The following is a 72,089-nucleotide window of genomic DNA, read 5'->3' on the forward strand; positions in this document are numbered from 1 at the left end:
TGCTTAAAGAGAATGGGATTTGTTGTTAATATGTAAAACCTCAAAAAGGTTGGAGATGGTTTAACATAAGAGTAATGCTGAAAAATTATGAAATGAAATGGTGTATGTATGAAGTGCTCAAAGAGATGTAGCTACTACATTCTATATTTATCACACCCTTCCTCAGCCTGCATTACAACCAATTAAAGTCCTATTTGATCTTTGATTGAATAAGCTCAATTAGTAGAGTATTACACTAGGAGAAAGCATATGGTATGTCATCTATTGCACATGAATTTCAATTCTGAGAGTGAGTCAATTCTTCTTATTTTGAGTTCCTAAATATTCGTGAATACTATATTGAGAGGAACTAGTCTATATTAGTTGTGGGAGGGCACATGATTTATAAAAGCAAGGAAACGTTTTGACCTTTGTGTTAGAGTAGGTGAGCAAGTTATGAAAATGCGTGGTACTTGTGAGTCATGTTTTGAGGTTGAACTATTATGAATTGGTATTTAAGTGTCGGCATGTGTTGTTAGAGAAACTGTTTGATAAAAAGGTCGTCCTTATGCGAAATGTATGTCAATTGCTCGAGGACGAGCAATGGTTTAAGTGTGGGGTGTTGATCATAGGCTAAAAACTCGTGTTTTAGTCGTTGTAACAACACTTTAATTATTGTATTTTACAAAGGTTTGAGCTTAAATGATAATGAATTATACTAAATTCATGCTTTATGCCTTGCAGGAAGCTAATCCGACTTAAGAAATAAATTTGGGATGAATTTGATTGATTTGGGGCTTTGAAGTTGTCACGACCCAAAATCCCAACCCGGTCGTGATGGCGCCTCTCGTGAGGACAAGGCCAGCCAACAACAAAACAATACATCTCTTTATAATTACTTAGCAGGAATAAGTCTAATTCGCAGATAATATAATCACAAGTGCGAAGTAAACATGATAGAATAATGGAAACCATCCCGACTCAGCCCGAAATCGGGGTGTCACAAGCCACGAGCATCTAAAGATCTAAATACTAATACAAGACCAGCAATATACAGAATGGAATTTAGAATCAATGAAGAAATACGGTGCCGTGAACGCTGACGGTCACCTTGCTCAGCTACAATAGTATACCTTCAGTCCGCTAATAACCCGCTACCGGGTGAACAGTACCTGCAACTGCACGCGAGGTGCAGGGAGTAAAGTGAGTACTTCCAACTCAGTGGTAATAAGAGTAAATAATAACTGAGCGATAAGAAATCACGTAAGAACACTTCATCATGCTATCTAAGACGGTACAACCCTTTTTGAAAACAGTAATTCCATGAAAATCCTTTATAAAATATCTGACTCAGTTTTAAACCTCTTTTGAAAATAATCTTTTTAACAGTTGCAAAATAATTCCAGCCATCGGTGTCACTATGCACAGAAACCCGCCCCTCGGGCAATATCTTCGTTCCTGGTCAGCCACTCGGGCCCCAACACTCAAGGATCAGATAGCACCAGCAAAAGCAGATAAATATCTCCAGAAATATCACAACGACAATTAATACAAATACATGAATGCAATGCAATGCATATGATGGTACATTCCAGTACCCACTGCGGCGTGCAGCCCGAGCCATCCATATTTATTTATCGTCGACGGCGCTCACTGGGGGTGTGTACAGACTCCGGAGGGGCTCCTACAGCCCAAGCACAATATCTTGGTCAGTCATTGTTACCTGACCGGTCAGCCATTGTTACCTGACCAATTTATATCATACAGTGCCATTGTTACCACTGTTCAAGTATATCATCCAGTGTCATTGTTACCACTATTTCAAGTATATCACACAGTGTCATTGTTACCACTGTTTCAAGTATATCACACAGTGTCATTGTTACCACTGTTTCAAGTATATCACACAGTGTCATTGTTACCACTGTTTCAAGTATATCACACAGTGTCATTGTTACCACTGTTTCAAGTCACTTTATAATCAGTCCAGAAAATAATATAATAAGCCCCTTGGGCATTTACAAAACAGAAGTTCCCAGCCCGGAATACATTTAAAAATATCATTTAAGTTTTCAACACTTAGAATTATGGCTGAGTTTGCAAAACAACATTTAAAACCTTGGACTGAAATTAAATGATATGCAAATCATGCTAAGCAGTAATATCAATCCTCGAAGGATTTTACAAATCGGCACAAGGCCCCAAACATGGCATCAAGCCCAGTAATATCAATGAAGTATGTGTATCAATCACCAGTATAGTATAAACATCACACGGGATGGACCAAGTCACAATCCCCAATAGTATCCGACCCCGCACTCGCCATGGAGTGTGTGTCACGCCTCAATATAGCGTTACGATGTGAAAGTTCGGGGTTTCAAACCCTCAGAACAGCATTTACATCTATTACTCACCTCTAACCGGCCGTAGACTAGTCCGCAATGTCCTTTCCTCTTGAATCGACCTCTTCGCGCGTCAAATCTAGTCAAAACCACAACAAATATGTTACAATAGGCTAAGGGAATATAACCCAATCGAAAAGACTCGAAAAATGTCGAAAATCCCGAAATTAGCAAAACCCGAGCCCCGGGCCCACGTCTCAAAATTCAGAAATTTTTACATCAATACGACCCTTATCTCGCCACGAGTCTATACATACCAAATTCACAAAAATCGGAGTTCATTTGACCCCTCAAATTACCATTTAATTCTCTTAAGTTTCAAGCCCTAAACCACCATTTTTGTCCATAATTTACTTGAGTTTTCAGCTCTAATCCATGTATTTAACTTGGAAATAAGTATAAACAACTCACCTTTGATGCTTGATGAAATCCCCCTTGAAATTCTCTCCAAAATAACCCAACCCAAATGAAAGAAATGAAAGAAATAAGCCAAATCCGTGTTTAAAAGAATCTGTCCATGCTTCGTCGAGTTGTACCTTACACTTGTGCTACACAAGTTGTACATCCTATTAAAAATTTTCCTTGTCGGACACCTTCTGTTTAAACATCTATAACGTCTTGTATAAGTATCCAAATGACAAACGGATAGAAGATATAGAAACTAGACTCGAAGATCTTTAATTTGATAGGTTGTACACCATATAACTCTTTATATATCCCGAGATATGAGCTTCTAAAGTAGGCTCCCCGAATCAAAAAATTGCAGCAGAAATTTCTGCAGTTTTTTCTTTTCTTTTTGGTCCGAATTTCATTCCGTTAACCTTCCGAAATCCACCCGAGGCCCTCGGGACCTTAACCAATTATATCAACATTTCCCACAATATCATTCAAACTTGTCCCAACCTTCGAAACACCCAAAATAACATCAAAACATCAAATCATCATCGAATTCAAGCCTAAGTTTCCAAAAACTTCCGAAAATACACTTTCGATCAAAAACCCGACCAAACGATGTCCGAATGACCTAAAATTTTGCACACACATCACAAATGACATAACAAAGCTACAGAAATTCTCATAATTCCATTCCGACTCCCGGATCAAAATCTCACCTATCAACCGGAAGTCACCAAAATACTAACTTCGCCAATTCAAGCTTAATTCTACACCGGTCATCACAAAAATATTCCGGACACACTCCTAAGTCCCAAATCACCTAACGAAGCTATCCGAACCATAAAATTCACATTTTGAGCCCTCTAACACATAAGTCAATATCCGGTTGACTTTTCCAACTTAAGCTTCCTTAAAAGAGACTAAGTGTCTCAAACCTTACCAAAACTAGTCCGAATGACTTCAAATTTTGCACACAAGTCATATTCGACATTACGGACTTGCACCAACTTTCGGAATCGCATTCCGACCCCGATATCAAAATTTCCACTTCCGGTCGAATTTTCTCAAAAACCTTCAAATTTCTATATTTAGCCAAATGACACCGAATTCACTTCCGATCGCGCTCCCAACTCCAGAATCACCATACGGAGCTATTCCCAGACTCGGAATCCCAAACACACATCTATAACTTTGAAATGCCTTCCAACCCAAATTTATGAAATTCTTCTAAAATACTAACTTCCACAATATACGCCGAAATGCTCACAGGTTATCCAAAACCAAATCCGGACACACGCCCAAGTCCGAAATCATCATACGAACATGCTGGAACTTTCAGATCTCAATTCTGAGGTCGTTTACTCAAAATTCTAATCCTAGTTCATTTCTTCAATTTTAAGCTTTCAAAATGAGAATTTCCATTTAGATTTGACTCCAAACTTCCTGAATTTTAATTCTGACCGTACACACAAGTCAATATACCTGAGATGAAGCCGCTCATGGCCTCAAACTACTGAATGACGCGTCGGAGCTCAAAACGACCGGTCGGGTCGTTACAATCTCCCCCACTTAAACATACGTTCGTCCTCGAACGTGCTGAGAACTACACTGAAGTAGTCCAAAATCACTTGTTTAACACATCATGCACCTTCCCATGCTACCACTACTCCGTTGAGCACATTAGCTCGATAATTCTGTAGATATACTTATTTATTCAAGCAAATAAGCCATTAGGCCCAATTCCAACATCCTGAATTTCCCTGCCAAGCCTGTTTCCATCATACGACCACCATATCAATCTCCACACGTTGTACCCAAACATGACTGCATAACTTTGCTGAATTCACACTTTGCATCACTTACTCATAGAACCACAATAACATTCTTTAAACATAATGGTCGAAATTCACGAATCTGATGCTCCCATTGCATCTCATGATCTACACAGGTCTTGCTCTAGTTTTTTTTTATATTTTTATATTTTTTTTTAACACCGATACGACTAAAGAGATGTGCCGAAATTCACAACCAACTGCTGAATCAACAATTTATTGGATCTACACTCCTGACAAGTTCAATTACCTTGTCGCAAACCAAAGAATGATCTTTGCTCTATAATATACTTCATATAATCAGTTTGCACTGACCCCAAATCTAGTAACCTCATCTCACCCAGTACGAACTGCTCAGGCAATAAGCCACCTCAGACATAATCAAAAATCCCACAAGACGCCACAATGTGCCAGTATGCTATCAATTCGAACGCGATACAAAAGGAAGGCGAACTCTAGAAGGAACTACTCAACTCGCACACTAACATAGACTTCCTCAGAAAACAGGGAAACAGAACACACAAAAGCAAATATGGGCACTGAACTTAACATCACACTGTTGCGGCGTGCAACCCGATCCAAACAACATACCCATGGCGGTGTGTCACCCGATCCACATATAGAACTCACATAAGGAGATATACGTCGAGCTGAATAGCTCATCACATCAAAATACCGAATATCGGTCATAAACACACTAAGGTGCATAATATCATTCCCAAGGAAACATATAGCGCTATAGGCTACAAACTCAAGCACAACTGAGGTGCGATACATGATCTAAGTCTCATCCTGCTCATATAACATCACCGTTGAGCGGAACCTCAACACATAAGGAATTTACCAAGCCGTCTCACAACTCATATGGTGCAATATATCTTTACATGAATTAACTAACCACGAAATAAGACCGCGACTATCCTTCCATAAAGAGCGCATTGCTGAAATAAACACAACTGGCCTGACGTAAGGCTCACTTCCACATTTAAACCTATCAACCGACCTCAAGTCGATCCTGATCGTGCCAAGCTAGGCCAATAATCTTTCACAGGTCCATAACCCAATAAACAGAGTGCCCTCCAGGCATAAATTCTCAAATGGATGATATTACCAAAATCCTCATACTTGGTTTAAATTTCTAATTAATCAAGTGACTACATGTCACACTTATACAATATTCCTGTGGGACAAGCTCCCACCATCTTCCGAAATAATTAACGGGTCTGCACATCCAAACCACCAACTGCACTAATGCTGAAAAGCGATCAAGAATCCCTAACCAGGATGCAAAGCCTTTCTCACAGAACACCGACCTCAGGTGATACTGATGTCAATACCCATCTTACTCAAAACACTGAAACTCATATACTGCTCATCTGAGATCGTGACATCACAGTTATTGACCAAACTGCAACCTTGGTCCTTACTTCAAATTCCATACCACTCATTGCACCTCACGTGCCAATATACAATAGACACGATTTCCATCACAACTATGGAACCGCCGATAGGCTAATACTTCATCACATAAGACTTTCCATTTAACTCACTTCAGGAGAACTATAGCAGCATACAGGCGAATCCTCATAATCGTCGAATATGCCAATCTCTAAGTAGTTGTCCAAGCCACCATAACACTTTCTGGGATCCGCCTACTCATAATAGGCCCTAACAAAAGAATGCTTCAGAATAACATCAATCACTGCGGCCGACAAGCCTCACATGCATAACTCGATCACGCTGAACGAACCGATCACTGACACCAGTATACCAACTCAACTATGGCTAATCAATCTACTTCCTTCCAATTTATCCTTGATTGCCTTAGAAATAATAATATCTCCCTTTAACACCTAACTTATTTCAACCAAACTCACCCCGAGTGACCTTAAATCACGAGACCATGCTGTCTCAAATACCATGACCATTTCATGTCTCTCAAATGCTACACCGCAAGTCAAAACATCATAGAACATTCTGTGCCTTTCTTCATAAGCTGCTTCAAAAGCTTGACTCTTAACCGTACTTATAGACTCAAAATCATTAGGCACCACACTTTACCTCTTGAATTAACTAGGACCGCTATTGAGAGCCACCCAGCTCTGACTTGGCCCCGAATGCAACCAACTCTACTGAATTTTATAACATATGAATACCCTCTCGATAAAGCACCTAGAGGGATCACTTCCCTCGAAGCCTGCACCTATACGAGGCATAAATCATGAATCTTCCCTCAAGTCTGAACATGAGCCAATAAGGCTAACCATAGCATGCATCCAACAATTCATTTACTCAAATTACCACTCATGGTCCTTTTCCGTAGCTGCAATAACCCACCAATACGCCAATAACCAGAATTCACGCAGGTAATAAACCGTGCAATCAGCTAATCAACAGCAAGCTCCCCAACTTGGCTCGAAGCCATAGATCACAACACATATACTCTATTGCTGTCGTAATATCATGGTGAGATTAAACTCACTCCATCATAAGCTCGTGGAAACACGAATCATCTAGAATTTTAACTCTTCTCAATTCTTGCATTTACTCATACAACAGTTAAGCCCACTCTCTAGGCGACCAATTTTTTTTTTTAAGTCCTAAATTTTTCAAAAATTTCGACAGAGCCTCCTTTGTAATTGGTCCTATCCACCTGCCAGAGAATCACCAAAATCATCCTAACAACACATCCATAACTTGACAAAGCATCACAATGCATATCAATTACATAAATCTAAATTGATACATGGACATGCGTTGCACCTATTTGAATCATAATACATAGAAAAATACCCTTCAACCCTCCATTATTGGGCTATTCAACCAAGTAGGAACATATTCTTCCTTTAATATTTTCGACCTTCAAGGTGGTCTCCTTGACTCAACGATTTCGTCATAATACATTTACGAAAGCGATCTCAGCTCCCAGACTTATCTAACTAGGAGACACGAAAAATATTCTTCACGCGCCCATAACTCGGGCTACTCAACAAATCACAATAAGAAACGAATCACTTAACAGTTCATCTACTATCCAGTAGGCTTCTTTGCCACTACCAAGTCGTACAAATACACCTCGCAACACTAACATACTCATCACGTGGATATCCAAGCTCCATTTCGGCTAACAAGGACAAAATAATGAACATATGAGTTCAAAACACTTGCTCACAAAATCAGCACCTCGGTGCTCAAGCCATTGGCAAAGATTTGGCCTCAAGTCTTCCTGACTGGTCTAACTTCAAACTCACAGAGATTACACCTCGCCCCTCGATCGGGGAATCAAAAGCCATCGAGACACATCTGATACTGAGCGCCCGTTGGTGCATACGATCACGCGGAAGGAATTTCAAAAGTTTCTTTTCAAGCTGAATCGAGGACGCACGATAAGAATTCAAGAATGTGAAGTTTTCCTAAAGGTCCTGCAGCCTCCCGAGGATAAGTACAGACGTCTCCATACCGATCCGCGAGACTCTACTAAACTGGATCATGACTCGTGAGACCAAGTAACCTAGGCTCTGATACCAACTTGTCACGACCCAAAATCCCAACCCGGTCATGATGGCACCTCTCGTGGGGACAATGCCAGCCAACAACAAAATAATACATCTCTTTATAATTACTTAGCAGGAATAAGTCTAATTCGCAGATAATATAATCACAAGTGCGAAGTAAACATGATAGAATAATGGAAACCATCCCGACTCAGCCCGAAATTGGGGTGTCACAAGCTACGAGCATCTAAAGATCTAAATACTAATACAAGACCAGCAATATACAGAATGGAATTTAGAATCAATGAAGAAATACGATGTCGTGAACGCTGACGGTCACCTTGCTCGGCTACAATAGTATACCTTCAGTCCGCTAATAACCCGCTACCGGGTGAACAGTACCTGCAACTGCACGCGAGGTGCAGGGAGTAAAGTGAGTACTTCCAACTCAGTGGTAATAAGAGTAAATAATAACTGAGCGATAAGAAATCACGTAAGAACACTTCATCATGCTATCTAAGACGGTACAACCCTTTTTGAAAACAGTAATTCCATGAAAATCCTTTATAAAATATCTGACTCAGTTTTAAACCTCTTTTGAAAATAATCTTTTTAACAATTGCAAAATAATTCCAGCCATCGGTGTCACTATGCACAGAAACCCACCCCTCGGGCAATATCTTCGTTCATGGTCAGCCACTCGGGCCCCAACACTCAAGGATCAGATAGCACCAGCAAAAGCAGATAAATATCTCTAGAAATATCACAACGACAATTAATGAACAAATGCATGAATGCAATGCAATGCATATGATGGTACATTCCAGTACCCACTGCGGCGTGCAGCCCGAGCCATCCATATTTATTTATCGTCGACGACGCTCACTGGGGGTGTGTACAGACTCCGGAGGGGCTCCTACAGCCCAAGCGCAATATCTTGGTCAGTCATTGTTACCTGACCGGTCAGCCATTGTTACCTGACCAATTTATATCATACAGTGCCATTGTTACCACTGTTCAAGTATATCATCCAGTGTCATTGTTACCACTATTTCAAGTATATCACACAGTGTCATTGTTACCACTGTTTCAAGTATATCACACAGTGTCATTGTTACCACTGTTTCAAGTATATCACACAGTGTCATTGTTACCACTGTTTCAAGTCACTTTATAATCAGTCCAGAAAATAATATAATAAGCCCCTTGGGCATTTACAAAACAGAAGTTCCCAGCCCGGAATACATTTAAAAATATCATTTAAGTTTTCAACACTTAGAATTATGGCTGAGTTTGCAAGACAACATTTAAAACCTTGGACTGAAATTAAATGATATGCAAATCATGCTAAGCAGTAATATCAATCCTCTAAGGATTTTACAAATCGGCACAAGGCCCTAAACATGGCATCAAGCCTAGTAATATCAATGAAGTATGTGTATCAATCACCAGTATAGTATAAACATCACACGGGATGGACCAAGTCACAATCCCCAATAGTATCCGACCCCGCACTCGCCATGGAGTGCATGTCACGCCTCAATATAGCGTTATGATATGAAAGTTCGGGGTTTCAAACCCTCAGAACAGCATTTACATCTATTACTCACCTCTAACCGGCCGTAGACTAGTCCGCAATGTCCTTTCCTCTTGAATCGACCTCTTCGCACGTCGAATCTAGTCAAAACCACAACAAATATGTTACAATAGGCTAAGGGAATATAACCCAATCTAAAAGACTCGAAAAATGTCGAAAATCCCGAAATTAGCAAAACCTTAGCCCCGGGCCCACGTCTCAAAATTCAAAATTTTTTACATCAATACGACCCTTATCTCGCCACGAGTCTATACATACCAAATTCACAAAAATCGGAGTTCATTTGACCCCTCAAATCACCATTTAATTCTCTTAAGTTTCAAGCTCTAAACCACCATTTTTGTCCATAATTTACTTGAGTTTTCAGCTCTAATCCATGTATTTAACTTGGAAAAAAGTATAAACAACTCACCTTTGATGCTTGATGAAATCCCCCTTGAAATTTTCTCCAAAATAATCCAAGCCAAATGAAAGAAATGAAAGAAATAAGCCTAATCCGTGTTTAAAAGAATCTGCCCGTGCTTCGTCGAGTTGTACCTTGCACTTGTGCTATACAAGTTGTACATCCTTGTCGGACACCTTCTGTTTAAACACCCATAACGTCTTGTATAAGTATCCAAATGATAAACGGATTGAAGATATAGAAACTAGACTCGAAAATCTTTAATTTGATAGATTTTACACCATATAACTCTTTATATATCCCGAGATATGAGCTTCTAAAGTAGGCTCCCCGAATCAAAAAATTGCAGCAGAAATTTCTGCAGTTTTTTCTTTTCTTTTTGGTCCGAATTTCATTCCGTTAACCTTCCGAAATCTACCCGAGGCCCTCGGGACCTTAACCAATTATATCAACATGTCCCACAATATCATTCAAACTTGTCCCAACCTTCGAAACACCCAAAATAACATCAAAACATCAAATCATCATCGAATTCAAGCCTAAGTTTCCAAAAACTTCCGAAAATACACTTTCGATCAAAAACCCGACCAAACGATGTCCGAATGACCTAAAATTTTGCACACACATCAAAAATGACATAACAAAGCTACAGAAATTCTCGGAATTCCATTCCGACTCCCCGATCAAAATCTCACCTATCAACCGGAAGTCACCAAAATACTAACTTCGCCAATTCAAGCTTAATTCTACACCGGTCATCACAAAATTATTCCGGACACACTCCTAAGTCCCAAATCACCTAACGAAGCTATCCGAACCATAAAATTCACATTTTGAGCCCTCTAACACATAAGTCAATATCCGGTTGACTTTTCCAACTTAAGCTTCCTTAAAAGAGACTAAGTGTCTCAAACCTTACCAAAACTAGTCCGAATGACTTCAAATTTTGTACACAAGTCATATTCGACATTACGGACTTGTACCAACTTTCGGAATCGCATTCCGACCCCGATATCAAAATTTCCACTTCCGGTCGAATTTTCTCAAAAACCTTCAAATTTCTATATTTAGCCAAATGACTTCAAAATGACCTCCGGACATCCGAATTCACTTCCGATCGCGCTCCCAACTCCAGAATCACCATACGGAACTATTCCCAGACTCGGAATCCCAAACACACATCTATAACTCTGAAATGCCTTCCAACCCAAATTTATGAAATTCTTCTAAAATACTAACTTCCACAATATACGCCGAAATGCTCATGGGTTATCCAAAACCAAATCCGGACACACGCCCAAGTCTGAAATCATCATACGAACATGCTGGAACTTTCAGATCTCAATTCCGAGGTCGTTTACTCAAAATTCTAATCCTAGTTCATTTCTTCAATTTTAAGCTTTCAAAATGAGAATTTCCATTTAGATTTGACTCCAAACTTCCTGAATTTTAATTCTGACCGTACACACAAGTCAATATACCTGAGATGAAGCCGCTCATGGCCTCAAACTACTGAATGACGCGTCGGAGCTCAAAACGACCGGTCGGGTCGTTACAGAAGTCTGAGTAAAAGCTAAATAAATCAAGTCGGGATCGTGTTCGGGGGTCGCAAAGCAAGCCCGGATCGCAAAACAAATGAAAAAACGAAGCAGAACAGAAATTTGCACTGTTGTGCCACGGGGGGCGCCGCGGCAGTGCAATTCCAGTGAAAAATTGTTTTGTTCCGTTAAAATGTATTCTGCTTCTGTCCAATCCATGTACGCGGCACATGGGGCATCGCGCGGGGCGCCGTGGATGTGTAAAAATCGTAGAACTACCCTATTTCGGTCTAAAAAGGGCATAATTATCAAAACCCCTTCCTATACGATTAAAAAGGGTAAAGCATCCATTATTGACGGGCAGACTGGTTTTGAGAGAGAAAAAGAAGAGGACATCCATCTTGGACGATCAAAATCAAGAGAAGACAACACTTTGGAGCAAGGATTAAAAGAGTTTATCTAAACCTTCTTCTAGTATCTATTTATTTTATGTTTAAGACTTATATTGTTGATGTTTGTATGATTATGAGTGGCTAAAAACCCAAATATTCTAGGGTTATGGGTGTTAGATGATTATGTTGTTTGAAGTTTAAATTGATGATCTTGAATTTATCGTTAAGGGTTGTTTATTTGATTCTGATGTTAATTATTTTACTGCATAGCTAATAGTGAAATACTATTTACGAATCTTGAGTTAAACTTGAAAAAGGAAATTCTTGATTTCATATAGAATCAAATAGAGCAAGATCTGGATCCTGGGCATCGGGTGAAAGATTCGCGATTAAGATAGAACTATACTTAATAGCCTTGTTTGGTTGAGAAATAGGATTTGTAAATGCATTTGAGTTAATATTAATACCATAGAAATATAGGTATTAATTTAACTTGAATAGGTGCATAAGAAATCGACAGATTCTTATGGGTATTATTAACCCTGTAATCAATAACTCAGATAATTCAATAAATCATTTTTAAGCTAAAAACGTAGCATGATCTCTAGCAAGCCCATGACCCCGGAATATGTCTTTTATTAATTGTTAAAAGAAAAATTCATAACTGGCGTAGTAACTTTGCGTTGTATTATTGTTTGTCTACTAGTTAAATTGTAAATTGGTTATTTATGTATTTTGTGATGAATTAGCTTGAATCGATAATTGTTTGAGTTTGCATCAGTCTATAAGTTGATCACAAGTCCTCGCGGAAATGATACTTTACTTATTACTATATTACTTGAAGATCACGTACACTTGCGTGAGTATTTTGGTCGCAACAGGGAGTCAGAAGCCGGCTGAGTGATGGTGGGGTCACCCTCTGATGCTGAAGTTGGGACCGATGAGATCTCGGCATGAGGAGTGACCTCCACTGATGGAGGAGGGATCTCTGGTTGGCCCAATACTGGAGCTGGGGCCTGTGAGCTGCTAGCCTCGCCCACTGATGGTTGAGTGGTCGATGGATCTGCAGGGGCAGCCATATCTGCTAGAGAATGTTCGATCGCCATCTTAATTTCTGTTTGCTCCTCGTCCTCAACTGTAGGAGCAACAATCTACTTGCCCTTCTCCTGAGGGCCATGATCCTCCATGGACCATGAGTCCTCCTCACCCTCTCCCTCATCTGCCTCCGCACCCTCGGACTCTAAAGAATGTCCGGAATCCTCCTCAAAATGAATCTCAATATGTGTAGGGGGAGTTGGGGGCTGGGAAGCCCCGACAGTCGGAGGTGCAATGTCCGTCATCAGAGTAGAGAAGTCAAGGTCCAAGCCTGGTGTTGTTGTGTCTATACCCTGCTCACCTCTCTTGGGTAGGAAGGATGATAGATCGAACTCCAAAGTCTGCATCTTGTGGAGCTCGGTCTTCATAGTGGCAACTTCCTCCCAGAGCCTAGGCAGGTCACTAACCTCACCTTGCTCTATCTTCTCAACCCTCAACTCAAGCTGTTGCAGGTGATCCCCATAAGTTGTTTGTTGTTGTTGGAGTGCGGTCACTGAGGACTGAATAGGCGTCAAAGCTTGTTTGATGAGTGTTGGCAAATTTTTCAGAAGCTGGTCTACCTTAGCATTGGTATGCTGAGCTATGAGACCAAGCCTCAAGACGGCTGGCAGTGTAGCAGAAGGCTGAGCAGTGGTGGACTGAGAGGTGGGCTGTGAAGTAGAAGTGGACGCAACTGGAACCTGAGGGGTCATATGAGTCTGGGAGTCTGAAGGCTCTATATCAACTGGGTCCTGAGTCTGAACCTCTAGGGGAGCAACAACATCACTAATCCGCATGATATCAATATCCCTCGTCTCCTTCCCTGTCCTATCAGTGTGTGGCATGGTAGGGACCTGCACAGCTTTGCAGAGGGCTATGATCAAACAGGGAAATGGAAGCGAGGTGGCGTGCTGCTTTGCCCGGATCCCTATCTCTTGGAATATAAGAGCTCCCACGTCAATCTGAATACCCGCCATAATACATGCAATGAGAAGAGCTTTCTCAATGGCTATGTTAGTCTCGTTCCTGGACGATATCAATCGAGAGGTAACAAAGCTGAGCCAAAATCAACCCTCTCGTGTGAGATCTTCCTTGTAAATTTTATGCACAAGGTCGATCCAAGTAGGGGTCCCCTTTGCTATCATCGAAGCAATCCAACTACGCTTATTTTCCCTATTTGCCCATTTGGCAGCATACTCAGTCGCGCCCGATCTCCAGCCAGGGAAGTACAACTCATTAATTGTCTCACTGCTGCAGAACACACTCTTCTCCCGAACCAGTACGGTGTCAATAAAAATCCTATTGCATTTGTGGTGCGCAATCCTGGAGGCTCCATATGATGCATAGAACTCACAGACAAGAGTCTCATTATATTCAACAGGCGGTTCAGTGAAGCACTCTCATTGTCTTGCTTTGATGTTCTCCCATATGTGGGGGTACTGCTCTTGTAGCCCATTCAAACTCAATTGCTTTTCGGCCAGGATTTTCCATTTGGTGAGCCCTTCTCTATACAGTTCCCTAGACCCATCGACCCCAAATTAGAATTAGAAGTCATCTCTGTGTTTCCTTCTTGCCTCAGCTTGTAGGTCAACTGAGGGCAAGATCTCCTCCTTATCAGATTAGGAGGGAAGTGTAGTAGCAGGGTCCGGGCGCGGTCGTTTTGTTTGGTGAGTTTGACGACTGGAAGATGCCCTTTTCTGGGCAAAGGCTGGATGTTTCTTGGGACCTATATTTGCACAAAAGTGAAATGTGAGCGACATAGTAGGCAACAGTGGAAAGAAAACAGAAAACTTTAAGAAAAAGTTGAAAATGTGACAGGTTATGCGGTCGCATAACCACTATGCTGACCGCAAACTTGATAGTTCACTACTGGATCTCAGTCTGTGATGGGTTATGCGATCGCATAACCACTATGTGGATCGCATAACCAGTGTAGAACTGATTTGCTCACAAAAACCAAATCACAAAATGCGATAGCAAATTCCACCGCAAAGTGGGAAATGCGATCGCAAAAAGCAAGGTTTTAACTGGGCATTCTGTTTCAGTCTGCGGTGACTTTGCGGTCCGCATATCAATTATGCGATCGCAAATGTCGTCACATTTGACATTTTCCTCAGCCAACTAGGGTTTAATTATACGGCATAAATGCGGACCGCATTTTGATTATGCAAACCGCAAACTCCATCGTCCCCAACGAGTTAATTCTATACTCAACAATGGCGGTCCTAATTCTTGCTACCCAGCACCCCAATTATGTTTCCTACCCAAAAGACTATCAAAATATGGGCGGACATTTACTTATAAAACACAATCAAGACTAAAGAAAGAAAATAGAAAAGAGACACAGGGGAAACAAAGGCGAAATTAAAAATAAAAATCGGGGCAAGGAAACATACCAGTGAAGATGAATAAGCACACTAAGGAAATGAATTCTCAAGTGTTTTCGTCCTTTGTTAGATGCCACTAGCCATTTTGCCCTTGTTTCGTTCTTTGTTTGCCCTCTTTTAAAAAAAAATATTTTTTTGTTTTGTTTTGAATGTGTGAGAGCTGAAGGAATGCGAAGATATACCAGACTGATTTGCGGTGGGTAAGTCACCGCATAACACACTATGCGACCGCATAAGTGTTATGAGGTGGATTCAAGCGACTTGCTAAAAGGCCAAAAATGCGGTGCACTATGCGATCACAAAGTGAAAATGCGGTCCGCAAAGTGCACCAACTCGTTGCATCTTTACCACCAAATTAGCCAAACACACAGTGTTGGTTTCCGCATAGTGAAAATGCGACCGCATATGTGTAGCAAACTACCCAAGGTGATTTTTCTTTCTTTTTTCATGCAATCTTACCCCGTGTCATGATCTTTTTGAATCCCCTGCACTCTAACACACACTTTAAATTGCTCAATTAAATCTATCTAACAAAGAATTAAAAACTCAAAGGCCAAAAAGGGTGTTACCACACATGGGTTGCCTCCCATGAAGCGCTTGATTTAACGTCGCGACACGACGAAGTTGGCGTTTCTTTTGCTTTACTCATTTGTCGGGCATGGACCATCTTGGAGAGCCAACTGTTCCACCAAATGTTTTTCTCCATCTGTGCGGTCACACTTCTTGCCTCGTTGTTTGGTAAGGCAATTGCTTCAACCCATTTGGACACATAGTCCATAGCTACCAAGATATATTTTATCCCACAAGAGCTTATAAAGGGACCCATAAAATTAACTCCCCACACGTCGAAGATTTCTATCTCCATCACAAAGTGCATTAAACCCTACTGTCAAAATGATAAAGCGTCGCCAATTAATTAGAGCTTTATATACTTATATGGATATTGGACCAACTGAAACTCCTGATATTGACACTTGTATTTCTGAGCTACACACACATTTACAAACTTTATATAATTATTATGCTAATATTGATGCTTCTTCGGTTGTAGATGCAAATATTCCTTCAACTAATCCTTCAACATCTGGAACAACTATGGATGATGATGATTGTATTCAAGATTATCAGATTTGGTCTACACTAGGAGAGCATCAACAAACCAGTAGCAGGAATATTGATGAACTACAATTCTACTTGCAAAAGTCACTAGAGCCCCTCACAAAGGATTTTCTACCACTGGGTTGGTGGAGGAGCAACTCAAATCAATTTCCTGCTCTTTCGGCAATGGCTCGAGACGTGCTAAATGTGCCGATTCCAACAGTCACATCAGAGATCGCATTTAGCCAAGCAAGGCAGCAGCTAGGAGATACCCATCATTCATTGGGCAGCAACGCTTTAGAAATTCTAGTGTGCTTCAGAGATTGGATAAGATTAGAGCGGCGAAATCAAGGGCGTGACGAGGTAGACGAAGAGGAGGACCAAGAAATTGGAGATATAATGGTTTATGGTTCCGATTCAACCAATGCCGGAAACCAAGAACCTCATGTTGACATGGAAGAACTTACAAAAATGATGCAAAGCATGTGATGTACTATTTCTTATTTTTTATAATTATTATAAACTTTTAATTTGCAAGTTCAAAAATAAAAAAATCAAAAAAGAACTTGCAAATTAATTTGAAGTATTAAAAATATAAATGAAAGCCTTCGGAGTTTGTTCCTTATATTGCCTATTGGTTTTACACTCTTATTAAATAATTTTTTGTAGCCACTTACTTTCTAATTTCAATTTTATAATTTTAAAATACAAATTTTAAATTTAAAACTTTAACAGCTTGTTTGGATGGTCGTTACCTATTGTATCGTATCGTATTGTTACTTTAAATACGATGTTTGTTTTAGTTGTTATTTAAATTTTATTGTATCGTATCATTAAATCCGTCATTACATAACGTCGAAATGTGCCACTTTATGTAACAACCGATTTGGTGTGGTTGCATCGTTATCTTGTCTTTTTCTCTCATCTCACCCTTCACTATTATTAAATTATTTTATTTTATCATTTATCATACCTTTTTATATAATAAATTTACCCCGTATCATAATTTATTTTTATAATATTACAAATTTATTCTTTATATTGCTAGTGCATGATATAATGAAACAAAGGCAAACGATAGAATCTATCCAAACATTGTATTCATCAAACGATACAGTACAAAACGATACAATACGATACGATACATTATGAAACGATGTGTAACAACCATCCAAACAAGCTGTAAACTTTAAACTTCAAAGTTTAATTCTAACCCTTAAAAGTTTGCAAATACTTAACTATCAATAACATTGAATAAAAAAAATAAAATTTAATTTTAAAAATAATAACTAGAGCTCGACCCGCCCGAACCCGCTAAGCCCGAATCCATACAGGCCCTAAAAACCCAGATTTTCCCAACCCGCTAAGAACCCGTTATCCCAGCCCGTCCGTTAAGCCCGCCCGATAAACACCCATAATAGCGCCAAAAGAAAAATAAAACCATTATCCTCCACCCTTTTCACCATTAATTAGTAGCACTGCATTTGTGCAAGGCAAAGAAGAAAGAATGAACACTTTCTGGGTTACCCTCTCTGCTTCTGTTATCGTCGTCCTTCTTTCCATAGCCTCACTTCCTCTTCTCAACAACAACGCCAATTACTTGAAATGTACTTGCTTATAAACACTAGCGTTTCTTCATTCTTTGTACAATTTTGAACAGTCAAATGATTCCTCTTCATAAAATTTCATTTTCTTAGTTGCAGACTTGCGGAGAAGTTCAAGTGAAGTTGCAGATTTGGTAGTGACTAATGGGACTATTTACACCAGTGATGACTCTCTCCCTTTTGCTGATTCTATGGCCATTTCCAATAGCAGAATTCTCCGCGTTGGCAACTACTCTTCTATAAAGGTCTTTTTTCTTTTTTCAGTTTTACTTGATTTCATTATTCTAGGATTATCATAGGATTGACCAGAAATCCCTAAAGCCAGTGGTGCACAGTTTGAAACTCAGTGGATGTGGGCCCCGACCTGCCCCTCTACCCTTCCCTACTTGGGCAGTGTTCAAACCCGTGGGCCTAAGCGCCTGTCTCCACTTAAATACCAGATTTTTGCGACAGAATTGAGTACTTGCTCCTAACCCATACATCACAAGCTGACACTTTTACCATTAGAATAAAGCCTTGGGGGCTAGAAAACATAAAACATGTAATCCACTAATTTGCACAAATTTCCTATTAAGCCCAAATTGATAAATTCATATCCTGCTTATGCTTTCCTGAGTTGTTGATAAATTCATATCCTACAGTTGAAATGTTCCATTGTTATATTTGACTTTCTATAGTATAGAAGAACAGAATAAAATATAAAGTTGCACTTGTAGAAAAAAAGAAGGATAAAGTTGTACTGAGAGGTGAGAAGAACAAAAGTCAGTTGTTAAAGTATTTTTGTATGTTGGGAAAGTATTACAGCTTTGTGTTGAGGGTTAAAATAGACACATTTTTGGGCAATTCAACAAGGAAAGTAGGAAGAGCTAGCATTTCGTGATTGAGAGAGTAATTGTTTAAGATAAAGTAGCAGCAGTTCTCACTTTTCTCTTTAAAGTAATAAAACAGACTGCCTTTTGTTGCTAGCAAGTGTTTAAATTAACTGAAACAAAGGTCAAAGGTGTATTGTATGTTAGGTGAGATATTTAAAATGACTAAGAAGGTTTGGATGGGTAAATATATTGCAGTAATAAGTGCTACTATTCAGGCCATTTGCTCCACTTAATAGTCTACTGTCCTTGGAACCGATGCAGGTTTTGCTCCTAAATCAAGGCCTAAGCAGTCTTTGGGATTATATTGCAGCTTGAACGCAATTCCATTGTATCACTTTTGGTTTTGAAGCTAGACGTTTACTGTTTGATCATGTTCATTGCCTTTTTCAACTGACTGATTTCATGAACTTTCCTCTGGATATGTATTTGATGCCTTCACGAGATCTGGAGATCATATTAATGAGTTCCAATAATATGTATCCATGCCGGTGTTTGTGACATCTTTCAATACTTCTGTACGATTAGGATCTGAAGGTCCCTTAGCTATCTTAGAGTAACTCGGGATTGAAGTGCAGTTTATATTTTTAGTTTCTTGGCGCATATTTGATTTCTAATTCATTTATCCCTTCATCTTTTCTCAAATGTTAAAGAAATGCAATATGGAGATTCAAGTAGTTGGTGAAGTATATACCATACTCAGAGCTTATGTTCAGGTTAGATGTGAATGCAGAAATTGGCAAGGACTTTGACTAAGGAGCTAAATCTACATGGAAAGATTGTGGTCCCTGGATTTATTGATTCCCATGTGCACTTCATCCCTGGGGGATTACAGGTTTGCAGCAGTCCTACCATCTCATATCTGTGTTTATTGTCAATCATATCATCTAACTAGGTTCTTGACAAAGTTTGGCTGCAGAGTTGGTAATATTACATACTTCATACTGGGGTATGCTATTGGGTGCAGGGCATAAATCCCCTGAAATCGGCAGGGGGTCATTAAAAAAGTGAAAAAAGAAACTATCAAACTGGAAAAAGGAATATCTGTCCTCAGTAGGAAGAGTGGTTTTGATTAACAGCATACTGAATTCGCTTCCCACTTATCATGACTTTGTTCCCTATCCCTGTCAAGGTAGGGTAAAGGATTGACCAGTTAAGAACAATTTTTCTTTGGAATGACAATAAAAACATCTTTACACTTGATCAAATGGGAGATTGAGTAAAGAGGGGGGAATTGGTATCAAAAATCTGAAAAGATCATAACAAAAGCCTGCAATATAAGCAGCTTTACAGATATAGAAGTGGTACAGGCTAAATGCTGGATTTGATTTCCATAAAATACCACATGAAGAGGGAAAGGTTGCTGCTTATTCATTTCTTATAAATGTTTTGCAATTGAAGACTGAATGCATCATTGTAGCCATGGAGGTTTTTCCATCTAAGCTTTATTCATATAGTAAAGCATGCATAAGTTCAAATTTCACCTTTTTATTTTTGCATATGTTGTTGGTTTGATTTTATCTAGGCTTCTCTTTGAAACCCATCAACCTGCAACTCTCTGTAGTTCAAATGCCAATAGTTGATTATAGTAGTTCCTCTACAAATTAAAGTATAATATTGTATTCCTTTAACCTGTTATTAACTTCGGCAGATGGCACGAGTGGAGCTTCGTGGAGTAAATACAAAAGATCTTTTTGTGGAAAAAATTAGAAAAGCAGTTGCAAGTAAGTTTTATGTCTGCTGAGCTGCTCATACAACTATAACGTTTGTCACATTGGCATGCTCCGTCCTTACTTTGGCTGATACCAAGATCAACCCTTTTCTTGTCACTGGGTAAAAAGATAGTATATTCCTCCTCAGCAGCAAACATTTTCAATTACTTCCCCATTTATTACAACTTCGAAAACGGGCTAATTTCATAACAATTTTTGTGGCAATGGGATATATCATTTGTTTTATATCTGTATGCTTCAATGGCATTTACCACAATAAGAGTATTATTCAAAGCTCAATTAAGGAGCGTTTAAGACCTGAAACTTGGTGTACCATAGGTTGGGCGCTCTGCTTTGCTTAGGCCGTGCTTAAGTTCAGGCATCAAAGACGCTAAAGCTGTAAAGCATGTGTCTGATTGCTTCTGGACTCTGTTTGGAAGAGGGTGACTCTAAATAATAAAGATAGCTGGCAAATGACATATAGATGTATATGTTTGTGACTAAGAATAGGACACTGTGAAATAAGTATAACAAAAGTACTTACTAATTTTGAATAGAAACCTAAAGTTACATATTTGCATCTGAAACATAAACTAGCTCATGCTTTCACACACTCAGTTTAGCTTGTAATGTGTTGTGACTTTGGGTAAAGTTTATCTATAAGGAGCAGATGTCACATGAAATACCCTTATCAGTTTGTTATAAATTTTAGCAATGCTATTGATTGTCTTTTTGGTTATCAAATACTCCCTCCGTTTCAATTTATGTGAATCTATTTCCTTTTTAGTCCGTGCCAAAAAGAATGACCCCTTTCCTTATTTGGAAACAGTTTACCTTTACACAATGATTTATAGCCACACAAAATATATGTGCCTCATTTTACACCACAAGATCAAAAGTCTTCTCTCTTTTCTTAAACTCCGTGCCCAGTCAAACGGGTTCACATAAATTGAAACGGAGAGAGTACAAATTAACTATCTTTATAAGGTAATAACATATTCATTCTTCTTTCTTTGAGATGATTTTCTCCCTCTACTTTTGAAAATAGCGAATTTTTTTACTTATTGAAAATGGTTAATTACAATGCCTCTGGGGTGTGGCATCTGCTAACAAAGAAAAGAATGCACTTATAATAAGAAGAGGCTCAAATTCTGAAAGTCCATTGAGGATTTTGTCTAAGGAAAATGAATGAATAATATATATAGTATTGGCTGTCTTGAATTGAAACTAAATAGTATCAATTTTATCATGTCTTTCTTTGGAAATTCTAATAGATGTGAAAGAAGGTTCTTGGTTACTAGGTGGTGGTTGGAATAATGATATTTGGGGAGGTGATTTGCCAATGGCCTCGTGGATTGATAGTGTTACTCCTCATAATCCAGTAAGATATTTTCACGAAATTACTTTATTTCGCTTTAGAAATTACATAAATCTGTTGTTTAAGATTTGGCATTTCCACATGCAGGTCTGGTTAGCAAGGATGGATGGTCATATGGGTTTGGCTAATACGTTGGCTCTAACACTTGCTGGTATTTCACGTAACAACGAGAATCCAAATGGTGGAGCTATCATTAGAAATAATGACGGGGGTAATACATTTTTCATCTTCATATATCACTTTGCTTCTTAATTATTCAGCAATGCAAAACTTGTGAAATGGCCATTGGCCACTTGCTAACAACAATTGGGTTGGTCAATGGAAATGTGATCTGATTTGAGCCTAGACTATTTCCGCTTCACCTAAAGGTTCCAGCTATAAGTGTTGTCCAGTAAGGCTCAAATTATTTTTCGAATTATACCTAACTCTTAGTCCCACTAAGATTGCTACCCGTAAATACTTTTGTTTATGAGAACTTTGGAGATTGATTACTGTTGATGAACTCTTTAAAATGGTGTATTCGTATATTGCCTTGCAAATGTTTTTTCTTTTACCCTATAATGTACACAGAAGTAAAGAATCCTACACAAAAACATGAATTTCTATGAAGAGCATTCAATCATCATGAGTGATTGGAACATCATATTTGCATTTCACGAAAAAAGAAAAATAATCAACTAATATGTCCAAATGGTATTTTGAACTCCTTCAAAAGCTGTTTCTTCCTCTCTTATTCTCGTTTTGTGTCCACATGAAAAGAACTACTTCCCATGCTCTTATTCTCATAGTTTTTGAAATCACCAACTCAATTCCAACCATCTTGTACAGTATATAGTATAGCCAGTATGCAACGGAGCGACGAATCAATTACAAATTGACTTCCGCTTTCACTTTCTTGACATAAAACATCAGCTATTGTTAATTTTCCATCTCGAATGCTGAACTTTTAGGGTGGCTCCATGACTTTGTTAAAGTGAAGAAAGACACTTCTCTAGGTGCCTTAAGAACCCCTATTGAAGAATGAGGGGATTCCCTATGTTTCTTCTATGAATGTCATTGAAGGGGAGCCCTGCAGCGATGGTAAAGTTGTTTCCGTGTAACCTATAGGTCACGGATTCGAGCCGTGGAATCAGCCACTGATGCTTGCATCAGGGTAGGCGGCCTACATCACACCCCCTTGGTGTGCGACCTCTCCCCGAACCCTGCATGAACGTGGGATGCTTCGTGCACCGGGCTGCCTTTCTTTAACGAATATGTCTTAGATCGGCTTAAATGTGATGATCTATTCCTCTGTTTTTCCATTTCTGTCTGTGTTTATCCATAAATAATAGTCTTTGCTGGTATAGTGATCCAAGCAAGCTGTTGAGCTCTTCCCTATCTAATCTTGCAGGTTTCTCCTAAAATCAGGTCCCATACAATTCCACCTCTGTTCACAAAACTGGGCTATTAGTGGCTTCTACTAATTGGGATAGTGAAGATGGACTGGAATTGAAGGCTTCAAATAAAGGGACATCATCGCTCCATTCCTCCGCAGCTTTTTGTTTTAGAAAGTATTCTAATTCCATGCCCTATAAAACTAGCATATCCTAAAATCCCTACACTTTTATTGTCTTCATCCAAAGAGTTACATCAAAAAAAAAAAAAAAAAAGAGTTACATTGTGCTGTAGGGTGATCTGGTCAGTCCTCCTATTCCACTCAAACTCTATACTTGTCGATAAATACCGTCCTCCACAATGCATGATATTTCTTATCGAAACCTCTAAATGCATTTTACCTAAGAGCCCTGTAAGACAACCGCCGTCCTTTATTTGATTTGCACCGGGTGTCCGAGTCTCTACGAGCCCCGACTAATCCCGGGGGTGCACAGACCCTCGGTAAGGAGTTTTCCGCAAGTGCACCACGGTTAATTCAGGTTTTACCCAGTCCGATGGCCCTCAGAAATTGTTTGCATCCAATGGGTTTCGAACTTGAGACCTTGAAAGGGAGCAAACCCCAAGGCTCAAATCAATTGCCACCAGGCCAACCCCTGAGGGTTCAACCGTCGTCCTTAACCCCCTAACCTATAACTTTTGTACAGGATGTTGCTATCTAATTCACTAGATGATGAAGCACAATCAACCTCTCCACCTTATGACCTCTAACTTGGCCGATTTATATCCTACAAAAGTTTATCTACAGTATTTTTAATCTTTTTGTAACAATTCCCGATAATGATACTAAAGATGAGTAGTATGTTGTATGCTGGATCGAGTGCTCTTACTCAGTGTTGACCTACTAGTGCTCTTGATAAGTGTCTCTTTCGACTTTGTTAGATATTTTTTTCTGTAACCTTGTTAGCCTCTTCTCGACTTTCTCATCACTAGATTCATATGGTGTGTTTGAGACTCCGAAAAAGAGCCAATCTTACAACTGAGAACCTTTACCAAATGTTCAATGTTCTGTACGTCACTGTTGGAAATTTATTTTCAGGCTCAAAACTATCTAAAACCATAGCAGCTTCTTCAGGTGTTGGAGCTAATCACTAGACCATCTACCCTTTGTTTGGTAGTGTGAAATGTGAATTCCCTCAAGCAACCTCCAACAATTGTTCTATTCTATTATTTGTTTGGTGCTTAACCATAATGAACATGTTGATGTAGGATCACCTTGTTGTAGACCCTCTGAACTTTCAAAGAAACCTATGAGTTCTCCAACCAAGTCTAGGAATTAGACAATAGTCTTTGTAAAGATGATCCATTGTATCCATCTCTACTCGAACCCATGTCTTCCATTGCAAAGTCCACAAGTTCTCGTTGACATTGTCATATGGCTTTTCCAGATTCAATTTGCACAGTATCCTTTCCTTCCCTTCCCTACTTTTTATCTTGGAGTCCACTAAAATGGGTTTGCAATTAAACCTGCATTTAAAATATTGTCTTCCTCCCACCAAAGTATTTCGTGATGTCGTCATCATAGCATCTATGCCTAAAGGAAAGCTTATTTATGAAATTCTTATCCAATAGACTTGTGGGTCTAAAGAATGTTCAATTCCCCATTCTACGTCTATATAAGTGCAATAAAACATGCTTTTAGGCTCCTTTCAAATTCTCTACCGAATGGAAATAATTAAATGCACTCATGACATCCTTTAATTTGTAGCAGAATGATTTAAAATATGTTTGGAACCATGCGTACTTGGGGCTTTGTTCTCCGCACAGCATCTAATTGCCTCCAAACTTCCTACTCTGAGAACTCCCGCTCTAACCACTGACATTCTGAATCTTCACTCCCTTTTAATTCTGGCCTCCGCTTTACATCTTTCTCATCTTCCTTGTAGAGTCGTGCGTAAAATCTGTCAATAGTTTGAGGTTTTTTGTTAATTGCCAGTATCATGAAAGTGTCAAGGTTTAGTTTCAACTTTACCTAGGTTATGTTTTTCCTGTCACAGTCTAAGTTTCTTATAGTTTACTAAGCTTTGAGGACATGGGTCTATGTACTTTTGATGCTTCCGTGTTTGGTTCAAATAGCCAATGCTTTGAACTAGACGGACTGTGTTTTCTGCAACTCAACACAATGTAATGTGATTTTTGATACTTCTGAAGCATGCCTGCAATCTTTTTCAATATTCTCTTAAAGCTGTTCAGTTATGTATACATGTATGATTTTATTATGTATACATGTATGATTTTATCTTTTTGTTCATACCAAAATGTATTACTGAAAACTTGGGGGACATAATCATGATTAACAGTGCTTCTCGAATCAATATGCTTTAATGTACCCATATCAACTGCCTTACCAAAAAAAAGTATCCAGATCAACTGCGCCAGCTTCAATGAAGTTTGCTAAATTTAAATGCTCAAAGAAGTTAGAGAAGATCCTTACCTTTTGGAGTTTGTTATTGCAGAACCTACTGGCCTGTTGATTGATTCTGCTATGAAGCTTGTCCTTCCCCACATCCCAGAAGCCTCAGTTGATGAAAGGAGGGAAGCTCTGTTAAGAGCTAGCAGCCATGCATTGAAGAGGGGTGTCACAACAGTTGTGGATTTTGGCAGATATTTTCCAGGGTCTTCACCTGAGTACCCGTGGGACGACTTTTCAGGTTTCAGTTCCAACCAGAAATAAGATGGAATAAAATCACTTTACTTTCCTTATGGTTACTTTACTAGAAAGGATAATGCCTCTTTATAATTGTACTACAGGAACGTTAAACATTTCAAAGATAAATTACTTGTTCAGAGATGAGATGAGCAAATTGGACCAACTTTCTAGCTTTTCAACTAGGAGTTAGAAGTTGGTCTGTTGAACATGTAAAAAAACAAGCTTAACAACTAAATTTTGTTTTCCTTCTCTTTCACTACCCTGAGGTATCACAATGGACCAGGTTTTTTGTGTGGTTCCTCCATAAACCATGTAGGGACGGGGTATTGGGGGAATAAAGTTGATTTTATGCATCCATAGGCCTCGTCACTGAAAGTTGCCAGTAAGTGTATAATCTATAGGCAATTTTATGTGCCGTGATTGTATTGTTTTAGTTGCTTGGCAAATTGTAACTAAGATCTAAGTTGCTCGGACAGGGGTGCGGGTGTCCGACACAGGTGTGGATTGGAGGTCGGATCCTTCGAGATGTAAAATCTAAGATTCGTGGGTATGGATCCTAGTACGGATACGGGTGCGGGAATCTGGCTAAAAATAATTCGAAAATATAAAAATATCTCTAAATTATGAGAAAATTTGTGGAATACTTACGTATAACTTGTAAAGTGGAGATTTCTTTTTTATTCTCAAGTTGTAGATAAGTAAAGGATTGATTTCCTAGATAAGGTATGCTATTTTCTTTAAATTTTCCCTAGTTTTGGTTCTTATTTCTTGAATCAAATTGTATCTCGTCTCGAAGTTTTCCAACCGTCGGGGTCAAAGTACCCAAAATTGTTTGACCAGATCCAGTACGGATCCCATACCCACACCCATACTAGTGTCATGTCGACACGGGTGCGGCACCTAAACTGTCGTGGCGGAGCAACTTAGACTAAGATTATGACAGAAGCGTGGGAACCAAATCAGTTATTGGAAATTTTGTGACACACTTCAAGAGAAGAAATGAAGGGAAACGAACGTGTCTGTTAATATCAGATCAGTTAAGGTCTAAGACAAAACTGCAATGACATATATTCCAGTATCACCCCCCCCCCCTCCAAACTCTCTGTGTCGTTTGCTTGCTCACTCTTTCGGTGGAAGTTGCATTTCGTCCAAAATTAATCAGAAACTTCATCAAATTTTTGGAGGGGAAGGAGAGTCTGAAGGGGGCTGTGGGCTGAGAACAATAGGCCATAAAGAACAGCTCTGGGCTGGGTGGTCAAATGCTAAACAGGCTCTGGGCTGGGTGGTCAAATGCTAAACACTGAAGATCTTCCTCAACTGCTTCTCTATTTGTCATGCTCATTTTGTTATTCCCTAGCTACAGGTGGAACATTTATCTAACTTAGTCAACACTTCCCTTATAATTGCAGATGTATATAGATGGGCTGATTTATCCGGAAATATGATGACCAGAATTTGCTTATTCTTTCCAATGGAGACATGGTCACGGTTAGTGGTATGTCATGACTGACATTGCTTTACTGAATTGTCAGTCTTTCTGAGTTTTCCCTTGCATATGAAGATCTGATTTTTTGGCAAACCAGCTGACATGAACTCATGTCCTACCCTTCAGAATATGTAAAATTGCTTTAAGAACATACTAGAAGCTGAAATGGGAAAGCTAATGTTGCAGATTGCTCTGCACCTTATCTTGGTCCGTGGATATAGAAAAACATGGAAAGGTGCAGATCTTCTGAGTAAAAAGATTCCGAGGTTCTAAAGTTTTGTATTGTCTTTTCTAGTTCCTCGCCCACCTCTCCTTCACACTTGTAGGATCAGTAAAGTATATCATAAGTATAACTTGAATGTTAAAAGTACGCCAGATTTGTTTCAAGATTATACATGGGATTTACATAGGACTCAAATCCTTGGCTCTGATACTATGTAAAGAATATAGAAAGAAGAAATTTTGGATTGAATTGCTTGGACTATTCCCTCAGGCATGTTGGGGTTTAAATAGTATTTACAAGTAATCCTAGAAAGGAAGGAAAGTAATTCCTACTTTTAATTACACAATAATAAGGATTCTAATCCTTATTTTCCAAAAAAAAATAAAAATAATTCAAATCCTTTCCGGTATTTTCAAACAATGGCCTCCTTCTATATTAGCGATTTCCCAAATAACAACCAGCTTTTTTGAGTTTTTGATGAACTTTCGTTTGGGAAATGTTTTACATCTTTTTCCTAGAGTTGGCCCTTACATAAGATTCTGTGGTCATTCTTATTCTAGCTGCAGTGGGTTATGTTGCATATCTCCTTAAATGCACTTTTACTACACTTGGACTTTTTCAATCTTGTATTGGTACTCAGGATCTTATGAGCAAGTCAGGCCGCGTGCTGAGCCAATGGATTTATTTAGGCGGTGTCAAGGCTTTTGCTGATGGATCTCTAGGGTCTAACAGTGCATTCTTTCATGAGGTAAGAATAAGATGCTTTCTGGTTTCGGAGAGCCTCTTTAAACCACAAACTAGTAACAGGGGACCCGGGGGGGGGGGGTCCATTATGTTTAGTGTTCTGATATCTGTCGTGTCTCTTGTAGCCATATGCTGATGATCTAAACAATTATGGGCTACAAGTAGTGGATCTGGATAGTCTATACAACATGACTTTTTCTTCAGATAAATCTGGCCTTCAGGTGCTTTTTCTATTTTTATCAACCATTTCGTCTCTTCTGAAGTTGCAAAAAATCACTAGTCTTATGGGCTACAATTTACATTTCAGGTTAGCATCCATGCTATAGGTGACAGAGCTAATGACTTGATATTGGATATGTATGCTTCTGTGGCCTCTGACAAACAAATTAGAGACCGACGATTTAGGGTATATCCAACTGCTCTGGAGATTATTATATTTATCAATCAATTAAAACTCTCTTTGTTGGTTGATTTTATTAGGTCAGTTATTTCTTCAAGGACAAGTAATTTCTAAATATTCAACTATTGCTTCACAGATTGAGCATGCTCAACATTTGGCCCCAGGAACAGTGGCTCGTTTTGGTGAACAATCTGTAGTTGCTTCAGTGCAGGTTATTTTTCAGATGGTTGTTGTACCTCTTTCTTTTCTATTGAGACTAATTCTGTTCATACATATAATAATTTGGAGGATTTGAGCAGTATGCTTTTAATGCACGCCAAAGATTAAACGTCTAGATACTTTGACATTCAAATCTATTTGTAAAATATATGCAAGATGCCAGGACTAATGAGTTATCTACAACTTCCTCTAAGATCATCACTATATTGCTGTTGTTATGTTTTAGAAATCTGAGGCTGCTCTAGGTTTCCAGGAAGCTCTTGATAAATCCGGCGAGCACCTTTCTTGGAACCTTTTTAATTACAAAGATATATTTTAATTAATTATAGGACTAGGATCTCATGCTAAAGCTATAACCAATAGTGGAAGAATTTTTTATATAAGCAATAAAAATTTTCGTAATCATTGGATAAGACCATACCATTAATTTAGGAAAACAAACTGGTTATGTCATTCAAATTCCCTAATCTATTTTCCCAGTAAGTTAAAGCAACGATGGGTCGGGGAGCATTGATCTCAATCAAAATTAGAGACTTCTGTCAATTCTCTAACCTATTAATGTAGTCCAATTTGACCAGCTATTTCAAAATCAGAGTACAAACATCTTTCTTCTGCAATGGAAGATTCTTGGAGGATGTAGATTGTATTGCATCGATTTCTGATCATAATCTCAAGCCATCGTTGGATCTTGTGAAATGAGAGTTCACTCGAAAAATCCATGTCTCTCTTAATGTAAAGTCTTGACTCGAACGTAAGCATCCCTCCAAATTAGTTGACTTTAAATTGGAAAACTATGTAGGGTGATATCTTCAATCATTTTCTTTTTTGGCCTGCAGGCGATGTTTTTCCCTTGACATTTTCTTGCAATATTCTTGCCACACGCTCTTCCCACAGTTTCCATTTTTTTCGGCATTGAGCTTGTCATATCAATTTCTAAGTTTTTCAAGATGTCTCAACATAAAATTGTATAACAAAATGCAAATCATAACAGCCAGATCACTTATTGGATGATGCTGATTCTGCATCTAAAAAACTTGGGTGTGAAAGGGCTGAAAGAGGATCTTATCTATTCAAGTCACTCTTGACTAAGAATGCACAATTGGCATTTGGCTCGGATTGGCCGGTATGTGATTTCTGGATTTCATCTCTTTATGTTTCTGTCAGTACTCGATTTCCTGTTAATTCTTTTGTCATGTGTTTCTTTTGCTGTCTTTTTCAGGTAGCAGATATTAATCCTTTGAAAAGCATTAGGACATCGATGAAGAGAGTACCTCCTGGTTGGGAAAAGGCTTGGATTCCATCAGAGTGCTTGTGTCTCAAAGATGCATTAAATGCGTAAGTCACGCTATTGTTCTGTTTGACTCATTGATTGTTTCAGTAGTCCGTTCTTATCTACTCATTATGTAGCAAATCCACGGTGTTTTCTGTGTGAACCTGGAACTCTTTCAAGTGGTAGTTGACCAGTGAGAAGCGATATTTACTGATCAACAGGGGGAAAATCAACATCATAGTAAACTATACTAATCTGCTGCTATTTGTTCAGCTCTCTAGTCCATCTGAATTCAGCTTGATGATTAAAATGATTAATTGTAACAATAAGTTACAGCTAAGGTCTCATTTCATAATAATTACATTGTGATAAGATATATATCTTCTTAGAAGATACAGTAGTCGGTTAAGCCAATGCCACATGCTCGACTAAGTCATTTGTTGAATTGTTACGTCGAAATGCAAAATGCAATTCATTCTTTGCACCCAAGAGTGTGACCTATTGGTCAGTATTCAATAAAATGAGTTCAAACCTTGGAGACCAAGGTTCAAATGCCAGCGGAGTCAAAAAAAAACCAAGTGGTTTTTCCTATCGGCCTAAGCCTTGGTGAGTACAGTTACCCGATACTTGTACTGGTGGGAGGTACTAGGCACCCAGTTGAATAGTCAAGGTACATCCAAGCTTGCCAAATACCACCAGTTCATTTACCATTTCCTTCCCCAAGTTAATATTCTAATATCCTGGCACGTTTCCCAATATCTCTTATTTTGTCTTATCTTCATCTGGTGACCTAAGTCAGCGTAACAGAAATAACTTGTATCCATCATGTGGTTTATTCTAATTCCGTGAGTTTTTTCCCCTTAAAAGTATGTCTTTAAAATTCAGTTATCTATCCTAGCTTATTTTTCTCTGGCAGGTACACCATTTCGGCTGCTCATGCTTGTTTTCTTGATAAATATGTTGGATCATTGTCTCCGGGAAAATATGCGGATTTTGTCGTTTTGTCAACTAACTCATGGGAAGACTTTGCAACTGAAGTTTTTGCTGATGTTGAGGCAACATATGTTGGTGGCTTCAAGGCTTACTCCATAAGACCTGAGGATAAAAGTGAATAGAACAGGGATATGATAATTATGCTTAAAGGAACACATAAAATGGAATCCATTGTGCCAGCCAAGAAGCACGATATGCTATTTATTGAACTTGGCTTCGCTTTTATTACGAGTCCTAAAACTGTTAGTAGACAGGAGTGTGAATTTGATTTGTGAATATTCTGTGGCTTTTATGTAATGAAAGCGAATGTTTTTCCTTTTCAACTCTTGCGTAAGTGCTTCTGGAATCATAAGTGGTAGTGTTGCAAAATTTTCAAGAATGTTTATGATATGAACGGACGTGATAAGTATGTCGATGCCCATTGAGTGGCATTTATGTATTGTGTGCGATGAGGCTCAGAGTGCGCAATTTAAGAGCTTGTTGGGAAAGCCACTTAGGAGTTAGATTCGGATGTAATTGAGTGTAATTATACATTTTGGTATGTTTGTCTGGCCGAGTAATTACTTGGTCAACATAGAATTGTAGAGATGGTGTGGGGTAGCCACTATTTAAGGTGGTATTTATTTTTTATCCAACAATTCTGTTAGTTTATATGAATCCACCGAATTATAGAGTATCTGGTGCTCTATGAGTTTCCACTGAGAATACTAATTAAACAGTAAGTAAATGAGACACGGGATTTTAACGTGGATAAATCCTAATTCAAGGGGACAAAAACCACGACCTACACTTGTAAGCTTTCAACTTCACTAACTTGTAAATACACTATTACAAGCCACTTTGTAATGACTATATTACAAAGAATTCAACTCAACTAACTTGTGATACACTTATCACTAGCCACTTTGTCACTCACTAGTTACAAAGACTTTAACTTATGACTAACTCAAGGCGCAACACAAACTCAGAAAGTTTATGATTTTGAGTTTCCTAAAACAAAGCTTCTAAGAAAGCAAGATAGGAATTACAATGAAGAACAAACAGCAAGATTACAACTCAACTACGGATACACATAGACTCATTGTGGAACTGATCCTTAGTGGAGTTGTCTTCTTGTTCTTGACACAGTTGTGACTTCAATGCTGGATCAGATCTTTAATTGCTTGAGAGAATATCACTAAATGCTCAAGTGAATATCTTGTGCCTTGCACCATGTTGTTATACTACCAAAGACATCCCAAGGATGATGTCAAAATCTTGGTTGGTGCACGCCTCTTCCCAATGGGAAGAGACTGCTGCACTGTCGCATGTATAGTTGTAGACAGTTACTTTCTGCAGTTGCTTTCCAGATGTATAGTTGACTTGTACTTCTATCAGAGAACATCTAGGGATCAGGTCCTTGTCTTGTTCCTCTTTTCTCTTTATTTGCAGCAGTTCACATTAGCTGGAGTTCAGGCTGGACTTCGTTCTTTTGTAATGTGTACCAAGTGTGTCAGGTTCCCTATCTGGTTCTTGACAGTAAGTTTGTTAGATCATCAAAACATAAGGCAAAGACATTGAAAACCAATCAATTTCCCCTTTTTTGATGATGACAAACTTAGACATTGATAACATTTATTTAGAGCAGAAATAACCAGGTGGGATAACAGGAACTTCACAAGTTCCCCCTGACTTTTTGCTTCCCCCTTAATCAGATCCCCCGACGTCATTTCCATTCCATTATACTATACTTCCCCCTTTTGGCATCATTAAAAATACACAAGCAGGCAAACAACATAATGAAGTCTAACATAACCAACTCATGCCACATAGGTGCACACAACATGACAGAAAAGAGAAGCAAAAGGAAAACAACATTGTACAAGCAAAAAGAAGAGCTGTTTCATTGATATGAAAGTGGGCTGATTAAACAGGAGCAGTAACAGTGAAATCCAACATGCCATCACAAAAAAAACAAACAAAAAGAAAAACAACAGCCACAAAACATTATAACAGAAGACAACTGGTCACTGAGAGGTTTCTAAGGGGCAGCAGAAGAGGGAGACTTGGAGAAGGAGGCTACAAGGGTTTTGAGAACCAAGTCCATACGGGCATTTGCAGACAGCTGCTCTTCAAGCAGTTTTACGCGAAGCTCATCATTTTCCTTGATCAAGCGAGAAACTTCTTCATTGGTGGAATTAACAGAACCATGTGCCCCAACAACTTGACTAAGCTGAGTTTCCAGTATGACATTCTGAGCCCTCAATCTCCTGATCTCTTTGGTAGCAGCATTTTGAGCATTGATCAGCTGAGAAATGGTCGAGGTACTTCCACCAAACTTTTCTACACACTCACATTCTTCCAGAGTGATTTTGGAGAAGGTTTGCTTGCGGGTGCCCACTTTGGGATTAGCCAAAGTGATAGTTTGTATGGGTCTACCAAGTGTTAGAGTAATTGGTCCTCTTCAAGTTTCTGCTGAGAGCACTTAGTAAAGCAGTAAGTAAATGAGGCAGAGGATTTTTACGTGGAAAAATCCCACACAAGGGGATCAAAAAACCATGACCTACACCTGTAGGCTTTTAACTTTACTAACTTGTAATCTTACCTATTACAAGCCACTTTACAATACTTCCAATTGCAAAGGATTTACTCAACTAACTTGTGGTACCTTTACCACAAGCCACTTTGTGACTATCCTAGTTATAAAGGCTTTTTCTAACTTGTGGTGCTATCACCCCAAGCTACTTTGCAACACTACGATTACAAAGACTTTTCTTTATGACTAAATCTAGCCACAACCTAAAATCAGTGAGTTTGAGGATTTATAAGAGGACTCCTAATCAGTATGCTTCTAAGTAAGTGATTTAGGAGATATAATAAGTACAACAACAAGGTTACAACTCAATTAGGATAACAACAATCAATCTTTTAAGAACTGGTCCGTAGTAGCGTTCAACCTTATTCTTCAAGCTTGAGAGGATGATGAGTTTTCTATTTTTGCAAAAGCTTGAATGAGAAACAGAAACCTTCCAGTGATGTCTTTGTATGAAGCTTCATCGGGTACATCTTGATCACATCACTTAAGGTGATGTGAGTGCTTTGTTTGGTCAAAGAGTGAATGGGCTGACAGTGTATTACAGTGCGGCAGAAACAGTGCCGTCAGTCACTTCAGTTCCAGTTGTGTCCACATGACTTTGTACTACTACATAGGAACCATAGGAGCACCAGGTCCTTGATTGGTTCCTAGCTCCTGAATCTGTAGTAGTTCATCCTTAGCTAGAATTCGTTTAAGTTTGCAGCAATCTAAGTAGGTCAGGTTCCCTATCTGGTTCTTATCAGTAAGTTTGTTAGATCATCAAAACACAAGGCAAGAGTATTTAAGATCTATCAATTTTCCCATTTTTGATGATGACAAACTTAAACAGTTATAAGATCAGAATTAAGGTAGCAGAGAGCAGTGTCAAAGAGTTCCCCCTGAGAAGATGCCTTAATATTTTTTCAATCAATTTATATATAAAGAACCAGTTCCCCAATGTGATTCCCCCTGAGTCCATATTAATCTTTTTTACCCTTTTGGCATCATTAAAAAGAATAAAAGCACAAAGAAGTCCAGCCAAGTTAACTCATACCACATATGTGCACACTAGCATGAGAAAGAACAGAACGCAAAGAGAAAGTAATAGACAAAATAAAAGAGGATTTAGATTAATAATAGTTTCATATGCCCCTTCCTTTGAAAAAGAAAGAGGCAACATTTGGACTTGATCACAGGAGCAGTAGTAGTAATACATCCCAACCACAACAAAAGAAACAACAAAAAAATAGCCACCAATCATCAACAGAAAAAAAGAACATATCCAGATAACTGGTCACTGAGGGGAAACTTAGGGGCACTAGGAGGAAAAGGCTTGGAAGCAGCGGCAAGTGTCTAGAGAACAAGGTCTATTCGGGCATTTCCCAACTTTTGCTTATTGAGCAGTTCGGCTTTCAGGTTCTCAACTTGCGCCCTAAGGTCAGCATTTTCTTGAGTTAAATGGATCACCTCATCATTCAACATGGGAACCGATCGAGATTGCTGGCCTTCTAGGATGGCATTCCTGGCCTTCAGTCGACGTATCTCCTCAACTGCACTGTTTTGGGAATTGATGAGCTGAGAAACAGTTGAAGTGCTTCCTACACCCCCATACTTCTCAATACACTCGCACTCTTCCAAGGTTGTCTGTGAGAATGTTTGCTTGCGGGTCCCTACTTTACCTGTTCCCAGCGGAACCTCAAAGTATTTGAACACTTGCGTGAGCAATAATCCATAGGGAAGCCCGTGATTGCCATCCTTGAAATCAGCCACTTTCTGCATGTGCTCAATCATTATGGCAGGCAGACTCACAAGGTTAAAACCTTCCAATTGCTCCATTAAGAATAAATCAGATTTGGAAGTGATAGATCTCATTTCTGCTCGAGGCAACATGACTTTGTTCACCAGTTCAAACAACAACTGGCAGACGGGAAGCAGTGCTTTCTTATGAACCTGCTCCCCCTTCTGATTAGAGTTATCTTTCACGAGTGCATTTCGGAAGTTGTATTGACAAACATCTCTCACACTAGACACCCCAACAGTAGGAACCTGCAGAATTTCCCCAAGTAATTTTACATCAAAGACAATATCCACCCCATTTACTAAAGCACACACATGGTTAGTATCCACTGGAAAGAGACTGGCGAAGAAGCTCTTGACCTCCTCCTCATACACTTTAGGAGCGTCAATGTAGAACAGATGCATCCATTGCTAAAACTCCACCATTTCTAGAAGCTGACGCATTCCTACCATTTCAGAGATTGTTGGGTCAAACATGCGACCCAGCAAAACCTTTTGATGCCTTAGTCGCTCAGATCCAAGGCAAACGTCACTTTTGGCTTTCTTCCCAGAACTAGGTTCTTCAACTGTTTCCTATTTGGGTTTCCTATGCTTTTCTCCACTAACTTTACCTTTCCCCTTGGACTTGACAAGAATATCTTCATCACTCACTGCCTCCTTTGTCTTGGTCTTGGAAGTAGATCCTTTTTCTATGGAGACAGACTCAACCTTTATCGAGGACCTCCTAACAAGGGAACCAGGTTCCTCAGGGGTTCCTTCCTCTACCACAACGACAGGGATAGCTTCATCACTTACAGGGACACCATTTTTACCAACTTTTTCCTTTTCTTTTTACTACTTTTCTTGCACTTTTGAAGTACAGAATCGTAGGCTGCTTTGACTTGAAGCCTGGTATTAGGCCGCTTACTTTTAGACTCAGGAGTGGTAACAACCCTGCATTGACTCAAGAATGCATCTAGGGCCACATTGTCCAGGTCTTCTTCATCACTAGTCCTCATTTCTAATGCTTGAATATTCAGGGGCGCAACATTGAAAGCAGGTACAACACTATCCTAGGGATGAGAGTCCTGACCTGGGTCCTCCGGAGAGGGTCCAGGTTCCTCATGAGATGTCCCAATAGTGTATACTGCTGCATCCCTTTCAACAGCCAGAATGGTCCCTTCTACCCACACGCTTTGTGACTCTTGTCTCTAAGAAATAACTTCATGCAGTATGCCATCCGCAGATACGACAAACACAACCTTTTCTTCCTCAATAGGTGCTTCCACGACCATGGAGTCGACGGTAACGATGGCGGAGCCTTTTGTGAAGTCAGTTTTTTCACCTTGTTTTCCAATTAGGGTTTTACTGGTGTGGGCATTAGATGACGTTGAGGATAGAACAGTGGTTTCAGGAGTTTCAGAGTAGGGAGGAGGTTGGGAAACTAGGGAAGGAGTGATTGTAGAAGTGGAGGTGATAGAGGGTGACACGGACTCAGTGAAGGGGAGAGGTTCCATGGATGGGTCGGAGGTTTTCTCAGCTATTGGAAGAGGAGGTGTGATAATCCTTCCTTTTTGGTGAATCTAGAATAGGGATTATGGTTAGGAAGAGCAGACGAGAGGGGTCTTTAAACGAAGAGGACAATTATGAAGTGAGAAGAATAGGTACCGGTTCTGACATGGCGGTTGGGCATAGAGAATCGTGACGTTTTAGAGGGAGATGGAACGCTTTGAATTGAAGAGACGTGACAGCTGAATCTAAAAAGTTGATGACATGGCAGTTGTATTTTGTGCCTTTTAAGACATATATTAAAGGATGTACAGAGCTACTAACCTTTAGTACAAGAACCTGGTTCTTGCGAAACATTTTCTTCAAGCCCTTCAAGCCCTCCTTCCTTTTTTTTTGAAAAGAATTAATCCTTTTTTATCAGTCATGTACTACATTTACTGCTTCTATGCTCATCATGCGTGTTTACCTGCAACGGTATTGAAGTGAGTTAGGCATGGCCAGAAAATACTTTGAACCTATTATTTCTTAATAACTCTAGCCAACTCAAAAAGGGATCAGGTTCTTAGTTTGGCCTCAACAGTCCCAACTATACTCTGTTTCTTTCGAACTGTTCCCTACTTAGTGCCTTGGTAAAAATGTCTGCAATTTGATCTTCAGTGCTGCAGAACTTCATGCATATCAACCCTTTCTCCACATTATCTCTCAGAAAATGATGTCTCACATCAATATGTTTGGTCCTTTTATGTTGGACTGGATTCTTTGCCATGTTGAGTGCACTGGTGTTGTCACATAGGAGAGGCACACTCTCAGTGAGAATTTCAAAATCCTCCAGTTGCTGCTTGATCCACAGAAGCTGAGCACAATAGGATGCTACAGCCACATATTCAACTTCATCTGTTGAAAGAGCCACTGAATTTTGCTTCCTTGTACCCCAAGAGATAAGATATGATCCTAAGAAGTGAGCCATCCCAGAAGTACTTTTTCTGTCCACAAGATAACCTGTATAGTCTGCCTCTCAGCACGAGGTAAGAGCACCTAATTGACCAGCTCAAAGAGAAGTTGATACTCAGGAAGTAGTTCCTTTTTATGCACTTGTTCCCCCTGTTGAATAACTTGCTATTTCATGATAGATCTCCTAAAGTTAGCACCACAAGCACCATTGACTGAGGACATCCCTTCAGATGGAATTTGGAGAACTTTCCCCAATGTTGAAGCGTCAAGCACAATGTCTACTCCATTTACTGGCACACAGATGTGGTCCCCCTTAATAGTGAAGAGAGATGCGTAGAAATTTTGTACCGCATCTTCGTACACCTTAGGCACATCCTCTTGAAACAAATGATCCCATTGCTGAAATTCCACCATCTCTAGAACTTACCTCATTCCTGCCATCTCTAAGATTGCTGGGTCAAACATACGACCCCACAAGACTTTTTGAGTTCTCAATCTCTCATGCCAAAAACCACTGTCACTAGGTATGGTCTTCATAGAACCAGGTCCCCCTACAGTTTCCTGTTTTCATTTTCTAAACCTTTCAACAGACTTCCTTTTCTGACTTACAACCCCCACAGTATCTCCTTCAGACATAGTTTTCTCAACTACAACCTTCTTAGACTTATTGCTACCCTTCACAGATGTTCCACTTTGTTTTTCAATTGCTTAATCGGAAGCTCCAACCACAAACTTCTGGATTTTTGTAGATCGTTTTACTAAGAACTGGGTTCCTATACAACATCTTCATCAACCTCAACCACTGGAATGCTTTTGTCAGTCACAAATTCCCTCTGTTTCATCAACCTCTTCTTCTTTTTCTTGACACTCCTCTTACTTTTCTGCAAGGCAAACTCGAAAACTTTTTTCTGCTGCAACCTGGTAGTGGGTCACTTGGAAGAGGATTCAAGAGTCTCTGCTAGTTTGTGCATCTTAAACTGCGCGCTGAGAACCATATCATCTTCATCAACAGGGATCTCACTGGGTGGAATGGATTCCACGGGCTTAGGATAAATAAGAGGTTCCTTGGTTGATTTAACTGGAAGAGGATCAGGTTCTCTAATAGGTTTTTCTGTGACTATTTCATGGACTGGAGACTCAAAGAGTACCAAAGTTGTTTTATCGCCTAGGAATGGAGTTTCTTCCCCCTGAGACTCAGACAAAAGGGAGGCTTCTTCATTCAAAAGACTCTCAGCAGCGATAGCCATGATACTGTGTGATGCTTTCTTTTTTGGTGACTCCGTGAGAGCCACTAAGTCCAAAATGGAGGAGTTTAGGTACTGATCAGGATCATCCTTAGATACCTATGACACCTTAGTTGTAACACCTTATGAGTATACTTTGGCGAGATCAGAAAAAGGGGGAGACATGGGGTTTTCAACACATGGAAGGGAGACACAGTTTGATAGAGAAGGAAAAATAATAGGAGATGAAGAGGAAACAAGTGTGGGTACAGTAGTATTGGAGATAGTGGAAGAGTGGATTTCTGGAGGTGACTTTAAGGAGGATGGGGAAGTGGAAGTGGTGTTGATGGTATGAAAAGGAAGAGAATTGTTCGTTTGCCATTGTAGGAGTATTTGGTAAAGCATTTGAGTGAGAGAGAAGTGAAGAGGGGATCACAGAGATATAGATGAGATGAAGGTTCAGGACTGCTGTGAGAAAGAGAGAGTTTTATAGGAAGAAGGACTAATAATGAGAATGGAGAGAAACGGGTTCTGAAGGGTTTTGAAACGGTGGCAGGTTTGTGGGAATACGTAACGTGCAGAGGAGGTGAAAGGATTTGAAAGATAAGACGTGACATGCAAACTCTGAAAAGTCGGATGATGTGGCAGTTGAATTGATTTTGTTAACCTTTTGAGGCAGCATGTGAAAAAACACATTACTACTAACCTATGGTACATGAACCTGATTCCCGAATGGTTTTTGAAAAAGATTTTGGTAGCTCTTCTTTCGCAGTTCAGCATTGTGCCTTTAGCTTCTATAATCGTCATGCATATTTACCTGCAATGGTATCGATATGAGTTAGGCTTGGCCAGAAAACACTTTGGCTAGTTTTACATGAAGGTGATTTTCATAGCCAATTGATGAGGAATCAAGTTCTCAATTAGGCTTCAATAGCCCCAGCTTCACCCGGTTTCTTTGTACCCCATGAGATTAAGCATGATCCAGTAGAATGAGCCATTCCAAATGAGCTCTTCTTGGTGATCCAGTCAGCATCCTTCAAGGCTTTCTTGATATTCTTGGGTTCTATCTGGATAGAAATACAGAGAGAACTAGGGAATCTCTGGATTTGATCTTGTCTGAATCCAGCCTCAAGGGGATGATTATGTTATCAAGTAGATGAGAGATTTTGTGTTTCCATTTGAGGACTGAAGTTGGATTAGTAGAGAAATTGGGTGAAATAAGTGGATTTCTCTACACTCCTTGTTTTGCTACTTGTGGAGTACCTTGCGATGCATCTCCAACTCTTCCTTCAGCTTCAATGGCAGTAATTGAAGTACCAGGTTCCTCTTGAGAAGTGGAAGAAGATATTGCATTATCTTCACCTGTCTCCTTCATTTGACTCATCATATCAGCCTTGCCATTTGTAACGTCAGATATTTCCCCAGGAACCAAAAGTGGTTCATTATCTAGAATATCAATGTTTCCTTCCTTGTTAGAGGAGGGTGTCTCGTTGAATAGTACATGAAAACTTCCTTTCACACATTGTGTCCTTTTGTTGTAGGCTTTATAGACTTTGCCTTGAGAGGAATATCTCAGAAGGATTCCTTCATCGCTTTTTTCATCAAACTTTCAAAGCTGGTCCTTACCGTTGTTGAGAACATAGCAATTGCATCCAAAGATTCTCAGATAAGTTATCTTTGGTTTTCTTCCATTGACCCGCTCATAGGGGGTTCTGTTTGGGAGGGACCTGATCATACACCTGTTCACCATGCAGCAAGCAGTGTTTATTGCTTCTATCAGAGATTTTTGGTGATTCTACTGCCAATGAGCATTGTCCATGCCATGTCTTCCAGAGTTCAGATCTTTCTGTCACAACCACTATTTTGCTATGGAGTCCTTGGTACTGAGAATTTATGAGTGATTCCATTTTCATTACAAAGCTCAGCAAGTTTGGCGTTTGTCAAATTCTGTCCCGTGGTCAGATCTGATACATACTACCTTTAATTCTATCTTCACGTGGATCTTCTCGACAAAGATAAAAATACCTCAAAAGTCTCACCCTATGTTCTAAGAACCAGTGACCAGGTGAATCTTGAATTTGGTAGACCACGAACCAGGTCTTTCTAAATCAATTTATTCAGAGGTGAGAAGCTTTCATGCCCCAATCTTCTAAGCCAAAATTCTGCATCATTAACAACTGCTTTCAAGCAGCTCATATCACTCACTTGTAGAGATTCAGAATCAGCAACGTAGATGTTCTTATATCTTTTGGCTACTAATACCACTTCGCCAGTTACCAGATTGGTAACTGTGCACACTTTTAATACGAACTCTACTTTGTTCCCTTTATCACAAATTTGAGAAACACTCAAGAGACTGTACTTCAGGCCATCCACATAGTACATGTTCTCAATTGAGTGTGAAAGAGCTTTTCCAACACCGAGAATGTACCCTCCCATTTTTTTTAATTTCCAAAGGGTACATTCCCTCCCTGTAGGGCTTTTAGTGAGAGAAAGTTCATAGTTTTTCCAGTCATGTGTTACTGTCTATGATCCATTGTAGTCCGCTTCCTCTCACTGTTCCCTGCACATGTGAATTATGGGTTATATTTAAGAACCCAAACTAGTTTGAGTCCTTTGTAATGAGAAAAATGGATGAATAAGAGCTTTTCTAGTCCATGCAGGCAATATTCGTTTCTTGCGAGTGGTACCTGGTCCCTCATTAGTAGTCACTTTTTTAGTAAACAATTTGTTTTTTTGAACAGATTGAACCTTGGCATGACAATTTTCTTTGAAGTGCCCATTGTTCCCACAGTGGATACAAAGCCAGTTATCAGGAACTGTGACGTACTTGCTGTGAAGGCTGTAAGGAGTTTTCTCCTTTTAAAACGCGATTCCCTGCCTGTTTCCACTATTATTGAAGTACATGGAAGTGTCAGCATCTGAGGACCAGGTCCACTTGAGAGGTTTCTCAAGATCAATTTTTACTTTCTTCAATTCAGCTTGAAGCTGCCTATTTTTCCCGAGTTCACCACATAGACTAGTTTTAACATCATTTAATTCCTTTTTCATCTTGATGTGTGACTCACTAACGACTTCTTTCCCCTTCTCAATACTTGCAAGCCTAAGTTCTGATTTGAGTCCCTCAATAGTTTCCTCTAGGTCAGTGATTATCACCAAAAAGTCATCCCTCTCTTGCTCAGTAGCTGCAATTTTCTCTTCTAGATTGTGCTTTTCATTGCTAAAGCTTTTTATGGTTTCCTTAAAATCAACAACCACTACCATCAAGTCATATCTCTCATTTTCTACACTATTTATTTTTTCATTCAAAGCTTCCTTTTCTTTTTCAAGATTAGCTATGGTCTCATTTAGATCAACTACACAGACCACCAGATCATCTCAAGATTGTTGAGCATCTCCTAGCTCTATGGTCAAGATATCCTTGTCATTAATAAGGCTATAATATGCATTAATTAGAATATTTGATAATGACAAAGAAGAGTAAGTCTTCAGATTTCTCTGAACATCCCTGAAATTTACCTCATCATTTTCATCCTCTTCATCATCGTCAGAATGAGCCGTCAGCACAAATAGTGAGTCATATTTCGTTCTTCAGTTTCCACTGCCATCATGGAGTTGTTTTCTTCATTTGGTTCCCCTTCTGATTCACTAGAGGAGTCTCCCCAAGAAGCAAGAGCTTGCTTCACAACATTGTCAGCTGCACCTTTTCGACTGAATCGTTTGTCAGGAACCGGGTTCCTTTTTGCTGCTTTGTTAGAGTTTTGTTTGTATTGCTCCTATTTCAGAAGTGGGCAGTCTTTGATGAAATGCCTTGGATTTCCGCACTTGTGACAGAGATCATTATTCCTTACCTTACTTGAACTACCCTTTTTTTGTATACCACCATTTCTTTGAACCATCATTTGAAACCTTTTAGTAAGATAGGCCATATCACTATCTTCTTCACTTGAGTCACTGTTTTCAGCCTTGAGCACCTAGTTCTTCCCCTTCTTAGCCTCTCTCCTTTCACTGTCTTTCTTTCTTTTCATCTCGTATGTCTTCAGATTTCCAATCAGCTCATCCATGGTTAGAGTTTGTAAATCTTTAGCTTCAGTGATGTCATTCACCTTACTCTCCTAAGAGCCAGGTAGAACACTGAGAATCTTCCATACAAGCTTGTTTTTGGGAATAACGTCTCCAAGTGAATGAAGCTCATTTATGATGGATGTGAATCTAGTGTGTATATCTTGTATAGACTCATTATCCTTCATCCTGAAGAGCTCATACTCAGTGGTGAGCATGTCAATCTTAGACTGTTTAACCTGAGTGGTTCCTTCGTGTGCGGTTTGCAATGCTTCCCATATTTCCTTGGCAGAATCACAAGCTGAGATTCTATTGTACTCATCAGGTCCTATACCATATACCAAGATTTTCTTGGCACGATAGTTCTTTTCTACGGCTTTTCTGTCAATATCACTATACTCTTTTCTATTTTTTGGCACCATTAGTCCAGTTTCTCCAAGTTTCTTCATAGGAACATGTGGACCATCACAAATGATGCCCCACATCTCTGAGTCTTCTGCCATTATAAAATCATGCATACGAGTCTTCCACCAGCCGTAGTACTGACCATTGAATCTGGGAGGTCTGTAGGTTGATTGTCCTTCCTCAAAGTTAGGTGGAACAGTTATTGAGATCCTTTCTAGGTGTTAACCTTTTAGAAAGAACCTGCTCTGATACCAATTGTTAGTTTATATGAATCCACTAAACTATAGAGTACCTGTGCTCTATGAGTTTCCACTGAGAATACTAATTAAAACAGTAAGTAAATGAGACACGGGATTTTTACGTGGAAAATCCTAACTCAAGGGGACAAAAACCACGACCTACACATGTAGGATTTCAACTTCACTAACTTGTAAACACACTATTACAAGCCACTTTGTAATGACTCTATTACAAATACTTCAACTCAACTAACTTGTGATACACTTATCACTAGCTACTTTGTCACTCACTAGTTACAAAGACTTTAACTTATGACTAACTCAAGTCACAACACAAACTCAGAAGGTTTATGATTTTGAGTTTCCTAAAACAAAGCTTCTAAGAAAGCAAGATAGGAGTTACAATGAAGAATAAACAACAATATTACAACTCAACTACGGATACACATAGACTTATTGTGGAACTGATCCTTAGTGGAGTTGTCTTCTTGTTCTTGATACACTTGTGACTTCAATGCTGGATCAGATCTTTAAGTGATTGAGAGAATATAACTAAATGCTCAAGTGAATATCTTATGCCTTGAACTATGTTGTTATACTACCACAGACATCCCAAGGATGATGTCAATTCTTGGTTGGTACACGCCTCTTCCCAATGGGAAATGACTGCTGCACTGTCTGCTGCACTGTCGCATGCACAGTTGAAGGCAGTTACTTTCTGCAGTTTCTTTCTAGCTGTATGGTTGACTTGTACTTCTGTTAGAGAACATCCAGGGATCAGGTCCCTGTCTTGTTCCTCTTTTATCTTTATTTGCAGCAGTTCACATTAGCTGGAGTTCAGGCTGGACTTCGTTCATTTGTAATGTGTACCAAGTGTGTCAGATTCCCTATCTGGTTCTTGACAGTAAGCTTGTTAGATCATCAAAACATAAGGCAAAGACATTGAAAACCCATCAAATTCTAATGTTGAGCAAAAATAACTGCTACTCTATTAAAATTAATATAAAAAGATATTTTTACCCTTCCTTCCATTGCTTTTCTTCCCAAACCCTCGCTTCTCTCTCAAGTTCGATACCCACTCGTTTTTCATTTTCTTCCAGGAGATATCCTAGTTTCAATTTTGTTTTCTTTCCACCAGACATTTTTACCCTTTTTTTTTAATTATGCTTTGCTTTCTATCATAATGTCATTTTTATTGACATTTAAAGAAAAGGCAAATGTGCAAGGTCACAACAGAATGTGTTAGACCATTTGAACGAGAATTCACCAATTTGAGTTTTCACTTTTTTGACTCTATTTACAGATATCTAAGTCTTTACGTGTTAACCAAAGATCTTGGAATTATTGGCATGGAAGCTAAGATTTCAAAAGTTAAGGACACTTGGTCCAGAACTTAGACTAACAAGCTCAAAAGTTAAGGACAATAGGTCCTGAACTTACAGTTACAAGTTCAAAAGTTAAGGAAAATAGGTCCTGAACTTACGCTAAGAAGCCCAAAGGTTATGGACAATAGGTCATGAACTTAGACTAACAAGCTCAAATGTTAAGGACTATAGGTCCTGAAGTCCTGAACTTAGACTAATAAGCTCAAAAGTTAAGGACAATAGGTCTTGAACTTAAGATAAGAAGCACAAAAGTTAATGACAATAGGTCTTGAACTTAGACTAACAAGCTCAAAAGTTAAGGACAATAGGTGCTGAAGTCCTGAACTTAGAGTAACAAGTTCAAAAGTTAAGGACATGTAGTCCTGAAGTCCTGAAGTCTTGAACTTAGAGTTCCAAGTTCAAAAGTTAAGGACATGTAGTCCTGAAGTCCTGAACTTAGAGTTACAAGTTCAAAAGTTAAGGACATGTAGTCCTGAAATCTTGAAGTTAAGTTCAAAAGTTAATGACATGAGCAGAAGGGTATTTTCGTCCGAACAGTTAAAGTTTATTAAAGCAGTGGTTAAAGACTAAAGATATTTTAAAAAGTGGCTTAAAAGTAAATACATGTGTTATTAGTGGCTAACCGTGCACTCCCCCCCTCCCCCATAGAATTGGGTGTAATTACACTCCCCAATTCTGAAAGGAGAGATGAGAATTGGTGGTGATTACACCGTGTAATTATAAGCCTATATAACTTTTAAACTTTTCTTTTATTTTTCTTTTTTGTAATATATTAATTACTATTATTTTTAAATAATTTCTCTTATCCTCCTTCTCCAATCTCCAATCTCCGATCTCCAATCTTCCAATGTGTTGCTTATGGTGTGCTTCCATATAAACAAGATCCTCCTTCTCCAATCTCCAATCTTCAATGTGTTGCTTATGGTGTGCTTCTATATAATTTTGCAATTTTTTATTTTGCTTCTTTTTTAATTGTTCTTTAGTTTTTTTACTTGTTAAACACAATTTCGTAGTTTACTAGCTTAGTCATTAGTATAAAATATAGAATAGTCTAATGATCCACCTGAGCATGAATAGTCCAGGGTACTAAAATAAACATTCTCCCCTATGAATATACAGTGAAAATAGCACGGGCTAGCCAGTTTTCGGATTGGTAATTGAAAAATAGCCGACGTTTGCAAAGTCATTGAAAAATATTCACTATTTTGCTGCAACACAGAGAGTTTCAGCATAATATACTGGAGATCGGTGCACATGTGTATGAACTTCCAGCATATTATGCTGGAACTCCAACAATGGAAAGTTTCAGCATAATATACTAGAGATCGAAGCACTTGTGTATGAACTTCCAGCATATAATGCTGGACCAGTATATTATACTGGAACTCCAGTATATTATGTTGGAACTCCAGTATATTATGCTGGAATATTTTCTAGATTTTGAACAGTATTTTCGTTCAGATTTATCTTTACATGAAAAGTAGCTAAATTTCGATTACTTTTGAAACTATGGCTATTTTTCAATTCCCACTTGTAAATCTAGCTATTTTTGAATTTCACCCGAATATACAACACATTCAAAATATAGCATATAATCAAATAAGGTTGATTTCCTAAGGTAGATTCCCTCAAGCCAAGCTAGGCAAGATACTTACCTTATAAAAGCCCAACAAATATTTCAAAGTCGTCTTTCCTTTAGAAATCACCTCCAACCGGCTCGAATCCCAATGAAGTAGATGGAAACCCCTTTATAAATCACCTCAATCCTAGCTCTCTAGCTCCTAAAATGATAAAAAATGAAGTCCAAGTACTAAATAAAGTTAAATATACAAGTGCAGTTTATCAGAAATAACATCATTGCCCCGCCTTCACTAAAACAATCATGATGTTTTGTACAGATGTCGTAATAATGAAGGATTTGAATTTGTGAAAACCAGATTCAAAGGGCTACAACTTTCATCAAGGAATCTTCACCCAATTCCTTATAGAGTTTGAACAGATTTCTTGGGAAGTCAGGTTAAGTGCAGAAAATTACAAGTTCAGCATTTCACGTCTTTCAAAACTTGCTTCAAACGCGCCGAAACTCACCCGAACTCCTCGTGATTCCATCCAATCATTCATACAAGTCTAAATACTCTATTTAGACTTGTTCAAAGGCTCAAAAAACCTATGGAAATATCACAACAAAGAATCGAGGCTTAAACCGAATAGCATTCTCTTAAGTTGCTAAATCTTCATTCTTTTAAAAGAGTGCCCGAATCACACTTGGACACTTCGAATTAATTCCAAACTTTGCACACAAGTTCAATTCAACTAGATAGACCTACTCAAAGTCTCGAAACGCTAATCGAAATCCAATAACATCAAAGTCAACTCTTTGTTAAACTTATGAACTCTTTAAGTTTTTCAAATTGCCAACTTTTAACTTATGGTATCCAATCCTTCTAGGAACATCCAAAATCTTATACGAATATATGCACAAATCTAAAATTATCATACAAATTTATTGCAACATTTAAATCAACAATCCATAGTTGTTTACCCAAAAGTCAAGTATTGGTCAACTCTTACAGCTTAATGCTTCCAAAATAAAATTAACTGTTCCAATTCACTCCAGAATCTTTTTAAAATCAGACCAACTATCCCCACAAGTCATAAGATATCTAATAAGCGTACGCTAAGCATCAAATAGGGAACAAGATCTAATACATCGGTCAGATCGTTACATAAATACATTACGAAGATAGCAAATACAAACGACTATCAATTCAATTGGTAATATCAAGCGTTAAAATAACCAACCTCGAGAGTGAAAATGATAAGATTATTTAATCAATTAATGACGAGACAACTGTACACAAATATATATTAATCAGCAATTCATAGAGCATGGTCTAAATTTCACATTTGCTATGCTCCAATTGATGTAATTGTGATGTTATTAGAAGGAATTACCAAAAGTCAAATGTTTTTATACATAGTCTACATATAACAGTATCTATTAGCAATGGATATGTAACTTGATATGACGTATATTTTAATCACGGATATACATATTTGTTCTTACAATTAAATATCACAATTGATATAAGTGTGAACTTGCTATATAAAATATAGAAATGACAAATGTTGTTTCCAGAATGCACATGTACACGCTTGTCCATGTATTATTAATAAAATTTTATTATTGAATCATGTTCGACGTACTATAAAGACTTGTAAGATTAACAACTTTGGATAACACAAAGATGGAAAATTATTTTGCATTCATGTAAGATATGTATTTGAAACGTACATTTATGAGCAGAAGTAATAAATTTTATTAGTAAATAATATGTACAATAATTTGAATGACTAAATGCATATAGCATTAATAATGGCGGATAACACACAAATTAAAAATGACATCACATATATGCAATACATGCATTGAAAACGTAAACTTATGATATGAGTACTTAATTACATGGAATTTATGTAAATACTAGTCTCAAGGTATGCGCGATGCGCGTGTATTCTATCTCAATGAGTACTAATTTATTTAAATTTTGTATTTAAATAATAAAATAAAAGTATAAGTTCATGAAGATGATCAGATAAGTCAATAATTTAACTAAAAATTTATTTCAGTTTAATAATATTATAACTTTAATTTCACAAGTTATCATGCTTCCTTTTCAGTTTTAGCAAGAAAGTCCTTAAAAATCTAATTAGTGCTAAAGTAGAACTTAAAATATATAATCATGCACCTAATAATCTACAACTTTTATATGATCACAAAGTCAAATTAAATGGCAATGAAAATTAAAAAAAAAAACATTTAAAAGGATACTAAAGCAAGCTTGTGAGAGAATTTATAATTGAAAGAAGACTCATCCATGGCATATTTACTCTAGAAATGACTTAGAATTAGAACTAAAAAAGGGACAGCACGGTGCACAAAGCATCTTGTGTAAGTGCATGATCTATATAAAGTATAATTTTAATATTTAAAGTTCTAAATATTAGGACTTTCAGTCCAAATAATAAAAAAAATTAATAAATAAAAGTTCTATTAATTTTAAACTTCTAAAAATTATAAAAATTATTCAATGAAATATTTTTATAATAACTATCATTAACTTGGAGGGACTTTAGATTTTCTTTTTTGTTTATAAAGATCAAGTTTGAAATGGAAAAAACCGTTAGTTTTATATTTTAGTCTTTTATTGTAGGTATCTTATAATAAAAGGGATGGGAAAACAAACATGGTAAAAGTATTTTTGTGATTTTTTCTTTCTTTTAAGTTTTTATGATTCTTTGAGGTAAAATTTCAGTAATTGATTTTGACGTCCTATAAATGAGGATTCATACCTATTTTAAATAAGGAAGTATTTAATATACAAAATATAATTAATTTTGGAGCCCTAAATTTTAGGCAAATAACTTAAATTACTATTTTATCTAATATATAATATATTTTTAAAGGATAAAAAAGGCAAATAATATTTCGCTAAGTGTTTTCGTGCTTTTAATACGGTATAGATAAGCTTACTCAAATGAAGGAAAGTCTAAAACAAATATAATATGCTAGAAATATTAATACAGTTGCTTATAACCGAGCAAAAGTAAGTCAGTCTCGCAATTCTCAAGGGGGCCTGGGCAGATCGCATTTGCGACTTCTCCCTTGTTGGTCAGGCATCGCGTTTGCGACAACTGCAGCTGACCATATAGATGGGATTTCGGGACTTAGACTCATTATTTCATATTTTGAGATTAGAAGCTCGGTTTGAGGCTATTTTTGAGGCTATTTTCACACACTTGGATTGGGTAAATATTTTCTTTTTTACTCAGATTTGATTATTTTTCCTTGTCATCTTTGATTTTGCATTTAATGGATAAATCTATGAGTGAAAATTGGGAATTTTAGCAATACTTTTCTAAAAATAAAATTTGGAGATTTGAGAGTCAATTTGAACTGGGGTTTGAAATCTAATCACATCGTTGGACTCATGCGATAATGGATAGTCGGGATGTTTCATTTGAATTGGATTTTGACCGGGTGGGCTCAGAGTTGACTTTTATTGGACTTTTTTGGAAGTGGGTAAAGATTTTAGCTTTATTAATCAAAATTAATTTCTTTTGCATTGTTTGATGTTATCAAGTCGTTTTGGCTAGATTTGAGCCTAGCGGAGGTGATTTCTAAATAGGCTATTTTTGAGGGTTGGATTGAGATTATTTGAGGTAAGTATCTTGCCTAACTTTGTGTGGAAAAATAACCCATACGATAAGATTTTAATTGCTTGACTCTATGAAATTGATGCAACGCATATATGAAGTGACGAGTATATATGCAGGTGCAATGTATGAAGTGACTGGACTTGACCCGAGGTAGATTTTATCGCATAGTTTTGATTGTGAGATATCTGTAATACATGTGTTCGTCTTGGATGGCTACATGAGTTTATTTTTTCATGCTAGAGATCATGTTATCGTATCATTATTTCTAAATTATCCAAGTTGGGCATTTGTGTGATTGTTGCTATAATATGTTAGTTGTATTCACGTCTACATATTGAACACCCATCTATATTCCCTATTGTTATGTCCTTGTGCATTGTTTGGGTCATTTATTTGTTTATGCCTTGATGACAATTGCGGGCATTTTGTATTGCTGTGATTATGGCACATATGGATGTATTGGGCAGATTATTGGGTATTGGCACGAGGTTTCTGACATGCATTTGTAATTGATATTGTTGTTGTGATTGAATATTATTAAATCAAAGAGACAAGGCGAGATATTATTATTTTGCCAGGCGGGAATGACAAGGCAGGATATTATTAAACAGGAGCGACAATGCGAGATATTATTATTTTGTCAGATGGGAGCGACACGGTGGAATATTGTTATTGTCAGGGCGGAGCGATACAATGGCTATGTTATTGTGATAGAATTGTGGGCACGAGGTGCCATATGTTTGTGTTTCTGTTTGATGACTTGTTGTCAAGCTGAACTTTTACTTGTTTGATTTGTTATCACATGTTCGGAAGAGGTTGTTGATATTGTCTTCGTTATATATTATGTTGTCAATTTTCTTTTGATATATATATTGCACAAGTTATTTGACTAGTGAGTATCACATGACTTGAACCTCTTCCCTACTTTACCTAGGTTAGTCTTGATACTTACTGGGTACCGATTATGATATACTTATACTATGTTTCTGCACCTTTTATGCGGATTCAGGTGCTTCTGATTGGGCGGATCGATAGAGAGACGTGTTTTTGCTTATTGGAGACTTCAAGGTACCCCTGGTTTCCATTTGCAGGCCTTAGAGTCACCCTCTTCACTTTATTTCTACTGTTCATGTAGTTCAAATAGTATTTTACTCTTCGAGACTTGGTATGTATATTCCATTTACAGCTTATGACTCAGTACAACCGGATTTTAGAAAGTTGATATTGTATCCATATTTGGCAGTATTATCGTATTTTGTACTTTGTGTTAATTTGAAGTTGTTATATTTTGATTGAAATCATTATGTAATTAGCTTACCTAGTCTTAGAGACTAGGTGCCATCACGACCTCTGCGATGAGAGTTTGGATCGTGACAAGTTAGTATTAGAGCCCTAGGTTTATAGTTTCTACGAGCAAGTTTCGTAGAGTCTTGCGGATCGGTACAGAAACATCTATACTTATCTTCGAGAGGCTACGAAACTATTTGGAAAATTTTGCTTCTTTTATTCCTTATTATGCGGATTTATTGATTCTGGATTTCGGCCTTTGTCTCTCTATTATCTCATAGATGGTGATGACACGAGCTTCAGTTGCTGATGATGCTGCCCCCAGGATGGTGTTGCTAGAGGCCGTGTTAGAGGCAAAGGCAGAGGTGGAGCATGTGCCGTGGCGAAGGGCCGTTCTAGGGCCGCTAATAAGGAGCCACTAGTAGCTCCGATTGGGGAGTAACCACCTGAGGGGCCTATTGCTACCCCTGGGCTTCAAGAGACATTGGCACACTTTCTAAGCATGATTGGGCTTTGGCACTGGTAGAGTTGATTCCGATTGCACCAGCTACTTCACAGCTTGGGGGAGGAGCCCATACTCCCACTACACATACTCTAGAGTAGCGGGCTCATGTTGATCAGGCAGTGGGTGTTGTGCTGGTACAACCAATAGTTGCAATTTAGCCCGAGGTGGGGACAATTGGCTTGGCTGAGGGGTAGAGAAGTTTTTAGAGGTTTCAGAAGTTTCATCCTCCCTAGTTTAGTGGAGGGGATTCGGAAGATGCACAGGATTTCTTGGATCAGTGTCATCGAATTTTGCATATTATCAGTTTGGTGGAGTCGAGCGGGGTCGATCTTACTACTTTTGAGTTGATGAGATCAGCATATAGATGGTGGCAGACATATAAGGCGAGTAAACCAGCTGGCGCAACACCACTTGGTCCCAATTCCTGTAATTTTCTCTTGAGGGTATTTATTCCATAAACCCGCAAGGACGAGTTGTGCAACGAGTTTGGGCAGTTGCACCAGGGGAGTATGACTGCGTTCGAGTATGCCATGAGGTTTACAGAGTTATCTCGTCATGCACCTACCTTGGTCTCCACTGATAGAGAAAGAGTTTGTAGTTTTATTGAGGGACTCTTCTATAGCCTCAGATATGGGATGGCATGGGAGTTGAAGATTGAGACTCCATTTGATCAGGTTGTGGAGATTGCTAAGAGGTTGGAGCATATCCATGGCCTGGAGAGGGAGGATAGGGCTAAGAAGCCTCGTGGTTCTGGAGGATTTACTGGTTTCTATTCTATGGCCAAGACCCGCCATGGTAGAGATCTTGTCAGTCGACCAGTTCAGTCCGCACTTCTGGTCTCGCATGATGCTCTAACTAGCCATGGATTACTGCGCACTCGTACCGAGAAGCCATCCTTCAGTGCACCTTCTACACGATGTTCTTATAGTGGTTACTCTAGTCGTTCCAGGCAGACTCAAACCTAGCAGGCACGTTAGCAAAGAGGTTGTTTTGAGTGTGAGGATACTAGGCACCTGGTGAGAGATTGTCCTAGACTCCGAATGGGGGTACCTCAACAGATACTCAGGCCATGATCACTGCTCCAGTTTCCACTCCGCCCGCTCAGCCAGCTAAATGTGGGGGATATGCGGGTATATGTCATCCTAGATGGGGAGGCCAGACTCGTTGTTATGCTTTCCCTAGTAGGACTGAGGCAGTCATATTAGATGCTGTCATTATAGGTATTGTACCGGTCTGTCTTAGAGATAAATCACTTTTATTTAATTTGGGTTCTAATTATTCATATGTGTCATCCTATTTTGCTTCATATTTGGATATATCGCACAATTCTCTGGATATCCCTGTTTATGTATCTACATCTGTTGAGAATTCTATTATGGTGGACTGTGTCTATCTTTCTTGTTTGGTTACTATTGGGACTATAAGACTAGGGGTGATCTTATGTTGTTGGTGGATTTTGATGTGATCTTGGGCATGGATTGGTTATCTCTTCATGCTATTCTTGATTGTCACACTAAGACCATGATGTTGGCTATTCCGGGATTGCCAAGGTTGTCATGGAGAGGTTTCTTGGGTCATGTTTCTTGTAGAATGGTGTCTTTTATGAAGGCGCAATTGATGGTTAAAAGGGGTGCTTGGAATACCTAGCTTTTGTTAGAGATATGAGTATTGATACCCCACGGTTGATTCAGTTCCCATGGTGAGGGAGTTTTTAAATATTTTTCTTGCAACCCTACTGAGCATCCCACCCGATAGGGATATGATTTTTGTATTGATTTGGTGTCAGGCACTACTATCATATCTATTCCACAGTTCACATGGCTCCAGAAAAGTTGAAGAGATTAAAAAAACAACTACAGGAATTACTAGGTAAAGGTTTCATCAGGCCGAGTGTTTCACCTTGGGGTACTCCGATTCTATTGGTATAGAAGAAAGACGATTCTATGAGAATGTTCATTGACTACAGGCAGATGAACAAGGTTACTATCAAGAACAAGTATCCAGTGCCGCATATTGATAATTTATTTGATCAACTTTAGGGTGCTAGGATATTCTCAAAGATTGACTATTGGGGTACCATCAATTAAAGATCAAGGCTTCATATATTCCTAAAATGGCTTTCAGGACTCGTTATGGGAATTATGTATTTTTGATGATGTCTTTTGGGCTGACCAATGCCCAACAACTTTCATACACTTGATGAACAACGTGTTTCAGCCTTATCTGGATTCCTTTGTCATTGTGTTTATTGATGATATGTTGGTGTATTTCTTGCAAATGGGAGGAGCATATGCAGAATTTGAGGATCGTGTTCAAGACTTTGAGGGAGAAGAAGCTATATGCTAAGTTCTCCAAGTGTGAGTTTTTGTTAGACTAGGTGGCATTCTTAGGTCACGTGGTGTTCAGTGAGGGGATTAAGGTGGATCCGGTGAAGATTGGGGCAGTTCAGAGTTGGTCCAGACCTTCTACTGCTATTGAAATTAGGAGTTTCCTAGGTTTGGCTGGGTATTATCGTCGCTTTGTGGAGGGATTTGTATTTATTGCAGCCTTATTGACTAATTTGAATCAAAAGTGTGCCACATTCAAGTGGTTTGACGAGTGTGAGGAGAGATTTCAGAAGCTCAAGATTGCTTTGACTACAACTCCAATTCTGGTTTTACCTTCGACATCGGGTTCTTATACAATCTACTATGATGCTTTAAGGGTTGACATTGGGTGTGTGTTGATGCAGGATGGTAGGATGATTGTGTATGCTTCACTTCTATTGAATCCCTGTGAGAAGAACTACTCGGTACATGATTTGGAGTTAGTAGCTATTGTACACGCATTCAAGATTTGGAGGCATTATCTTTATAGCATGTCATGTGAGGTGTACATGGATCACCGGAGTCTTCAACACCTATTCAAGCAAAATGATTTGAACTTGAGGTAACGGAGGTGGTTGGAGCTACTGAAAGACTATCATATTACTATTCTTTATGATTCTGGGAAGGCCAATGTGGTGGCCGACGCCTTGAGTAAGAATGCAGAGAGTATGACAGTCTTGTTTTTATTCTAGCTGGGGAGAGACCGCTAGCTTTAGATGTTCAGGCTTTGGCCAGCAGGTTCGTGCGATTAGATATTTCAGAGCCTAACAAGGCTCTTGCTTGTGTTGTATCACAGTCATCCTTGTTTGAGCGCATCAAGGAATGTCAGTATGATAATCCCCACTTGCTTGTCCTTGGGTACACGATGTAAAACAGTGATGCTAAGGAGGTGACTATTGGTGATGTTGGGGTATTAAGGTTTCAAGGCCATATTTGTGTGCCTAATGTGGATGAGTTGCAAGAGTTGATTTTTGAAGAGGCCCATAGTTCGCGGTATTCCATTCATTTAGGTGTCGCGAAGATGTACCATGATCTGAAGCAACATTACTGGTGGAGAAGGATGAAGAAAGATAATGTTGAGTATGTTGTGCGTTGGTTTGCTCCAGAGGCTAGATATATCAGAGTGGAAGTGGGAGCATATCACTATGGATTTTGTGGTTGGCCTGCCATGAACCTTGAGGAGATTTGATATTGTATGGGTCATTATGGATAGATTGACCAAGTCTGCACACTTCGTTCCAGTCATGACTACCTACACTTTAGAGCAACTAGCTCCGTTTTCTCTTAGAGAAGATTATTTGCCTCCATGTTGTGCCTGTGTCTATTATCTCAGATCGAGGCACTCAGTTTACATCTCATTTTGAAGAGTCGTGCAACGTGAGTTGGGCACGTAGGTCGAGCTAAGTACAAAATTTTATCCCTAGATGGACGGGGAGTCCGATTGTACTATTCAAATCTTGGAGGACATGTTGCGAGCCCGTGTCATTGAATTTAGGGGCCAGCAGGATCAGTTTCTACCATTAGCAGAATTCGCCTACATTAATAGCTACCAGTCGAGCATCTAGATGGCTCCGTGTGCGGCCTTATATGGAAGGAGATGCCATCCTTAGTTGATTGGTTTAAGTCTGGGGAGTCTAGGATGTTGGACACTGACTTGGTTCATGATGCTTTAAAGAAGGTGAAATCGATTTAGGAGCAGCTTCGTATAATGCAGTCCAGGCAAAAGAATTATATTGATTGTAAGGCTCGTGATGTGGCATTCATGGTGGATGAGAGGGTTCTACTCCATGTTTCTCCCATGAAGGGTGTGATGAGCTTCGTTAAGAAGGGCAAGTTTAGCCCTCGGTATGTTGGTCCTTTTGAGGTTCTAGAGAGAGTTGGTGAGGTGGCGTACAGACTTGTTTTGCCACCCAGCTTATTGGGAATTCATCTGGTATTCCATGTTTCTATGCTCCGGAAGTACTATAAGGATCCATCACATGTGTTAGATTTCAGGTCTGTGCAGAATGACAATGGTTTGACTTATGTTGAGGAGCTAGTAGCCTTTTTGGACAGGTAGGTTTGAAAGCTCAGGTGGAAGAACATTGCATCAGGTTAAGTGGAGGGGGCAACCGGTTGAGGAGGCTAGTTGGGAGACCGAGCATGCTATGCGGAGAAAATACCCTCATCTTTTTGTTACCCCAGGTATGATTCTAAACTCATTTGAGGACAAACATTTAATTAAGAGGAGGAGAATGTAATGACCTGGCCTGTCATTTTGTGTATTTGAGCCCCATTTCTTCCTTTTATTCTTTGTGTAGGTGTGATTGTTACTTTATGGCTTTCGGGGATGGTTGGTTCGGGTTCGAGGAGGTTTTGGATTGATTTGAAACACCTAACTCCATTTTTGGAAGCTTAAGTTGGAAGAGTTGACCAATGTTTGACTTTTATGTAAATGGTCTCGGATTCGTGTTTTGTTTTTTCCAATAGGTTCATATGATGAATTTGCACTTGGAGGCCCCAAGGTTGGCTCTTTTTGATGAAAGTTGGCAATTTAAAGGCTTAAAAATTTCATAAATTTGATCGAGAGATGACTTTGCAGCTATCGGGTTTGGATTTTTGTTGCAGTACTTGGAATTGGTCTGTTTTCTCAGTTAGAACTTATATGCAAAGTTTAGTCTCATTTCGAGTTGGTTTGATAGGAAATGAACGTTTGGTTGTGATTTTAGAAGTTCTTGTGTTTCATTGTGATTTTGATGCGTTTTGGTGTTCGATTCGTGGTTTCGGATGTTATTTTAGTGTTTTGAGCTCGCGAGCGAGTTCATATAAGGTTTCTAGACTACTGTGGATGTTTTATCTAAGCCACAGGGGCTCGAGTGAGTTCAGACATGTTTCAAATTATTTTTGAGTTGAGATCCATTTTTGTTGCAACTGTAAATCTCGCAAATGCAAGAACAAGTTCGCATTTGCGAGGTCCTGGTCGTAATTGCAAATTGGTCAGGGGTGGCAGGCTTTGCATTTGCGAAGCCAATCTCACTATTGCGAAGGGGGCCTGGATAGGTCGCATTTGCGATCATCTTGTCGCATTTGCGACTTTGTATTGTGGAAAGGGGACTTCGCATTTGCGAAGCTATTGGTCGCATCTGTGACTTCTCCCTTGTTGTTCAAGCATCGCACTTGTGATCCATGAGTCACAATTGCGGAGTTCACAATGGCAAACCCCTTTCGCAAGGGGTTCGCAATTGCGACCATTGCAGTTGGCCATATAGCTGACGAGCTTAAACTCATTATTTCATATTTTGTGATTGGGAGCTCGATTTGAGGTGATGTTTTAGGCGATTTTCACCCACTTCAATTGGATATGTGTTATTACTCGGATTTGATTATTTTTCCTTGATTTTATCATTGATTTAGCATTTAATTGATGAATATTTGAGTGAAAAACGGGATTTTTGCAAAACTTTTCTAAAAATAAAATTTGGAGATTTGAGAGTCGCTTTTTGACTCGGGTTTGAAATCTAATCACATATTTGGACTCATGGGATTATGGGTAGTTGGGATCTACCATTTTACTCGGGTTTTGACTGGGTAATCCTGGGGTTGACTTTTGTTGACTTTTAGGAATTGGGTAAAGATTTCAACTTTATTAATCTAAATTGATTTCGTTTGCATTACTTGACGTTATCAAGTCCTTTTGGCTAGATTTGAGCAGGCGGAGGTGATTTCTAAGGGAAAGGCCATTTTTTAGGGTTGCATTAGGACTATTTGAGGTAAGTATCTTGCTTAACTTTGTGTGGGGGAATAACCCCTAGGACAGGACTTTAATTGCTTGATTATGATTAAACTCATGCAACACATATGTGAGATGACGAGTACATATGCGGGTGCAATATATGAATTGCCTGGACTTGGCCCGAGGTTGCTTTTATCGCATAGTTTTGATTTCGAGATCTCTGTGATACATGCGTTTGTGTTGGATGGCTACTTGAGTTATTTTTTCATGCTAGAGATCATGTTTTAGGATTATTATTTCCTAAATTAGCCAAGTTGGATATCTGTGGAGTTGTTGCTAAATTGAGTTAGTTGTATTCACGTCTATATGTTGGACATCCATCTGCATTCCCTATTGTTATGTCCTTGTGCATTATGTGGGACATTTATGAGTTTATGTCTTGATGAAAACTGTGGGCATATTGTATTATTGTGATTATGGCACATGTGGACGTGTTGGGAGAATTGCTGGGTGTTGGCACGAGGTTTCTGTCGTGTGTTTATGATTGATGTTGTGATGAGAATATTATTAAACTCGAGCGACAAGGTGGGATATTGTTATTTTTTCAGATAGGAGCGACAAATCGGGAAATTATTATTATCAGGGAAGAGCGACTCGGGTGACTCTTATTATTGTGATAGAATTGTGGGCACGAGGTGCCATATGTTTGTGTTTCTATTTGATGACTTGTTGTCAAGTTGAATTTTAACTTGTTTGAGTTCTTATCACATGTTCGGAAGAGGTTGTTGATATTGTCTCCCTTATATATTCTGTTGTCAGTTTACTTTTGATATATATTGCATAGGTTTCGTTGAGCCGAGCGTCTATCGAAAATAGCCTCTCTTCCTTGATAAGGTAGGGGTAAGGTCTACGAATACATTACCCTCCCCAGACCCCACTTATGGGATTACATTGAGTTTGTTGTTGTTGTCGTTTATATATTGCACAGGTTATTTGACTAGTGAGTATCATATGACTGAACCTCGTCACTGCTACACCTAGGTTAGTGTAACAACCCGGCCTGTCGTTTCATGAGTTATAGCCCCGTTTTCCCCATTTTTGCTTCTTTATGTGTTGTTTAGCTGTATTGTATGGTATCGGGTTGGTTGGTTCGGGTTTGGGATGGTTTTGGAGAGGAATGAGACACTTAGTCTCCTATTTTGAAGTTGAGTTGGAAAACATCAACCGGATGTTGACTTATGAGTAGATGATCTCGGATGTGAATTCTGACATTTGGTTAGCTCATTAGGTGAATTTTTACATAGGAGCGTGTTCGGAATGTAATTTGGAGGTTTGTGGTAGATTTAGGCTTGAATTGGCAAAATTAAAATTTTGGCGTTTCTCGGTCGGCGGTGGAATTTTGATATCGAGGTCGGAATAAAATTCTGGAAATTGGAGTAGGTCCGTAGTGTCATTTGTGACGTGTGTGAAAAGTTTCAGGTCATTCGAACGAGGTTTGATAGGTTTCGGCATCATTTGCAAAATTCGGAAGTTTAGAAGTTCTTAGGCTTGGATCCGATGGTGATTTTGTGTTTTGATGTTGTTTGGAGTGTTTTGAAGGTTTGAATAAGTTTGACTAGTGGTATATGACTTGTTAGTGCTTTTGGTTGAGGTTCCGAGGGCCTCGAGATGAATTTCGATGGTTGCCGGAAGAGTTGGAATTGAGTTGGTACAGCTGAAATTTGTTGCTTCTGTTATTTTCGCACCTGCAGATTAGGGGCTGCAGGTGTGAGTTCGCAGATGCATGAGGAAGGTCGGAGATGCGGTTTTGGACCAGTTGGAGCTTGATCGCAGGTGCCGGTGATTTATTGCACCAGCGAGGCCGCATGTGCGATTGTGTAGCCATAGATGCGGAAGTTTGAGGGTAAGTGGAATCAGTAGGTGAGCTTGATTGATTGCAGATGCAGTAGCGCAAGTGTGCTCATTTGGACCGCAGGTGCGAGTCTCCTGGGCAGAAACTATAAAAGCCACCCTTCGCGAATTTTTGCCCATTCTTCACCATTTTTGGATGCGTTTGGAGCTTAAGGCAATTATTTCAAGAGGGAATCGAGGGGTATCAGTGAGGTATGTTACTTGGGTTTTATTATTTGTGTTTGTGATGATTTTCCACTATTTAATCATGAAATTAGTGGGGGATTTGGGGTGAAGTTTAAGGGTTAGGGCTTGAGTTTTGGAGAGTTTTGATTGAGGATTTGAGGTCGAATTTTGATGATTTTGGTATGTATAAACTCACGAGTGAAAGGAGTTTCTAGTTTTACGATTTTTGTTGGATTCCAAGAAGTGGGCGCGGATGATAGGTGGGTGAATTTCGAGATTTTAGTTTGAATTGATAGTTTTTTGTTTGAATTTATTCCTTGGCCTATATTCATCGTGTTGCACTGCTTTTGGTTAGATTTGGGACGTTTGGAGGCCGATTTCTGAGGCAAAGGCATAGCGGAGTAGGATTTGGTTTGAGGTAAGTAACACTTCCAAACTTGGTTCTGAGGGTTCGAAACCCCGAACGTTGTGCTTTATGATTTGTATTGAGGTGATGCAAATGCCAAGTGACAGGCATGTGTGCGTGCACTGTGAGAATTGTAGCCTGGTTCATTCCATGTCACCGCTTAATGACTCTTTCTTGCTGATATCTGTGTCATGATTATGTGATTAAGTAAAAGAATTGTAAATTATGCTAATTATCATGTTAGGGCTTCACAACAAAATTATTGAGACCCGAATGGTCGTTTCTTACTATCATCTCATTAGTTTCATTGATATCCTGTACTTAGTCTTGTTCATGCATATTATATTATGTCTCAGTCTCGGTTGTTATCATTTGGCACATCATATCATTGTTTTGAGCTAGTATTATGGCATTGCGAGCCCGTATGTGCGAGACTAGAGAGTGATGACTAAGTGAGGCCGAGAACCTAATTATGAGTGACCGTTATAGGATCGGGCCACATGCTGCAGCAGATTATTGATTATGCCTTCGTTGGCTTGTTATAGCGCTTGGGCTGAAAGGAGCCCCTCCAGAGTCTACACACCCCCAGTGAGCGCAGTTGATATTATTGAGGGATGGATCTTCCCTGGACATGGATCTTGTCCGAAGTACTTATACATGGAGATGGATCTTCTCCAAAGGGTTGGAATGGCCTTCCTCGTTACTGAGTGACTATTGTCAGTGATGTGTATATATTCCAGGATGGATCTTCCCTAAGCCGGATGGCCATATACAGTACCGAGTGGTTGAGAACTTGAGAGTGGAGGTACATAGTACATTTCATTTTTTGTACATTGGTACGTAGAGATATGCTGAGCTTTATACTTCACATTGTTTAGATTTGTATTACTTACTGTTGAGCTGAATACTTGAACTACAAGCATGCCTACTTTACTGTACAGTTTAAATGTGTTACCTATTGAGGTTTAGTTCTTCACTACCTGTCAGTCTATAGTTTGGACTTGTTACTTACTGAGTTAGTGTAATCACGTTACCCCCTGCACTTTGTGTGCATATCCAGGTATCTATGGCCAGGGTAGCGGCTGTTGGCTATTCCAGACGCAGATTTCATCGAAGATAGCGAGGTAGCTGCCTGACGTTTGCAGTCCCGCCTTTCTCCTTCTTTATCTTCCTTCTAGTTGATATTTTTCTACTTCCAGACTATTTTGTCCTTGTTATGTTTTAGAACAATTGTATTATTGATCATGACTTAGTGATACCCAAGGTCGAGCTTTTATTTTCCGCATTTTGATTTTCGATTTTATATCTTATATGGAATTACAGTTGAAAGAGGTTGTTATTAAGTTTCTAATGAAATGTTGAACTGTTTTGGAAATGTGTCTGTTGGCCTAGTTCCACGATAGGCTGCGTCACAACCGGGTTGGTTTTGGGGTCGTGACAGTTTGGTATCAGAGCCTAAGTTACATAGGTCTCACGAGTCATGAGCGGATTTAGTAGAGTCTTGCGGATCGATACGGAGATGTCTTTACTTATCTTTGAGAGGCTACAGAACCTTTAGGAAAAACTTCACATTCTTGAATTCTTATCGTGTGAATCTGCTGATTCTAGTACTAAACTTTTGTTATTCTATTCTCTCACAGATGGTGAGGACACGTGCTACCGGTCAGGACAGACGACCACCAATACCACCAGTTGGGGCCACTAGAGGCCGGGGTCGCAGTCGAGGCCGTGGTAGGGGTGTAGCCCGCACAATAGCTAGGGCAGCACCTGCATATCCACTAGCCGCCCCATTTCATGATCAGGTCCCAGTTGTGGACGCTCTAGCAGGACCAGCTCAGGCACCGACTGCACCTATTGTTATCCCATATCTTCGGGAGACCTTAGCTCAGATCTTGCCGTGTGCACCAGCCTTGCTCAAGCGGTCGTTGTTTTTACTACAGTAGCTACTTCTCAAGCTGGGGGATGCACTCAGACTCCCGCCGCTCGTACACCCGAGCAAGTTGCTCAGGGACTTCAGACGCCTGGGGCACTACTAGCCCAGCTGGTTGCACCTGCTTAGGATTTTGTGGTACCAGTCATGCCTGATGACAAGCAGCGTCGATTGGAGAGATTTGGTAGACTTCAGCCTCCGACTTTCAGTGCTGCAGAAAGCGAGGATGCCTAGGGTTTCTTGGATAAGTGTTAGAGGATTCTACGTACAACGGGTATTCTGCAGACCAGTGGGGTCTTATTTACTACCTTTAAGTTTTCTGGAGCTGCCTTTATGTCATGACCCAAACCGATGGGCTACGACGGGCACCCGGTACATTACTCAACCGAGTACTAACATAACGTATCTTTCATATCATTCTATCATAGGTAAATGAACCGGAGTAAAGCATGAGGAAATACAAATTTATACATATAAAGTACGAGCCTATAAGGTCGGCATGATTCTTTATATACTCGAAACATAGGCCGACAGGGCCATACAAGTATTCGTATACATAACATCTGTCTACAAGCCTCTAAGAATACATAACATCATAAAGGTCAGGAAAGGGTCCCGCCATACCAATCAATACATGTACTAATCATATTGACCAAAGAAGCAACTCCAGAGTAAATAGAGCGCACCAACAACTTTCGTTGAGCTGATAGCCTACTTGGAGGACTCTCGACCTGTCAATCAGGACCTGCGGGCATGAGATGCAGCGTCCCTAGGCAAAGGGACTTCAGTACAAATAATGTACCGAGTATGTAAGGAATGAAAATCAGTAAGTAGTAGACATGAGAGAAACATGAAGTAAAAGACTCAACATGTATATCTGAATAACTCTGTGAATTATTTAATATTATAATGTCGTGCATATGTGTATAAATGTCATATCATGCATGGGTATATGCGTTCATAACATCATCAAGCCTCTGATGGCATCCCATCATATCATATCGGCCACTGTGGGCAAATCATCAACGTATACCAGCTGATCAGGTAGTGATGCGTATATAACGCCATAACCTTTTTCCATACTACATATATATATATATATATATATATATATATATATATATATATATATACATATATACGCATATATGATGCCATCTAGTCATGGGTCAATATAAATGAATACAATGCATGAAAAGTACGTCAATAAAATCACTTGGAATGTCATAAGACCATTATGCCTTTGAGTAATATCATGAAGTAAATCAGGACCTGGAGCCTACTTGGAGGACTCTCGACCTGTCAATCAGGACCTGCGGGCATGAGACACAGCGTCCCTAGGCAAAGGGACTTCAGTATAAATAATGTACCGAGTATGTAAGGAATGAAAATCAGTAAGTAGTAGACATGAGAGAAACATGGAGTAAAAGACTCAACATGTATATCTGAATAACTCTGTGAATTATTTAATATTATAATGTCGTGAATATGTGTATAAATGTCATATCATGCATGGGTATATGCGTTCATAACATCATCAAGCCTCTGAGGGAATCCCATCATATCATCTCGGCTACTGTGGGCAAATCATCAACGTATACCAGCTGATCAGGTAGTGATGCGTATATAATGCCATAACCTTTTTCCATACTACATATATATACATACATATATATATATATATATATATATATATATATATATATATATATATGCATATATAACGTCATCTGGTCATGGGTCAATGTACATGAATGCAATGCATGAAAAGTATGTCAATAAAATCACTTGGAATGTCGTAAGACCATTATGCCTTCGAGTAATATCATGAAGTAAACTTTTTTTTTCAACTTACGTATTTTTATGAGACCCATGAACAGATGATAGAATACTATGACACATGGAAATTCAAGAACATAGGCACCTCTAATACTTCTATGAGTAGAGTCATTTTATGGAAGTTGTGCATTTTCTCGTTTCATTTATGTCGTATAAATCATGCCAAAAGAAAGAAGGAATAGCCTTAACATACCTAGAGTTGGGAAAAATCCGTATGATATTCTTGGAAAAGATTGTACTGTGCTCCCTTGGAATTGCAAATCACGTTTTAATTACGTTGTTTTATTGCACCAGTGAGGCCGCAGGTGCAATTGTGTAGCCGCTGATGCGGAAGCTTAAGGGTCAGTGAAATCCGCAGGTGCGCTTGATTGACCGCAGATGCGGTAGCGCAGGTGCGCTCATTTGGACCGCAGATGCGAGTCTCTTGGGCAGAAACTATAAAAGTCACCCTTCGCAAATTTTTGCCCATTCTTCACAATATTTTGATGAGTTTGGAGCTTAAGGCAGTGATTTCAAGAGGGAATTGAGGGGTATCAGTGAGGTATGTTACTTGGGCTTTATTATTTGTGTTTGTGATGATTTTCCACTGTTTAATCATGAAATTAGTGGGTCATTTGGGGTGAAGTTGAAGGGTTAGGGCTTGAGTTTTGGAGAGTTTTGATTGAGGATTTGAGGGGCCATTTGAGGTCGGATTTTGATGATTTTGGTATGTATAGACTTGGGAGTGAAAGGAGTTTCTAGTTTTGCAATTTTTGTCGGATTCTGAGACGTGGGCCCGAGGGCCGGTTTTGGGTGAATTTCGGGATTTTCGTTTGAATTGATAGTTTTTCATTTGGAATTGATTCCCTGGCCTATATTGATCACGTTGCAATGTTTTTGGTTAGATTCAGGACGTTTGGAGGCCGATTCTAGAGGCAAAGGCATAGTAGAGTAGGATTTGGCTTGGTTTGAGGTAAGTAACACTTCCAAACTTGGTTTTGAGGGTTAGAAACCCTGAACATTGTGCTTTATGATTTTTATTGAGGTGACGCAAATGGCAAGTGACGGGCATGTGGGCGTGCACCGTGAGAATTGTGGCCTGGTTCATTCCATGGCACCACTTAGTGACTCTTTCTTGCTGATATCTGTGTCATGATTATGTAAGTAAGTAAAAGAATTATAAATCTTGCTAATTATCATGTTAGGGCTTCACACCAAAATTGTTGAGACCTGAATGGTCGTTTCTTGTTGTCATCTCATTAGTTTCATTGATATTTTGTACTCAGTCTTGTTCATGCATATCATATTATGTTTCAGTCTCAGTTTTTATCATTTGGCACATCATATCATTGTTTCGGGCTAGTATTACGGCATTGTGAGCCCGTGTGTGTGAGACTGGAGAGTGATGACTTAGTGAGGCCGAGAGCTTGATTATGAATGACCATTATAGGATCGGGCTGCACGCGGCAACAGATTATTGATTATGCTTTCATTGACTTATTATAGTGCTTGGGCTAAAAGGAGCCCCTCCGGAGTCTACACACCCTCAGTGAGCGCAGTTGATATTATTGAGGGATGGATCTTCCCTAGACATGGATCTTGTCCGAAGTACTTATACCTGGAGATGGATCTTCTCCATAGGGTTGGAATGGCCTTCCTCGGTACTGGGTGACTATTGGCAGTGATGTGTATATATTCCGGGATGGATCTTTCCTAGGCCGGATGGCCATATACAGTACCGAGTGGTTGAGCACTTGAGAGTGGAGGTACATGGTACATTTTCATGCTTCATGTACATTAGTACGCAGAGATATGCTGAGCTTTATACTTCACATTGTTCAGATTTGTATTACTTACGTTGAGCTGAATACTTGAACTGCAAGCATGCCTACTTTACTGTATAGTTTAATTGTGTTTACCGTTTGAGGTTTAGTTCGTCACTACCTGTCAATCCATAGTTTAGACTTGTTACTTACTGAGTTGGTGTAATCACTTTACCCCATGTACCTTGTGTGCAGATCCAGGTATCTCAGGCCATGATAGCGGCTGTTGACTATTCCAGACGCAGATTTCATCGAAGATAGCGAGGTAGTTGCATGACGTTCTCAGTGCCGCCTTTCTCCTTCTTTATCTTCCTTCTAGTTTATATTTTGCTACTTCCAGACTATTTTGGACTTGTTATGTTTCGGAACAATTGTAGTATTTCTCATGACTTAGTGACACCCGAGGTCGGGCTTTTATTTTCCATATTTTTGTTTTTGATTTTATATCTTATATGAAATTTCAATTGAAAGAGGTTGTTATTAAGTTTTTAATGAAAATTTGAACTGTTTTGGGAATCTGTCGGCTGGCCTAGTTCCACGATAGGCATCATCACGACCGGGTTGGTTTTGGGGTCATGACAGTTAGTCTTGATACTTACTCGCTACGGACTGTGGTATTCTCATACTACACTTTTGATCGGGCGGATCGCTAGAGAGGCATGCTTGTGCTTATGGGAGATTTCAAGGTATCCATGTTGTTCTACTTATAGGCCTCGAAGTCACCCTCTTTAATTTATTTCTACTGTTTATGTATTTCGAAAAGCATTGTACTCTTCGAGACTTGATATGTATTCTATTTAGAGCTTATGACTAAGTACTATCGGGTTTTGGGAAGTTGATTCTTGTATCCATGTTTGTCAGTATTATCGTATTTCACAATTTTTGTTAATTTGAAGCTGTTATACTTTATTGATATTATTATGTGATATGCTTACCTAATCTTAAAGACTAGGTGTCATCACGACCCCTACGGTGGGAGTTAGGGTCGTGACAGCTCGGGTGAGTTTCGGATTGGTTTTGGCCTGATTTGACGAGTTTGTCATTGTTGGTGCTGCAATCCTCGCAATTGGGATGACCAGCTTGCAAATGCGAGGTTCGTATTTTGAAATGCTAACCCGCATTTGCGGGGTTAGGGAGGGGATGTCAGCGTCACAATTGTGAAGCTGAGATCGCATTTTCCAATGTTCGCAATTACAAAGTACTTGTCGCAATTGGGACTTTAGTGGCTAAGGGACTCCTTCACTTTTGCGACCATTGGTTCGCACTTGCAAGTAGAATAATTGCGAATCATAGTTTGCAATATCGGAAATTGCATCTGGGTAAAAGGGGAGGGTTCCGAGATTAGCTTATTTAATTCTATTTTTTAGGCATAGATTTTGTTAGGAGGCGATTTTTGAGAGAATTTTCTTTTTACTTCGAAGGTTAGTGATTTTAACTTTAGTTTGATTAATTTCCATAGATTTTTACCCCTAAATCTAGGATTTTAAAGAGTAGAACTAGGGTTTTGAGTAGTAACTTAATATATGATTTTTTGGATATTTAGACCACGAGTTGAGATTGGATCTTGAAACAAATCACATATTTGGGCTCAGGGATGAATGAGTAATCAGGATTTGGTTTTTATTTTAGATTTCGACCAAGTGGGCCCAAGTTGACTTTTTTCTTGACTTTTTAATTATGTTAAAGATCGAATCTTTTTAGTATTAGGAGGATTTCTTAAGCTTGTTTTGACTTATGTGAGTATTATTTAATTAGATTCTAATTGTTTGGAGGCTTATTCTTAAGGGAATGCTGTATCAAAGACTTGATTTGTTTCAAAGAGGTAAGTCTCTTAGTTACTTTGCTTTAGGATAAATAGGTTGTACTTGGGTCTATTTGCTGCATGATAAATATGTTGGGGACGGCATATATGGATGGTGACGAGTGTATATATCTTTTTTCATGGTTTAAGCATGCAGGTAGAATTATCCTTATTCATATTTTATTTGCTTCATTTATTATTTCTCCCATTCTTTAAATAGTTCGCTAAATTACTTGTTTATCACATATATGCTAGTAACTATATTTAAGTGTTGTTGAGATAGTTGGGCATTATGGTTCCTGAGATGTTGGCTCCCTTGTCATTGTAAAAGTTATGATTATTCTCTCACATGGTGTATTATGCTTAACCTCTCTTTTTGATGTTATTTATTCTTCTTACCTTACTTTGTACTAATTGACACATGCCTAGTAAGGATGAGAGATTATGTACGATGGTGTTTCTATACTACGAGGATTAGAGATTATGCACGATGCATGTTTTCGTGTTGTTATGATGAGAGTTATGGCACGTCGGGTATTTTCCTATAGTGAATATGAGCACTATATGCACGGCAGGTATTTTCCTGTTATAAGATATGATATCTTTTATTCATTTCTTCATTTATATGGATTTGTGGACTCGGCTATGTTGTGTCGTGGTTATCATTTTATTCTTTGGATTTTGAGTTGTTGAGACATGTTTGATTGTGATATTTGAGAAAACATGATGATTAATTCCTTTAGTTGATTATTTTATTATTTCTCATATTTACTCATATTATTTCTCTTACTATTTATCTTGTTATTTCCTTGTTTGTTCTCTTGCTTATTAACTGCACAAGTTTATAAGTAGGTATCTTGTCACAGCCTCCTTAATTCCTCATCGATGTTAGACTCGACACTTACTGAGTATATTGGGTCAGTTGTACTCATACTAAATTTATGCATCTTGTACAGATTTTTCCATTGGTCCTAGAGGTGCTCCGAAGGATGACTAGCTTGGACATTCGGGAGACTCGAGGTAGTGTTACATACTCATTCGCAAACTCTGGAGTTACCTGCCCTATCTTTGTTATAGTTTAATTGTATCACCAGTATTGTACTTTATTTAGACCTTGTATTTAGTACTATTAGAAGCTTATGTACTCGGTGACAACATCTTGGGATGTTCTTATGTTAGATGTGTATGTTTTAGACTCATGATGATGTTATAGGGGCTTTTACTCTTTATTTATGATATTATGTTGTTTAATATTTAGTTTTACTTCTTTATTTACTATTTTATGTTGACTTTCCTAGCAAGTGGAGTTAGACGCAATTATGATCCATTTGTCGGGATTTTTGGATCGTGATAAGTTGGTATCAAAGCCCTAGGTTGCATAGGTTTCACAAGTCATGAGCAAGCTTGGTAGGGAGACTTATGAACTTATCTTTGAGAGGCTAGATGGCTTTTAGGAAACTTCACTTTCTTTCTTTCTCTATCTTGCAATTTTGTTCTATCTTAAAGTTTGAACCTTTACTCTCTTATTCTCTCACAGATGATAAGAACACATACTTCAGTCGTAGTTGAGCAGGAGCCGAAGCCCCAGGTTATAGCCAATACCAGGGATAAAGGCTGAGGTAGGAGCATACATAAAGCCCAATCTAGAGAACGTGCAACGGCACCTACAACTACTCACACTCGTGATAGAGCAGCGTCAGTCGAGCCCCAAATAGCTCCAGATAGTGTGCAAGTTTTAATTCAGAATTAGCTGGTAGGGCTAGCTCAAGTCCTAAAGGGGCTTATTATTACCTCAGTGTTTTAGGATACTTTGGTCTGTATGATTGGCTTTATTGAGATCACAGTTCAGGCGGGTGAATTTCATGTGGCTCCACCCACTTCTCACGCCAGGGGATGAGCTCAGACTCCTACTACTTGTACTCCAGAGTAGATGGATTTGGGATATCAGACCCTAGGAGTGTTACCAATTGGGGTGGTTCAACCTATCATTGTAGATCAACTTGAGGTTAAACCTATGATGTCAACTGATGGTCTAAAGAGTATGGATATATTTTAGAAGTTGCACCCCCTCCTTCGGTCTTCCCAAGAGTTCTTAGACCAATTCTACGAGATCTTGCACAATTTGGGACTGGTTGAGTCCAATGGAGTTGACTTTACTGTCTTTCAGATGCAGGGTTCAGCCAAGAGGTGGTGACAGACTTATGAGATGGGTAGGCCAATAGGATCACTTTCTCTTACTTGGGCTAAGTTTTCACAACTTTTCTTAGATAAGTTCATCCCTCTGACTCAGAGAGATGAGCTACGCAGTCAGTTTGAGTGTCTTCAATAAAGTGGTATGACAGTTACCCAGTACGAGATGAGGTTTATTTATTTGTCCTGTCATGCAACTATCCTAATCCCTACTGAGAGGGAGAAGGCGTGAAGGTTCATAGAAGGTTTTGCTTATGGTATTGGACTCCAGATGGCTAGAGAGGTCGAGACTGATACTTTATTCACTCAATCTATTGAGATTTCTGGGAGGATCGAGCACATTCATATCCAAGGGAGAGAGGAGACGTCAGATAAGAAGCCTCATCATTTTGGTGGTTTTAATGGTGACTCATTTGGAGGCATGGGTCATTTCGGTAGAGGTCATGATATCCGACTTCAGGTAGCTATGGTACTTATGGTTCCCGCCCAGGGTAGTCATCATATGATGTATCTCCAACTCAAGATCCTATAAGTGCACCTCCAATACAGAGTTTATATAGAAATTATTCGTGTCGCCAGGGACAACTTCAGATTCTGCAACTATATCAGGACGAAAGTTGTTACGAGTGTGGTGATATAAGGAGACCAAAAGGTTTTTCCACAAGTTGTAGAGTGGTATGCTACATTACAGTACTCGTGCTATGATTCTAGCACTAGTTGCTACACCATTCACCCAGCCAGCTAAAGGTAGAAGTCAGCTGGTTAGCAGTAGAGGTCAGCCAATTAAAGGTCGTCCTTGAGGAGAAGGACAAACTAGTGGAGCTGATCCCCATTCTTATGCATTCTTGGGTAGGCCTCAGGCGGAGTCATCTTATGTAGTCATCACATGTATTATCTCAATCTGTCATAGAGATGCTTTGGTATTGTTTGATCCGGGTTCTACTTATTTATATGTGTCTTCATATTTTGCATCACACTTGAGCATGCCTCATGATTCTCTTAGTATTCCTATTTTTGTGTCTACACCAGTTGGAAATTCTATAGAAGTTGATTGGGTGTACCGGTCTTGTCTTGTTACTATTAATGGTTGTGATACCATAGTGGATCTCTTGTTGTTGGATATGGTGAATCTTAAGGTTATTCATGGTATGGATTGGTTGTCCTCATATCATGTTATCTTGGATTGTCATGCCAAAACTGTATCATTAACTATGTTAGGGTTTCCTGGACTAGAGTGGAGGGGACCCTTAGTCATTCTACGAGTAGGGTGATTTTGTTTT

General features: G+C 39.1%; 2 protein-coding genes across 7 annotated transcripts; both read left to right on the forward strand.

Moving 5' to 3' along the window:
• The first annotated feature begins 18,035 nt into the window (after positions 1-18,035).
• Positions 18,036-31,894, forward strand: LOC104212461 (protein LONG AFTER FAR-RED 3). Of its 6 annotated transcripts, none has more exons than XM_009761725.2 (15): positions 18,039-18,199; positions 18,296-18,441; positions 19,799-19,900; positions 20,717-20,789; positions 22,052-22,158; positions 22,243-22,366; positions 26,043-26,237; positions 27,646-27,731; positions 28,586-28,693; positions 28,815-28,910; positions 28,997-29,095; positions 29,226-29,300; positions 30,300-30,431; positions 30,528-30,643; positions 31,495-31,894. In XM_009761725.2, the coding sequence occupies exons 1-15, from the start codon at positions 18,100-18,102 to the stop codon at positions 31,691-31,693; spliced, it is 1,758 nt and encodes a 585-aa protein (XP_009760027.1). In that variant the 5' UTR covers positions 18,039-18,099; the 3' UTR covers positions 31,694-31,894. The 6 variants fall into 6 exon arrangements, with proteins under 6 accessions (XP_070021703.1, XP_070021702.1, XP_070021704.1 ...); XM_009761724.2 differs by having other exon boundaries at positions 18,041-18,199; positions 18,290-18,441; XM_009761728.2 differs by having other exon boundaries at positions 18,041-18,199; positions 18,290-18,441; positions 22,079-22,158.
• Positions 31,895-56,761: 24,867 nt separating this feature from the next.
• Positions 56,762-57,417, forward strand: LOC138882895 (uncharacterized). Its single transcript, XM_070163536.1, has 2 exons — positions 56,762-57,108; positions 57,354-57,417. Exons 1-2 carry the CDS (start codon positions 56,762-56,764, stop codon positions 57,415-57,417), a joined length of 411 nt encoding a protein of 136 aa, XP_070019637.1.
• Positions 57,418-72,089: the final 14,672 nt, after the last annotated feature.

Source organism: Nicotiana sylvestris, chromosome 12 (genome assembly GCF_000393655.2).
Source record: "Nicotiana sylvestris chromosome 12, ASM39365v2, whole genome shotgun sequence".
NCBI lineage: Eukaryota > Viridiplantae > Streptophyta > Magnoliopsida > Solanales > Solanaceae > Nicotiana > Nicotiana sylvestris.

Excerpts from the sequence above, each read along its gene's own strand:
- LOC104212461 (XM_070165601.1), top strand. The coding sequence starts at position 18,100 with ATGAACACTTTCTGGGTTACCCTCTCTGCTTCTGTTATCGTCGTCCTT. Across the intron at positions 26,238-27,645 it reads CCCGTGGGACGACTTTTCAG|ATGTATATAGATGGGCTGAT; the intron begins GTTTCAGTTCCA and ends TTATAATTGCAG. Across the intron at positions 28,911-28,996 it reads CAGATAAATCTGGCCTTCAG|GTTAGCATCCATGCTATAGG; the intron begins GTGCTTTTTCTA and ends TTTACATTTCAG.
- LOC138882895 (XM_070163536.1), top strand. The coding sequence starts at position 56,762 with ATGCAGTCCAGGCAAAAGAATTATATTGATTGTAAGGCTCGTGATGTG. Across the intron at positions 57,109-57,353 it reads CTAGTAGCCTTTTTGGACAG|GTGTGATTGTTACTTTATGG; the intron begins GTAGGTTTGAAA and ends TTCTTTGTGTAG.